Source organism: Mastigoproctus giganteus, chromosome 14 (genome assembly GCF_048544385.1).
Source record: "Mastigoproctus giganteus isolate SK-2022 chromosome 14, ASM4854438v1, whole genome shotgun sequence".
NCBI lineage: Eukaryota > Metazoa > Arthropoda > Arachnida > Uropygi > Thelyphonidae > Mastigoproctus > Mastigoproctus giganteus.
The window spans coordinates 105,916,791-105,988,879 of NC_143588.1; the positions used below are offsets into that span (position 1 = coordinate 105,916,791).

The window sequence follows — 72,089 nt, forward strand, 5'->3', positions numbered from 1 at the left end:
CTACTTCCTCTGCACAAAGATTCTGCTTTTGGATACCACTTCGCTTAGCTTAGAATAAAATAATTTTTAATGTGGTGTGTAGTCTTTGTGTTTGACATTCTTCATGCATTTCTGTGTGATATCATTTAAATCTTTTAATTTTGAATTTGCACTTTTCCAAGTATTGGGAGTGATGGGTTTATTTAACATGAAAGATTTTTTGTGACAACTGACAACTACAAGAATTAATATCAAAACTTTTATAAAAATATAGTTACATAAACACAATAAAAGTAAAATTCAAATTAAGTAAAATTAAAACTGATAGGATTGATTAAAAGCATTAAAGTAATGAGTAGTTTTCAAGGTGGACCCTTTATCAATATAAAATAGTGTCCAACATGTAATAGAATAAATAGCAGAGGTTTGTGTGGATTGTCGCATAACAGAAATCACTGGATGCAGTGTGTTAAAAAACAAAACAGTTTATCAGTACCACAGAATAATGTGTACTGGCATTCATCACGTTGAAAGAAAGCAGAATCCATAACTGGGTGAATGTCACTCCCTCTGTTGCTGTTTATAATGGGCCTGCAGTAAAAATATGTAGTAATAGTAGTGGCATGTGATGCAAGAAAAGCAAGTGTATGAGCTCATGCAGCATCAGCCAAAAAAAAACGGCGAGTTCTCAGTCGCTCAATCATTAAGGGTCAAATTTCAATTGCACATTATAAGATATTCACCCTTACTCTACCATTCCATCTGCATGTAGAGGCTCTCGTCATACTCCTCACAGTCTTCTGGTCAGTAGCATATCTCCAACTGTCATTTTACTTCTGCATCCAATTATCTCACACCATGCTAGTTCTATGCTGGCATTCTTATGTTCTAAATATGGAAAAGCTCTAGTTCTATTCAGACTGCATTTTATAAGAAGCATTTCCCCTTCTTTCTTGCCTATCCTTTCTAAATACAAAATACATTTTATGGTGAAACTCATCATTCCCAATTTCTGAGCGACAACATGTTTCTGCTAGTCCTGTATAAGTATTATTTACCCTGATTATGAATGCAAATTTACTCATTTGATTTATGTCTCTATTAATGTCACACCTGATATTATCGGTGTGACATTAATGTCACACCTGATATACACCTGATTTTAAGAAGGATTGGACAAATTATTATAAGGGATAGCTGAATGGATTACTTTTTTGCCTTATTTTATATAACCTTAAAATAACAGTTAAGACCTTAGTGTAACCTAAGACAAAACTAAAACTGAAAGTTAATAGTGCTATAAGATGATTATTTGAGAATACATTTTCTGTAATGGTTGTTATTACTTGATATCAGCATAATTCATTCTTTTCACTTTTCAGGATCAAGGGGAAAAATTTTTTTCAAGTCAACAAATGTGAAAGAAATAACAAGAGCAGTTGGCATTATAAGACTGAATGCATTTCAAATTTTCACACAAAAATAGTTTCTTAATTCAAAGGTTTAAGTAGTATGAACAGTTTAAGTAGAAACCGTGATAATAAGGAGTTTATAGTTTAACCGATTAATGAAAATGTTTTGATATTCTGTAAAATATATGCAGACCAAAAACATAATAATTGTGCGTGTTATGAATTCAGAATTAGCAGCACTCTATTTAAACACTCAGACATTTTAAATGAAGAAAATATATTTTATTGGTGTGTAGCTATAGTGAGAAATATGGACAGAGAAGACAGAAAGGAAGTAGTGTCAGATCTGTATTGCAAAACTGTTCACATTCAGGAGACAAAAGTTTCCCTTGGAACATCTAATAAGAAATTAAGATCCTGTAATCTGAAATCTCCCTTAGTGGAACATTCTGAGAAGAAGACATGCAAAACATATGATAAGCCATATTCTACATCAGGTGGACTGAAAACATACTTGCCTATCCATATTATAGAGAAATCATTTAGTTGTGAAACATGTGGCAAGCTGTTTTTAACATTAAGTCGTCTGAAATTACACCTATTGGTTCATACTAAAGAGAAACCATTTTCTTGTAAAACATGTGGTAAGGCATTTTCAGAATCATCTAATCTGAAAAAACATTTGTTAGTTCACTCGCAGGAGAAACCATTTCATTGTGACATATGTGGCAAAGCATTTAAACAGTCATGTAATCTAAAAACACACTCATTAGTTCACACTCAAGAAAAACCATTTTCTTGTGAAACATGTGGCAAAGCATTTTCACGTTTAGGTCAGCTGAAATCGCACCTGTTGTTTCATAGTCAGGAGAGACAATTCTGTTGTGAAATGTGTGGTAGGGCATTTTCACGATCAAGTAATCTAAAAACACATCTGTTAATTCATAGTCAGGAGAGACCATTTTCTTGTGAAATATGTGGTAGGGCATTTTCACAATCAAATAGTTTAAAAACACACCTGTTAGTCCACACCCAGGAGAGGCCTTTTTCCTGTGGAATATGCAACAAAGCATTTTCACAATCAAATAGTCTAAAAAGGCACCAGTTAGTTCACACTCAAGAGAAATCAGTTTTTTGTGAAATATGTGGCAGAGCATTTTCACACTCAAATAACCTGAAAGCACACCTAGTAGTACACACTCGGGAGAGGCCATTTTCTTGTGGAATATGTGACGGTATTTGCACAGTCACGTAGCCTAAAAAAACACCTGTTAATTCATACTCAATAGAAACCATTTTCTTATGAAAAATATATGAAAGCATTTTCACAATTAGATAATCTAAAAAGAGGTGTTAGTTCATTCACAGGAGAAGCAGTTTTCTTGTGATGGCAAGGCATTTTCATAATTGGATAACAAACTTAATTAATAGTCAGAGCTAGTGCTAGCATTTGTGGTGCTTGAGGCAAAACCTTCTAACGGCACCAAATTCATATTAGGTGCCGTTGCAAAGTTTTGCACATAACATGTATATATGTGCAGTAGTGCATCTAGCAGTGCCTATTTTAGGTGGCACCTGTGACAAGTTCCTCACTTGCACACCCCTATTGCCGGTTCTGTTAATAGTTCATGCCTAAGAGAAACCATTTTTTGTGAAGTATATGACATGGCATATTTGCAATGAAGTTGTCTGACATACAGGAAACCTTTTCTTTGTTCAACCTGTGGCAAGGTATTTTTCAAGTTGACATTTCATGACAACTTGACATGATGTTGCTGAAAATTCAGTACTCTCTTCGCTTCTGTAAATTGACAATACATTTTCACAAACAAGTAACATTAAAGTATATGTGACATTACTACTTAGAAAGGGCTGTTTTCTTACCCCTAGTACATTTTTGCCATCATTTGGTTTTAAAAATTAAAATTAAAAAAATTAGTTCATGTCAGGTGGGAACCATCAAGAGAAAACCATTTCTCATTGAATGTATTCAGTGTGGCATAATATCAGTTACATACAAATTAATTTTATCTGGTTGAATGCGTGGCAAGCTTTCTGCATCAATTGTGCAAAAGTACACTTTATTGTAAGAAGCACTTCTCGCTATAAGTCATATCAACTGAAATGAGTCTCGGTTAAATCATGAGTAATTACTCCATAATTATTACATAAAAATCACAAGAACATCAATGTATTGCTATCATCGGGAGCATATTATTTATTGTACTTTTCTCGGAGCAAATGCAATTTTTTTTTATCTGGTTAGTAAGAGTCAATGTACATTGAAATAACATTCAAAGATAAACCAGATTTAATCTGTGCAGAGGAAGTAATAGTGCTAAGAAAGTTGAAATATCATTTGGATACCCGCTGTACTCAAAATAAAGTAATTGTATTTTAAAATGGCATCTAGTGTTCTTTGTTTTTATTTTTGTTTAAAGCATTTAATTTGTTAAATTGCAGTTTCCAGATCTTTGGATTGATGAGATTATTTAATGCCCACCCCTTTCTAGTTAAAATAAAATAAATACCAAGTTTTATTGTAGGGGAACACAAAATCCCTCCCCTCCCAAATGTCAAGGTGAAAGTTATAACAAGCATAAACCTTGACTTTTGAAACTAAAGAATTATAAACTCCAAAACTATAAGTTCTTATGATAATTATGTACTTTACTTCACTGCTACACCTGAAAAAAAAGTCACTTTAAATTATCACATTTGCAGTTGACTATGCGTAGCATTGTGTATAGATTTGTATACAGGGTGTCTCAAAAATATAGGTACAAATGTTTAGGGGAGGTAGGTAACATCTAAAGGAATGTGAATCGCATAAGAACCCATAACTGGAAACGTCACGGGAAAGTAGTAGCAGAGGTACAAGAAGCAGAAATGACACAAGAGAATAATTAGTGGCAAACATTTATTTGACATAATATTAACAATGGAGTATGAGATGGATGCATTTCATGATGGTACAACAGATGCTCAAAGGTTCCACCATGAGACGTGATGCATGCGTGACACCGATGCAGCATGGATTGGCGCACAAAGTCGAAACAACACACCTGGAGTTCCTTTGACAGTAGCAGCAGCGCAGACGAGTCTCGCCACGAGATCCATTTCCGTCTTCACAGGCGATTCATACACGATAGATTTGAGGCCCCCCCACAGAAAGAAATCAAGGCTGGATAAACCAGGTGAGCGTGGGGGCCAGGCAACGGGTCAACCACGTCCAATCCATCGACGCCCAAAACGCCTGTTCAAATGGTCACGAACACTTTCCATAATGGGCAGGCGCGCCATCAAGTTGAAACCAAATGTCGCGTCTCACATTTGCTGGAACATCGTCAAGTAACCCTGGTAGAACTTGTTCAAGAAAGATCTGATATTTGGCGGAGTTCATGCGGAATGGTAACAGGTATAGGCCGACTAAGTTGGTTGATGGAACAGACTTCCATCCCTTGTAGTGGAAGTTGATAGCCTAAATAAGTTTAAGGCTCAGCTGGACAGGTATTTCGAATGAACAGAGGGGTGAAGTGGAAGTGGTTATATTTTATTTTATTTTTTTTGGCTGATGCTGCATAAGCTTGCTTTCTTGCATCAAATGCCTCTACTAATGCTAATGCTAAGCAGTCACTACTGACCCTATCTGCCCACATTTATTGCGAAGCGATGTTGTGCCGCATGTAGGCGCACACCGTGTGCCCACACATGAGCATTGTGCTGATTGAATAAGCCTTCCAGAGTGAAATAAGTCTCATCCGTGACCAAAACATAGGCTGGAAAATTCAAGTCTTGAACACTTTCTTGGAGAAACCACTGTGCAAAAGCCACACATGCAGGATGATCTTGGGGGAGCAGTAACAACCCTTTGCAGATGAAAGGGGTGTAAGGAATCGTGGTGCCAGACACGCTGTACACTGCAATAAGACACTCCTAAGGCAGAGGGAACGGCACGTGTGCTGGTACTAAGATTATTCTGGATGGCATTCAACACTTTTTTCCATGGCGGGAGTCGTGTCGAACGTGGTCTGCCCGCACTACTCCTCTTACCTCTAAATTACCAATAATCGCACAAATTTTGATGCACACGTAAAGAAACGGTGGTCCGGTACATGTCTGTGTGGGAAGCGTTCTCCATAAATTTGTTGAGCGGCTCATCCATTGCCCTCTGCTAATCCGTACAATAGGTGCATGTCTGCCAGCTCACAGTTTTTATATCAATGCATGCTCTTCGTGCAGCGACTACTGCTTGAATGAGTAAACCAGAATTTTTTCCTCTCGGAAACTGATGAACAGCGCCGCGTACCGACTTACGGTGATATTTCCTGGTTATGGGTTCCTATGCGATTCACATTACTTTAGATGTTATATCTCCCCTAAACGTTTGTACCAATATTTTTGAGACACCCTGTATAAGATCATACCCACAGAAATGCATACCTTTGTTACTAAATATGTCTTCTTCACTGTATGCATTTATTTGTGAATTGTGATGTTTTTGTTATATCCTAAATAAAATAATTTATCTGATTTTTCAGTTGTGATATGTGTTATCACTAATAAGATTTTTTTTTTTTTTCTGTCAAAATTTATCATTAAATTTTTACAGGTGATGTTGATATTGAACAAGAAGGCTCGTGTTGCTATTTCTGCTTAATATGAATTCGTTTTGATTGGAGGGAATAAGATTTCTGCAAAGAGACATGTGACTAGACATGAGTAAACTACTTCACTCCAGAATAAATGGGGTCCAATATGGAATGGCACCACAATGATGTCAGTTATCTAAAAATGGAGGCACAACCTGCACCTTGAAAATTCACAACACAATATAGCTTTAGCTCAGTAACAGCACCTGGTAGAGAATAAATTGAAAACAGATGAACTGTGGCCAATTCAGGGTGCAGCATCTCAAATTGGCTACAAAGTTGGCATCTTTCTCTTTATATTGACTTTGTGTAGGAAGTGCTAAAGAAAAGAGGTTGATGATTTGGTATGACATGTATTCAGGTAAACATTAAAGCACTATAATACATAAATTCACTCTCCACCAGTTTAGAAACTCTGTGGCATTTGGTTCTGAAGTTAGTGTTTCGTGTTTAACTAGTGATTCATTTAATGAGATATGACCATAATTACCGTAGCAAAGGCTTAAAATGCCGAGAATTATGACAAAAAATATGCACTTTAGTCAAGGCTTAATATAAACGGCACTGACCAATAATCTGTTGTAGTTACACGAGTTATGAAAGGGGTATGTGAAAGTCTAATTAAAAACATCAAAAGTTAAGAATCGTCGACTAAAACTGAAAATTAAAAAATTAAGGCACCACGTCATCCCCCCCAGTCCGTTATTAAAGTTATGAAATATTAAAATGAGAACAAGGCCAATAGCAGTGAACAAAAGACTCGTTATGATCATCTTCAGTTGGCTGTAGACAAAGACGAAGACCAGAGATCGGCGTAGACTAAGTACCCAAAATGTTTTGCAAAACACATTTTAATGCGCGCGAGATTCCAAATAGGGGAGAAGTAAACCAGAAGTTTGGTGTTAGGACGGCACCATTCTATTATAAGGGTTTCGTATTGAAGGAGTTTGTATCTTGAATTTAATTTAATAATGGTAATTGCAGCATCAACTGAGGGATTATGGTTGTGAGTACACATGTGCCGAAGGAGCTTCGTGTTTCCTTGATGTGGCCTTGAGAGTAGATTCAGTCTCGGCAGCGATTCTGGACAGCTAATCTGGTGAGAGGTTGGCACGGTATCACCCCGCAAAAATCACTGAAAGGGATCGAATATGGCGGTCGAAGTGTTATCTTGAATGGACGTACATGACTCCAGATACTGGAAGGCGGTACTGTAACCGGTGCATGCTACTGTACTGAGGTAGTCCTTCCCCATGTGTGTCTGTTCCGAGGTGCCATTGGCCCCACTCTGGTGTTTATGGATGATAACGCCACACCCCATTGCACTGCAGCTGTTGATATGCTTTTGGAAAGTGAGGACATCGTTCGTATGGATTGGCCTGCCGATTTCATTGATCTAAATCCCATCGAACACATGGGACGCTCTGGGGAGATGCATAGCGGCACATCCACACTGACCAGAAAATGTACAGCTGAAGATGGACGATGTTACCGCAAGAACTTATCAACAACGTTCTGGGTATGGACAGACAGTGCAAAGCCTGCATTGACATGAGGGGTGGCCATATATATCTTACTGAGGACCACCTCTTCCCTTTTTCCATCTTTGGCAGTAATGCATCTGTATCATGGCAATCAGTAGTGCTATGTTGCCATTTTTGAATAAAGTCCCCCTGTACTGTTTGTTTACATTGTTGTGTAGGAGTTGTTTCCTTCGTCATTTCTGTACCTCATGAGGTTCCTTTGATATGCTTTTCCCATATCCAGGCCACTCCTATGAGAAGCTACAGGTGAAAACCTGACCGGTCCTTAAATTTTGCACACCAATGTATCACACTATTGCCACCTGAAATATCAATTCATCAACCAAAGTGTATTATGTTTGTGAATGACGAATGTTCTCTGGTCAATTTGCTTGTTTTGCTGGAAGAAACACCCGAGTTTCCGGGAGGGAACCTTGCTCTTTATGCCTGAGGACTTGTGGGTAGCACAGTTGGTAAAATTGCTGTCCTCCCTACACCGGATGGAAAAGACCCGAGTTTGAGCTCAGTCAATGATGCGAGGATTTTATGGGCATTTTTCATAACATGGCTGAGTTTGCGTCTTAGGGGAGGGCAGCATGTTTTTGTCTTCTGAAACTAGGGTTTTTCGTCCAGTAAACAGACCTCGTCAACCTCAGAACACATGCAATTTACAGACAGTATACAGGGAGCAATATGACCTTAGTTGCTGATGTTCCTAAAACCCTACTACAACATCTATGCCTGAGACTAACTCAGCCATAGATTGAAAAAAACTTGGGTTTCAAAAAGTGATGTATGCATTCCTCAAGTATGGAAAAACAAAATCTGGTAGGAGAATTGTGACAGAAAATCTAAGTTGATTGAAAGAGATGCTCGAACACTGAAAAGGATTGTAGCCCCAAAACAAAACTACTGCTTCAAAAAGAGTTGCAGAACTTAATGTCATTCTCAGTAATCCAGTTTCTAGAAAAACAGTTCTGCAAAAATTTCATAAAACTGAAATTTATGGCAGAGCTGCCATAGCCAAGTCAGTCATTACTGATGGTAATGCTGGAAGGAATACAACGGGGTGGGGTAAGGGGCACAACACAAGCTAGACAGTTGATGATTGAATGTCATATTTCAGATGAATCCACACTTTTTACATTAGAGTTTATGTTTGGTGAATGTCAAAGGAAGTTGAAAATCCTGACTGACTTGTGCCAACCGACAGATATGGAGGAGGATCAACAATGGTTTGCAGTATCTTATTATTTTTTCGGTCTTATCATCACCGTGAACAGGCGAATTACTGCCATTTGATTTGATATTCTGAGTGACCAAGTTCATCCCATGGTGCAAACGTTTTTCTACAAATGATGCCAAATTTAAAGATGGCTTCAATCATTCTACAGCTAGATATGTCTAATATTTGAGTTGCATAAAGCTGTAGCTAAGTATCTCCCTTGGCCTGTATAATTACCAGGCTTAAACTTCCTTGAGTGATTCTGGGCATATTTGGAGAGTGGAGTGAGAAGCACATTTCCCCTGCCTTCACTTCAAGGAGCTTGAAACGTTCTTGTTTTTAAGCTGGTTACTTTTGGGGGTGGATTTAGCTGTAGTCAGGATTTTCTGATACAGGATTGCTGGTACTGCTGGGATTCTTTCTGACTTCCCTAATGGTGTGGAATTATGGGAGAGACAGAAATCAGGAGTCAAATGACCTGGTGTGTTTTGCATACTGGTTGCTAAGAGACCAGCCGACAACATAACAAAACCTTACATTTTATCCGTAGCTGGCTTTTGCAGCGTGTGCTTGTTTGTAGGATTTTGGGTGCATTAGTAACTTAAGCCATATTGCACCGTATATAAATAGGTCTGTAAATTGAGTGTGCTGTTGTCGATTTGCTGTTTCCTGAAAGAAAACGTTCTGAAAAAGAGACACAAATTCCTGGCATCATTGACTGAATTCGAATTCAGGTTTTTTCCACCCAGTGTGAAGAGGATGGCATGATAATAATTATGCTACCCACGAAGGCACTACAGAAGAAAACATGGGAGAGTTACAATGACGCTACTAAATAGAACTATACGCAGGTATGCGAAAATATTATGGAACGTATAAGAAAAATAAAATCTGAGTGTAAAGATGACTAAAGATGGTATGTTAAAAAACCAGCATGGGACATTTTATGAAGCGATTTATTTCAAGTACCAATATCATTTCGTATTACCATGGTAGCTAATGGAAATTTCTTCTTAAATAAATTTTGTTTGTACTCCAGCATGACCACATAAAGTTAGAGAAGTTCTGTAGCAAAGCGACTAAAGCTATGAGGGCAGTCAGCATAAATGTTGGCAAATTGTATGTATACATTGATCGGTTTGCCGTTTTTTTGATGAAAAACTGAGGTTCCCGGTCGAAAATCTTACAAACCTCGTCTCAGACCGAGTAGTTCAAACACGCAGGAAAAAAAAAAATCCTAACGTCATTGACGGATTCTAAATCGGGCCTTTTCCACCTCGTGTGGGAAGTAATTATAACGATGAGGCTGCGAGGGACACATATCTTGAGTATTGCTGTATAAACACGATATATGTATTAACATAATAAGTTATAACCTCAGGGGCTCACATCTGGTGAGTATGGGCTTAGCACACTCAGGGTCCTGAGCTGGCGCTCTCTCTCAGGGTACTCAATTTTTTTTTGTTGGTGTAGCATAAGGCTCCTTGCCATATGGTTAATAATAATAATAGAGCAGAGAAGGACCATCGTCAGAAAGAACCTGATAGCTCCTGCAATATTGGAAAAAATCAAGCAGGACGTGAGCGATCAACTACAAAGGATAAAGAATATGGAACCAGAGGAGGAAGAACATACCACCACCGAACCAGAGGAGGAAGAGCAAGAAGAAATACAACCGACAGCAGCCGAAGTGGAAAGAGACGAGGTCATGATATCCAGAATAGAGGACGAGTGGAAGAAGGCCCTAACAGAATTAAAAGGAATGGACCCCACAAAGACTGACATGATACCAAAGCAGAGGCCGAATAGAACCTTGTGGAGAGTCACAGACCACCTCAATCGGAACATAATATCGCATTACCTCAACAGCAATGGTGCAACACTGGAAGCCATCTACACAGCCGTGTATTGTTTTGCGGTAGCAGGCACAAGGATTAATGGAAGAGAAACGAGAGACCAGCAGCAGAAGAACTGAAAAATAAGGAACCGCCGGCTTGGGAAAGAAGACTTCAGCAGAAGATAGAAGAATTACGAGTCAAGATAGGCCAATTGACCAAGTATCAATAGGGCAATAGGAGTAAGAAATTAATTGGAAAAGTGAAGAGCATTCTCAAGAGAGACAGCAAACATGATAAAAAATCAGAGAATAGGAGAGAGCTTGGGAAAGAAGACTTCAGCAGAAGATAGAAGAATTACGAGTCAAGATAAGCCAATTGACCAAGTACCAATGGGGCAATAGGAGTAAGAAATTAATTGGAAAAGTGAAGAGCATTCTCAAGAGAGACAGCAAACATGATAAAAAATCAGAGAATAGGAGAGTACTTGGACACATTGAATCAGAACCTCCTTGTCCTCAGCAAGAGGCTGCGCCAATTCAAAGAGAGCTCCCAGAGGAAAATAAACAACCGAGTCTTCGATGAGGACCAAAGAGGCTTCTACAGGAGTCTCGGAGAGGGAACGGAAAGAAGGAAACGAACCACCCAATGGTCTTATCAAGAAATGCTTCAGTTCTGCAAATTATAGTGTATGAAGGTTAAAACACCCGTAAGTTATTATTATTTAGACGTATGGTGCAAGGACGCCTGAGGCTTATGCTGAACCAGCCAAAAAAATTCAAGAGTTTTCCTAAGAGAGAGAGTGAGAGAGAGAGAAGTAGAAGGGAATCATCAAGAAAGAGAAAAATGATGATATCCAGCTCAGGACCCTGGGTGTGCCAAGCCTATACTCACCACATGTGAGCCCCTGTGGTGGTTGAGCTGATTGAGGAGGTATCTAAGGCTTGAATGTCTTGAGCTGTCTCAATGCTGATGGCATTCTTCCTCTTGCTCACACTGCCCACAGGATTGGTCTGTGCGTGTAGCACAGTGGTATCATCACCGTGCTCCCCACACCCGGTGGAAAAGACCGGGTTCGATTCCAGTCGATGACGCGAGGAACTTTAATGGGCATTTTTTCACTCTGGCTGAGTTTGTCGGTCTCAGGCGTAGATAACAAGGTTTTTTCCCCAGTCAATTCGGGTTTTTCGTCCAGCAAAACAGGCAAATCGACCAGAGAACATGCAATTTACAGAAATAAAACACAATGTACTGCAGATGAATTTACGTATTCGGGTGGCCTTAAAATAATAGTTTGCACACAGCATTGTTGTGGTTAATTTGAATAAATTCAAGGAAGAACTAGACAAACAACTGGGGGGAATGGATGTGGGAAGTTTTTTTTCTTTTTGGCTGATGCTAAATATCAGCTTGCCTCTTTCATCATTTGCCAGTACTAATACTAGCAAAGCTGAAAGAAAATGAGTAGTGATATGCTTTACTATTGTACAAATGTCAGAGATTTAAATTAAATTTTGCCTTAAATTCGAATAACATTTAAAAGATTTAGACTTTGAGTTTTGAAGGTGTGTTTGGAATGAAAGTTTAAGAGTCAGAATAAATCCCAAGATCTATGTGGACTTCGAATTTTGGATAATCGAAGTACCAATTATTTTTTAGAGAGAACTGGAGGAGATTATCGCCTGATAATTGAGAGATAATTTAGATTTTTTTAGGTTTTAAGAGGGATGAAATTATAAAAGAGAAAATAAATTGCAAATGAATTAAAGAGAGAGACATTAATATAATTACAATTTCTCGCATCTCTAAAAGGGGGAATCAGCGAGAAGAATAGCAGAACCGATAAAGTACCTCCCTAGGGGACATACCCCGATATAGTTGTAACATGCATCCTTATCTAAGAGAACGGAATAATTTTCTTGTTAAAAATGGCATTTTGAAGAAAAACTAACAGATAGTGATAGAGTAGAAAGAATTTGCTGTAGGATTTTAGCTGAATCAGCGACTAAGGCCACATGGCGCCTTATACAGTATATATATATACAGGGTCCAGTCACGTTATTATGACCACCTACATAGTATCCAGAATATACGCCTTTGGCAGTATGCACCACAGCCAGCCACCGTGGGAGGGACTCAATAAGTCAATGCAGATTGCAGTGCACCCTGGAGTTCCTGTAGGTTCTTTGGTGGAGGATCCATCTGTCTTATGTGTCGATCGTAGTGGTCCCATAGATTTTCAATTAGGTTAATATCCGAAGAATTCGGTGGCCAAGGGAGAAACTTGAAGTCTTTGTCGTCCTCCTCAAATCACTCACGGATTATTTAGGCGACATGGGATGGTGTAGTGGCGTAGCTACCATGTAGGCAGGCAAGGCAATTGCCTCCCGGCCCGGGCCGTCTAGGGGCCCGGCGTCTTTGGCCTTTTCCTCTTTTTGCAATTTTTATTAAGTAGTGGCCCGATCATTTTCTTTGCCTCCTTGCCCGAAAAAGGGTAGCTACGCTACTGGGATGGTACATTGTCTTACAGATAGATACCATCGCCCCCAGGGAACACGATGAACATGTACGGGGTGTACCTGATCGGCGACGATCGATAGGTAACCATTTGCGTTTAGGTTACCCTACAGAAGTATCAGCGAACCCAAGCCATGCCTTGGAAAAATTCCCCAGACCATGACACGGAAAGAATAGGAAGGGAATAGTGCCAATTTGCAGCGGGAGACACGCTCACACACTGAGCCTAAGGAGCCAAAAGAAATACACGACAACCAGCAAAGTCAAAAAGACGCCAGCGAGGAGAAACAACCGGATCTGCCTCTGGATCTCACCCTGCCAGAGGGCACCGTACATGAAAAATCAATGTTCCTCAAGGCTGCGCTGGAAACACTGTTCAAGGAGCAAACCAATAGGGTGACCACAGGGCTTAGAGCCCAAATCGTCAACTTGTGGAATAAGCTGGATACACTCCTGATAGAAACTTTCCTAGAGAGTGAAAGAGCAACAGCAAAGCTCCAGGCTTATATTGATTGTGGGGCGAACAAAATGCCACAGCGCGTCCCCACATACGCCCAAGCGCTGAGGACCACAACAATAGAGCAACAGCCGATTCCTGCTGCCCCCAGCAGGAAGAAGGGGCCCCTACTACAACGCCCACATCTGGTCATCTTAAGGCCAGCCACACCAGAGACTCACCATACAAGCGAAGAGGTGGAAAAACTCGGTAATTACTAACCTTGGTGAAGATTTTAAAACCACCAGAATAAAATCGATGAGGAAGAATCGCAACGTCGGCGTTATTATTGAAACTGAGACACAGGAAGAGGCGAATAAAATCATTGAAAACCAGAAAGTGCCCTCCCTGGGTCTCCATGCAGAGATCCCCAAGAGAAAGGGACTGAGTATTGTAATTTACGATACTGGAAGTGACCTCTCTCCAACCCAACTACAGGACGAAATCTACAGAAGAAACCTGCAGCACATTCCAGATATTGACCCATCTGTGCTAATCACACCTAAATACCAGACAAAGCCCAGAAACGGTAACGCCACAAACTGGGTGATTGAGTTAGCCCCAAGAGCCTGGAAGATAATCAGCCAACAGACACGGATTTATATCAATTGGGGCAGCCACCGCTTTAGAGAGCACGTGGCTGTGCCCAAATGCTTCCGGTGTTGCCGATTCGGCCATACCACACATACGTGTGTGCATCCACAAACCTCCCCAACTTGTGGGCACTGTGCAGACATAGGCCACAACTACAACTCCTGCCCTAATAAAACCGCCCGACCAGTGTGCGCAAACTGCAAAGCCTTAAAACTACCAGCAGATCACTCCATTAGAGACAGAAACTGCCCCGTATACATAAAAGCCAAAAGTGCTCAACAATCAAGAACCGATTATGGGAACTCTTCATAAAAGCAATAATGTAAACACAATGAAATTTGCTCAACATAATGCACAACGGGCTAAAGCTGTTGCCGCGCAACTAAAGAAGAAGGCCGATGAAGACAATCTTGTTGTCCTCTTTCTCCAGGAGCCTTACACGCACAAGAAAGAGGTGAAAGGCTATCCCCTCACGTATAAAATAGTTCGGCATGACGGAGATACCCCCTGGGCAGCCTTGATAGTTCGCAATCCTGACCTCACGGTAACAAAGATAACTCATCTCTGCAATAAATGGGCTGCCTGTGCTCAAATCATCTCCCCATTAGGAGAATTCTATGCAATATCATTATACTGTCGACCTGGCGAAGACATCCTCCCTGCAATACATTACCTGCAAAACGTTCTCCATGAGCTCCCCAACGCCAAAGTAATAGTCTGTGCAGATGTTAACTGCAGGTCGCCGGCATGGCACAGTGCAACCCCTGACCGACGTGGTACTACTAACGGCCAGCGCCTCGAAGAATTCCTCACCAACAATAGCCTGGCAATACTAAACCAGCCGAACAATCCGCCCACATTCTCAAGCACATTATGGGAAGCAACAATAGATGTAAGCTTTGCTACCCGCTCCATTGCTGGACATATATCTTCATGGAAGGTCAGAGAGGATTGGACAACCTCTGACCACAGAGTTATTTCATTCCAGATGCACCGTGCCCTTAACAGATAACCCACACCTAGAATAACCATCAACAGATTCGCCGTGGACAAGGCCAACTGGGAACAATTTCAAGAAGCACTGAATGGCTCTGTCCAAACTTTTGACTATGCAACTCTTACCCCGGACCAACACCAACGCGCCATTGTAAACATAATTATAGAGGCTGCAAACGCAACCATCAGAAGGAAGAAACCATCCCCAGGCGCGGTCCCCTGGTGGTGCCCGGAGCTTCAGAGACTCCGACATGAGGTAAATACATGCAGAAAAAATTTTCAACGAGCAAGAAGATCCTGGCCGGCAGCAGAGGTGCAGGTCCTCAGGCAGCAATACCGTGAGGTCAGGAATGAATACACCGCCTTGACCAGAACACGGAAGAAACGATCCTGGGAAATGCTAGTTTCAACTACCGGGAACGAGTACCCTTGGGGGATTGTATATAAAGTCGCAATGAACAAGCTGCCCAAAGGAGAGGTAGTTCCCTCAACTAAAACACCTGCTGGCTTCTATACAAAATCATGGCACCAATCAATAGCAATATCCTCAATATCACCTTTCGGCAACTCCCGACAGCTCACTCCCTGGAGCAGCTCCGTCTCTGCGAAGAAAATGCAAACTACAACCCAGTAGAACGTGAAGACCCATTCACACTAGCAGACCTCTACTTGGCGACCGCCAAAATACGAAACAAGAAAATGCCTGGTGAAGACTATCTGGAACCAGAGATCGTAAAAAAGGCCGTAGAATACATACCAACAACTATCCTAAATCTGTTCAATCACTGTCTCTCTGCAGGCTACTTTCCTCACGACTGGAGATCTGCACGGATCCGACTGATCTTGAAGAACCCGACAAAATCACGGGAACTTCCGGAGTCGTACAGACCTATAGCACTATTACCGGTACTGAGCAAACTATTTGAACACCTACTCCACAACAGAATAGAAACCCACTACCTAGAAGCAGGGCTACGATCCCCCAAACAATTTGGCTTTCGTAGAGGCTGCTCCACTGTAGACGCCTTGGAAGGCATAATAACCGCAGCTAACAACTGTAACCGCAAATACTTCCTAATGATCTCTGTCGATTTTGCCGGGGCATTTGACTCACTCTGGTGGCCAAGTGTCCTCGGCAGACTCCGGGAGGCAAATATCTCCAATAACCTGTACCACTGTATCAAAACCTACCTATCTGATAGAAGGATCTCAGAATGTGCTCCCTACTCTCAACTTACTCGGCCTATCTTCCGGGGGTGCCCACAAGGTTCAATCCTGGGGCCACTCCTTTGGAATCTGGTGATGGACGGCTTCCTCAATCAGAATCTCAATGGGGCAGATGCACAAGCTTTTGCAGACGACCTCGTCCTGATGCTGGAGGGGGACAGCCGGGCACAACTGGAAGCCACGGCAAACCGGGCAATTGACTCCCCGCAAACGTGGGCGAAACAGAACCACCTAACAATATCACCAACCAAGACATCCTCAATACTCCTCAAGGGTTCTCTCGACACGAGAAGGCCACCACAAATCAAAATAGAAGGAACCACGATTAAACTAACTACAGAACTAAAATACCTCGGAATCGTATTGGATAAAAACTTATCCTTTACCCCACATCTCATCTATCTCCAGAGAAAGATCAGAAACTACTCAGCCCTCATAGCAAGAGTCACAAGAAAAGATTGGGGACTACGGAAACGGACCCTGTCTCTCTTTTACAAGGCTTTTTTCATCCCTGCCGTCTCATACGCTGCAGGGATTTGGTACAACAAAGCAACCACGGCTGTGAACAAAAGGAAATTAGAATCAATACAGCGTAGCATCTTGCTCACCATCACAAGAGCATGCTGCACTGTCAGCTCTCATGCGCTGCAGGCCCTGGCAGGATCACTTCCCCTGGACCTGGAAATTGTTCGCTGCGGCATGCTCTTTCAACTGTCCAGAGGTAAAAGTGTATCCTGCATCGGCTTCACTACTGATCCAGCCAACAACAGCAACATAGAGAAAAAACGTCTTATCAACCATCTCCGGCAAACCTGGCAGTCCCGATGGGCAGAATCAACTAAAGGCGCCATAACCCGGAAATTTATCCCTGACGTTACCCAAGTCTACTCCCACCAGCCGGCCTGGTTCTCACCGGGGCTCTACACCACCTTCCTTCTAACGGGACATGGTTCCTTTAATGCCAAACTTTCGACCTTCGGAATAAAAGAATCACCACTATGCCACTGCGGTGAAAATAAGACATGGACACATCTGATGCATGAATGGCCCCTCTTTGATGATATAAGATGCCACTTTATAACAAAAATATGTTTCAACCCGAAGGATCGGGAACACCTTGTACTGTCGGAGGAGGAGTACTATAGAGCCCTCTCGAAATTTGCGCACGAACTGTTCAGCAGACTACGAGCATTACCACAACTTCCCTAAACTCGACACTGGAACTCTGACAACTGAAACGGACAACAATGACTAGGACTTAACTGGAGGAGACCTATATCCCCTTAGTGACACCATCCCACACTGACACCCTGATTATTGGAACAGCAGTGGATGGGATCCTATCCCAACACTGACCAACTAATGGACTGTACACTGTCATGGACCTGACGAAGCCACAGCTTTGCTACATACACGCCATGTTAGTGATCTGAGCCGGCTCCCTTGTTCGGCCCTTTCTTCTCCCTTACCCCGGCGGGGGGAGGTGACGGCTTTCCTGTCTCCTCCCCTCCTTGCCGACCCCACTCTTCCCTCTGGTGGGGTATGGGCATGCCCCACTGATTCTACCTGGGGTCGTCTCCCCTATTGACCCCATTCTTCTGTCTTTATCCCTCCAGTCTTCATTCTCCCTACCCAACTCTATCTGTATGCAAGCGAATGTCCCACACGTCAAAAATAACCGTGTCTAAATTATGCCGTTCGCCCACCATTTTGGCTTTTCTAATTCTAGTGCAATATTCCCATGCAAAAAAAAAAATTTTTTTTTTTTTTTTTTTAAGGTCCTAGCCACTGAAATCCCAGGAAACTAGGTGGCAGGACCTGCCAGAGTGCAAATTTAAACTAGTGGTTACCTGGTCTGCCTCCACGGGGCGAAGTGCGGGCGACGTTGGGCCTCAGCTGGGGTCCAGCGGCTAAATGGCCAGAAGAACAATGGTACATAACACAACACACTCACATGATCCATACACTTTTAAATCTCTGGCCTTCCCAGTGAACTGGTACACTCACAATGAAAGCAACGCGGAGATGGGGGGAACCCCTGGTGCCGTTAGACACTTAACACACTTTGCACCATGACACGGAATGTCTGCACAGTGGTATCGTCACCGTCCTCCCCACACTGGGTGGAAAAGGCCTGAGTTCGAATCCCGTCGATGACGCGAGGAACTTTAATGGGCTTTTTTCACTCCTTGGCTGAGTTAGTCGGTCTCAGGCGTAGATAGCAAGGTTTTTCTCCCCAGTAACTGGGGTTTTTTCGTCCAGCAAAACAGGCAAATCGACCATAGAACATACGCAATTTACAGACACAAATACGGGTTAATGTATTTAATTACGGGCAACCTTAAAATAATATATATATTTTTTAAGACCATGACACGGGGATCTGCACAACAAATCTGAGGCAAGGAACAACCACGTATAAAAGGCTCAACTGACCTAACTACCAAAAATGGCAGGTGGACTAAGACCCACCCTTCCGGTAAACATAATCCCAGTCACAACAAGAGACTCACTGATTGGACACTAAAATGATTCACAACTCACACGCAATCCAGGGGCTCATATCTGGCGAGTATGGGCTTGGCACATCCAGGGTCCTGAGCTGGATATCATCATTCTTCTCTTCCTTGGTGATTCCCTTTAATCTCTCTCTCTCGGGGCAGTTCAGAAATTTTTTTTGGCTGGTGCATCATAACCCTCAGGCTTCCTTGCACCATATGTCTAATAATAATAATAATAATAATAATAATTGTGCAGAGAATTGAGTGGGCCAGCAAATTATAGTTTCTTATAATGGGGGATTTTAATTTCGCAGATTAAAATCCCCCATTATAAGTGACCAAATCACAGATTTGACTGGAATCTGTGGGTTGGTCACTTACACACTCGCAACGCTTTTGTGCGTTTATTGGATGATTGTTTTCTACAGCAGCATGTTAGGGAGGCAACTAGAGGGAGTAATACTCTTGATCTGATTATCAATAGTGATTCTTCATGCATTAAGAATCTGCAGATAAAGGAACCACTGGGTGGCAGTGCTCACAGTGTGCTGAAGTGGGATTTACTCAAAGAGGTAACTACGATCAAGGGTAAAGGGAAGGGTTTTTGCTTTCGTAAAGGTGACTATGGTGGTCTGAGACAGTATTTCAATTCTATTCGGTGGGACCAACTGATGATGTTACCAACAGCAAATTCAAATGGGAAGCATTCAAAGAATTAATTTTGGAAGCTACTAGGCTTTTCTTAGCAAAAGAAATATTGTTCAAGATTTAGACCTAAATGGATGTCAGATGAACTAATTAGACATGTGACAGAGAAGAAAAATATATGGGATACATATAAATTAACATGTGACACAGAAGCCTACGATAGATATAAGCTGGTCTGTAACAAAAGTTACAAAGGAGGTTAGGCAGGCGATGGCAGATTACGAGAAATCTTTGGCAAAGGATGCAAAGAATTCTTTACTTATGTAAACTCTAGAAGGAAGGGAATGAATCAGATTGGTCCACTTGATATCGATGTTTCAACTGTTGATGATCCTGCTCAGGTAGCTAACAAACTAAATGAATATTTTGCATCGACATTCACAACTTGAGGAATTATTCAGGGAGGGGAATGCCAGAGGTGTATTCAACTCTGGCAGTAAGCTAGATAATCTTGTATTAACTGAGAGTAAAGTGGAAGAGAAATTGTTGAAGATAAACACAAGAAAGGCACCTGGTGAGGATGGAATCCAACCAGTTATATTAAAGGAGGCGGGAAAGGAAGTATGCAAACCCTTAGCCATAATTATGAGAGCTTCCCGGGTCTTAGGGGAGGTACCCATGGACTGAGATGTGCAAATGTGACCCCAATCCACAAAGGAGGATCAAAGGGAGACACGGGTCATTACAGACCTGTTAGTTTAACTTCTGTTCCAAGGAAATTAATGGAGGCACTGGTTAAAGAAGCATTGCAGGATCATCTGGACAAGACTTCAGTTATAGCTCGGACACAACCTGGGTTTGTTAAGGGGAATTCTTGTCTGTCTAATTTGATTGGATACTATGATGTAGTCACAAAGGAACTGGATGCAAAGAATAACTTTGATATTATATATTTCTATCTGAGAAAAGCCTTTGTTACTGTTGCACATGGAAGACTGCTGCACAAATTGGAGCAGTGTGGCATTGGAGGCAAATTGCTGCTATGGATAAAGGCATGGTTGAGTGGGAGAAGAAGGAGAGTGGTAATCAATGAACACTGCTCTTCATGGACTAATGTTATTAGTGGAGTCCCTCAGGGTTCAGTGTTGGGTCCATTGTTGTTTTCTGTATTTATAAATAATATTGATGATGGAATATCAAGCTTAATGTCCATTGCAGATGATATGAAAGTTTGCATGGTTGTTAATGACACTAATGACAGTACACTGATGCAACAGGATCTAGAAAAGTTGAGCAGATGTGCTGAGAGGTGGAAAATGAAGTTTAAAATTGACAAATGTAAAGTACTACATATGGGAAGCAGTAGTTCCAAAATAACGTATCAACTCTTTGGTACCACACTGACAGTGATAGAGAATGAAAAGGACCTGGGGGTAATTGTGCAGGCAGATATGAAGTTCTCTGAGCAGTGCAGACGAGCTGCAAGAGTAGCTAATGGTGTCTTGTCAATGATATACAGGATTTTTTCTTGCAGGGATAAGGAGGTGATTATTCCCTTGTATAAGGCAATGGTCAGGCCACTCCTTTAGTACTGTATACAGGTCTGGAGGCCTCATTTCAAGAAGTATGTAGAGCTGCTGGAACGCGTACAGAGAAGAGCAACAAGATTAGTGAATGGAACAAAGGGTTGCTCTTACGAAGAAAAGCTTAATTTTTGCAAATTACAGTGTCTGGCGACTAGGCATCGGCGAGGTGATCTGATAGAGGTTTATAAAGCCCTGAATGGTTTGAGCATGCTCAATGCCGATGGGATTCTTCCTCTCGCTCAGAATAATCACCTGAGAGGGTATAAATTCAGATTGAGAAAGACAGATGTAGGATAGATGTGTGGAAATTTGCCTTTAGCCAGCGGGTTGTTGGTTGGTGGAACAGACTTCCATCCCTTGTTGTGGAAGTTGATAGCATAAATAAATTTAAGGCTCAGCTGTACAGGTATTTCGAACGAACGGAGGGGTGAAATGGAAGTGTTTTTTTTTTTTTTTTCGGCTGATGCTGCATAAGCTTGCTTTCTTGCATCATATGCGTCTACTAATGCTAATGCTAACGAGAGCTTACTGTAGTTCTTTAATTTTTGGCCTGACCTCTGGTGTGTTTATTACCAATATAATTTTTTCCCTCTTTCTTATGTTTGCTTATTTCTGAAGTGAAAATTTTATTTAGTAGTGTAGAAAGTTAAGTTAAGGTGACAGTAATTAGGTGAGGATTATGGGTTACTGAAGCCCCAGACTTCATAGGAATCTAGTGGCGGATCTAAGAAGGGCCCAATTGGGAAACTAAAATAGAGCGACATACGGAATCCGTAGTCATGTTATGGAGAGTAGAATAATGGATGAAATTGTTAGTACATGAAAGATAACAAATTATATTTCAGAGTAGCCTGTTTACATTTATTAATATAACAACGTGAAATAGCGTATTATATAATGGTTAATAATTACAAGCGAGTACCCCTTCCGATTGGTCGTTGCGAGTAGCAGTGATTGACTTGCCTAACTCACTTTGGTTAGTCTTATGGTGTTTGTCCTCGCCGCTGTTCGGGAACTCGTTTTCCGACTGCAAGGTGGGGGTGGGGGAGATAAACACCCTAACTAAGACTAACCAATGCAGGCAAGGCATGTCAAACACGCCCGTATCGCCGAGATCGGTAAGCAGTCGGGACGCTGTACCCTTAACTGAATCTAGACCAAACAAAAGTTATCGTAATATTTAAATTGTGCTTAGTAGTGCCTTATCCTATAAGCAAAAAAGACATCTTCGTATGGCCTCAATCAGAGGGGGGGGGGCTCCAAAATCATTGTTTCAAAAACTAATTGCTGTTTTTTACTAATCCTGGGTTTGGGCAGCGTAGAGGTGGGAGACACTGGCACCCAGACTTGCACTACTGCTGTTGGGTGTGGATTTTTGTGTTATTTACACAGACAGTATAGTAGACCCATGTGCCAGTGATGGACACCAGGATGGAGTTGCCCTGGTGGATAAGTGGTCTTTGTACTATTTTTGTTTTGTATGTTCCACTTGGATACATGAATATAGTTGGAGATGGACATCAGTCTGGGTGCCACCAGAGACATATATACAGTTATACATAAATTGAACTGAACTGTTTTTTACTAATATTTTTTAAGTGATTTTTATCTGAAACTGAACTTTACTTGAAGATTAATTTGAAAATTACACTTTTTTCAAAAATGGTTCTACTGATTTTGATGAAATTTTATATTTAGTTCTTATGTCATGTAATTTGTCTGTTTTGTTGTTGCAATAAGATGAAATTGAAAATGTTCTTTATTAGTTTTTTCTTTATGTGGGGCCCTCAAATTCTATTTTTCCTTGTGCCCCATGAAGGTATAATGTGCCACTGATTGCGCTTGATTATATCTCGGCGAACTATTCATTTAAAATCCTAATTCAGCTTGTCCCGTATTCGTGTCAAAAGGGACCTGATTGGTATCACCTGTTGTTAGATCTGCCTCTGGGTTAATGTCATTTACTTGCTTTTTATATAACTTTCTAATTTAACTGTGAAAATGAACTTCCAATCTGTTAGTAGAACAGCAGTTCGAGGGTGTCCGAAGGGATCAGTCTTTGGACCACTAATTTCAAATATGGTGCTAGAGGACTGACTACAGAAGAATTTTAATGATGTGATGATGAATGCTTATACAGAAATTTGTACTGTTAGTTGGGGAAGTATGAAGATATCAGTTGGAATTGGCATCTCAGTCTGTTTTGCTGGAGCCCCATGTATAGTATCTTGTTCATCATCATCATCTTTGTTTTTTCTACAGATACTTGGACAGTGATGCTAAAGGATCATTATGTAATAATGTCTTTGGTGGCTTGCAGTTGAGATTAGTGATCTATATCAAATTGTTTGCTGGGAGTTATGTTGGACCACAAATTGAAATTCATGTCATATTCATTATGTCTCTAATAATTTAAAGGAATTTGATCTAATCTTTATAATTACTCATGTGGATTGGGTATTCAGGGTTGTCTTAAATCTTTTATATGACTGTTTGTTCCAGTTGTGTGCTATGGAGCAAGTATTTGGTATAGGCAAGTTACTAAGCAGGACAGCTCTACTTCAAAGTTGTCATCATTGTAATGCATGATGTTATTGATGATCAGCACAGCATGACAAGCTATCTTTTCCATTGATTGACTAATCTTTACAGGAAACTGACCTTGTACTTGCACTTAGTATTTAGAGAGAGCCATCATTTAACCTGTGCCAGGCATTGGCATGTGAGTTTTGAGCACAGCTGGATTTGTCAAACAGCCTGTAGATGGAAAAAAGGCACCTATAGAAATATCTGTTTGGTATATGGCAGAAGTGATGGGCTGTGACAGTTACTGATGCAGTCACCAGGAAATTTTGTTCGAGTCAGTTGTACTTTCTAAGAAATGTAGATGGTGTAGCCTAAATACACTGATTGTGTTTTCCCATGGGTCATTCTTTGCTAAGCAGGACATCTTAGCAGTTTTGAACGCCAAACTTGCCATTGTGGCTTTGAAGCAACTTGGGCACATATTACTCTACTTCAAGGTTGTTATCAATAACATCATGCGTGTTGTTACTGATGATCACCTGAGCATAAAAAACTGTCTTGTTCAGGAAGTAGTGAATCAAAACTGATATCAAACACTTGGCCCTGACTGTGAGATAGTTCTGGTATCTAATAAGAACCTTCATGCAATCCTCTGTGACAGTATAGAAGTTTTACCACTTGTCACTATTTTAGAGAGGGCTGGGTTTGATCCCTCTCCTGGACTAAAGCAATTTCTTTCCTTCTGTTGGGGCTGCAGTTATCTCATCTCAGTCGGAGGATGTAGGGTTCCCCCATTCAGAGTTTTTCAGTCCACAGAATTTGCAGAATGGCCCATGAACACTTGTATAGACATAACACACAGTGATGAAATATGGTCTAAGTCACTGAAGCACATAAACCCTTGAGGCCCTACAAAAATTTTCAATATCAGTTTATAGGAGGGGTGTATTATTGGGATATGAGGACATCCCTTATGATTTTAGCTTGGTATGACCTGATTTTACTGTGAAAATGGAAAGGTGTTAATTAGCCAACATCAAATAGCAGATGTAATAAGCGATGTTAAAGAGTGAAAGAATGATATGAGGTTGTGAAGGTGGATAAGGATGAAGTATAATAATTTTTTATTGTTCTATATTAAAGTCCACTGGCTCTTTATCATAGAACATACATGGAGCACACACAGTAACTTTGTGAGAGTTACTTTGTACATTAGAGATCTTTAAGCGACTATTTTTCGCTGTTATAAAAACAGCTTGTCTGTTCTGTCTTTTTCTGTTGGATGAAACATTTTAGAGAATATTTGAACAGAACCTGATGATCACTCTACTGATCAGCTCCTCAGTTCATGTTCCAGGAGGTTCTCTTTAACTCATTTGCCTGTGGTGTTGTTGGATTGAACATATTTGGACAGAACTTGGGGAACATCCTACTCTTTGTGTCTAACTTGATGCTACATTGATGTCACTAAGTTTTGTTGTTACATGGACTGAATTCTACAGGATTCCTTCTATAGGTTCCTTTTGGATTCTTCTAAGGTTTCTGTTTTTGCATGATCTGAAACTCTCCTGACTGATTGGGTTAGACTTTCCCTCAATTGGACACTTTATTACCTTTCCTTGGATCTTATTAGCATCTAGCCATATTTCAGTTTCCATAAAAACCATACCTTACTTGATTAGGTTAGGCTGATTTGAACTTCTAGCTAGATTACCAAAGATTTCTCTTTTTGTGAACTAAATGATGTTTTGTGAACTAAATGAAAAGGTAATGCGATATTACCTTAACTGGACATCTGGTTGGACCTACTTGGATATAGGTTTGGAGTAACTCAAGTATGGCTGTTTCTTCATTGTGCAGTGGATGTGTTTTCATGGCATTGAGTATGCCATGTAATAGCCTGACAAAGTTTTTCTGAATGAATGTTTTCTTGATATTGTTGTTGAGTAGCTCATGCACTGCTCCTTCATTAGGCAGCGGATTTCCTCTTTCAATACCTGATATATTCTTGTGTGCTCTCTCTCTCTCTCTGTCACCTGCTCTTTTTTTCTCCCTGTTCTTTTACTTTTCTTATTTCTTTTCATTTTTTGACCCTGAAATGATTTATATACCCAGGGTGGGACAGTCTGCTGATTGCAAAGAAGAGAATGACTTCCCTGACTTGTGGTTCAGTAGAAAATCGGCATGCCTATATATGCCAAGGGTGGAAACCAGATGACTGCAGTTTTGTGGTCATCAGGGCTAACAAGCCAGTCACTGAACATAACACAACCTAAACATGATCTACAATATTTGGGTTTGCACAGAGTCACAGAGGTCTACACAATAGTTTGTTCAAGTTTTCTGAGGTGCTATTTAATGTAAATAAAAAAAATATTTGTGTCAGTCTTTATTAATAATATTGATATAGGCATAGTAAGGTTAATATCTTAGTGTCCTGATGATCCAAAAGTGGGCAGAGTGGTTGGTGAAGTAATCAGAGTATGCTATCCCAAGGTGTGAAATAGCATATTTTCCTTTTGTTAGGCAAGGTACTGCCTCTGAATGGCAATAATTCCATAATAACATACCATTTCATTGATATCAAACCCAAGGTATTGGAGCATGAAAAAGACCACGGGGTAATTGTATAGTCTATGACATTTTTCTCTGAGCAGTGTAGACAAGTCAGCTTAGGTCAGCTCATTTGGTTCTGTCAGTGATATACAGGAGTTTTACAATCAGGGATGCAAAGATGATTATCCTGTTGTACGAGGAATGGTTAGGCTACATCTTGAGTTCTGTGTCACATGCATGGAAGCCTCATTTCAAGGAGAGATGTAGAACTGTTGGAACAGGTGTAGAGAAGAGCAACAGGTTTATTCAGGGGCACAAAAGGGTGCACTTAACAAGAAAGATTTAATTTCTGTAAATTGCAGTGTCTAGAAACAAAGCATTTGCAGAGACCTGACTGAAGTTTAAGGCATTTAGGTGCTCGAGTAACTGAAATGCCAATGATATGCTTACTTTTCCTCACGTGAGACACACAAGAGGGACATAAATTTAAATTATCGTGTGAAATTTGCTGTCAACCAGACAGTGATTGATGAAATGATCTTCAATCTTTTGTGTGGCAGTGGATGTACTGAATAAGTTTAAAGGAAGATTGAACAAATGAAATGGGTAGGTTTTTTTTTTTTTTGGCTGATGTATTGTTGTTTAAGTTTGCTTCCTACAGCATTTCTCCACTACTACTAATAATGTAATTTAAAATTAATAGTTAAGGTGTGACCTCAATAAAACCTAAGGCGTCACTAGCATTGCAAGTTAGTGAATAGCGCCATTGATAGTGCCATAAGATAATTATTTGAGATTACATTTTATATTCAGTTATTACTTTATATCAGCATAATTTATTCTTTTCACTTTTTCAGGATCAAGGAGAAAAACATGTTTTCCAAGTCAGCAAATGAGTGAAACAGATAACAAGAATAGAAACAGTGTTGCATTATAAAACTGAGTATTTCAATTCACAACAAATGTAGATTCTTAATTTAAAATTAGTGATCAGCAGTTTCAGTATGAACCATAATTATCTCAGGTTTACAGTTTAAATCAACTCTGAAAATATTTTGATAGCCTCTTAAAATAATAATACCAGAAACACAGAATGATCGTGTTTCACAACAAATTCAGTATCACTTTGTTAAAAACAGAGACATCTTGAAAGAAGAAAAAATATTTCAGAAATGGTTAAAGTGCACAAAGATCCTAAAATAGGGAAAAAAAGATTATAACAGTTAGAAATATGAGTGGAGAACATGAAAGAAAAGTACTGACATTTTTATATCACAAAACTATTCATACACAAGGGGAAAGATATTCCTGTGAAACATATGGCAAGAAATTTTCAAAATCTTATAATCCAAAATCACACTTAGTGCATACTAATAAGAAGAAGAAGAAATTTATCTGTGAAATATGTGACAAGATGTTTTCGACATCAGGTGGACTAAAAATACATGTACCTATTCATATTCAAGAAAAACCATTTTGTTGTGAAACATGTGGCAAGCCATTTTCAACTTCAGGTCGTCTGAAAATACACTTATTGGTACATACTAAAGAGAAACTATTTTCTTGTGAAACATGTGGCAAGACATTTCCAACATTAGGTCGTCTGAAAGTACATTTATTGGTTCATACTAAAGAAAAATTATTTTCTTGTGAAACATGTGGCAAGACGTTTTCACAATTGGGTCACCTGAAAACACACCTGTTAGTTCATACTCAGGAGAGACCATTTTCTTGTGAAATATGTGACAGGGCATTTTCACACTCAAGTAGTCTAAAAAAACACATGTTAGTTCATACTCAAGAGAAACCATTTGATTGTGAAATATGTGGCAAAGCATTTTCACAATCAGCTAGTCTAAAAACACACCTGTTAGTTCATACTCAGGAGAAGCAGTTTTCTTGTGACATATGTGGTAAGGCATTTTCACGGTTGCATAACTTGAAAACTCATCTATTAGTTCATACTCAGGAAAAACCATTTTCTTGTAAAATGTGTGGTAGGTCATTTTCCCGATCAGACAGTTTAAAAACACACATGTTAGTTCACACTCAGGAGAAACAGTTTTCTTGTGACAAATGTGGCAGGACATTTTCACGATCGCATAACTTAAAAAACCACCTATTAGTTCATTCTCAGAGGAAAGAAACCATTTTCTTGTGAAATATGTGGCATTTTATTTTCACAATCAGGTAGTCTAAAAAAAAACGCTCCTTAGTTCATAGCTAGGATTAATTTTCTTGTGAATTGTGCTAAATTATTTTTGCTGGCTGGAAATCTGAAAAATATCTGTTAGTTCATACCCAAGAAAACCATTTTCTTGTGAAATATGTGGCACGACATTTTCACAATCAGATTATCTGAAAACACCTGTTAATTCGTACTCAGGAGAAACCACTTTTTTATGAAATTTGTAAGTTGTTTTCACTGCCAGGAAATCTGAGAAGACATGTTATTTTATACTCAAGAGAAACAATTTCCTTGTGAAATAAGTAGTAAGTTCTTCATGATTGCATAACTTGAGAACCCACCTTTTAGTAATAGAGAGAGAGGGAGAGAGGGAAAATCTTTATTGCAACTAGATAAATGTAGATAGAGTTGTAATTGTCCCGTCACAGCCAAAGGCTCATATCAGAATTAAATAATTAATTATACAGACAATATAAAAATAAAAATGTAATATGCTGTGACAATTCTTCACGTGATGCAAGTATTAACTGTATTTACAATGTTACATCATGTAAGGTTATATTTACAATATATATAATATACATGAATGGCATTCATGCTTTATGTGGGTCAACAAATATCTTCTTTCATCTTCTCACCCTCCAACCTATGCACTTTACTAAGTACTATAGGTTCTAATACCTCTTGTGTTTGGAGTTTCATAAAAAAAAAAAAAATGCATCGATGTGCTCTTGTTTACAGGAGCATGATGGGTGTAGTAGTAGTAGTGGCATGTGATGCAAGAAAGCAAATGTATGAGCTTATGCAGCATCAGCCAAAAAAAAAAAAAAAAAAAAATCACACCATTCCCTCCAAATGCCTGTCCAGTTCCTCCTTAAATTTATTCAACTTATCAACTTCCACAACGACAGATGGAAGTTTGTTCCAGCAATTAACCACCCGCTGGCTAAAGACAAATTTCCGCACATCTATTCTACATCTGTCTTTTCTTAATTTGAATTTATGCCCCCTTAGGTTCGTAATCTGAACAAGTGGAAGGATCCCATCAGAATTCAGTGTGCTCAACCCATTCAAGGCCTTGTATACCTCAATCAGATCACCGTGCAGGTGCCTAGTCTCCAGCCACTGCAATTTGCAGAACTTAAGCCTCTCTTGGTAAGAGGATCCCTTCATTCCCCTCACCAATCTTGTTGCCCTTCTCTGTACACGCTCAAGTAAATCTACATCCTTCCTAAAATGAGGCCTCCAGACCTGTACGCAGTACTCAAGACGTGGCCTGACCATTGCCTTATACAGAGGGATAATCACCTCCTTTTCCCTGCTAGCAAAATTCCTATATATCATTGACAAAACCCCATGACCTACCCTGGCAGCCTGTCTACACTGCTCAGAGAACTTCATATCTGACTGCACAATTACTCCCAGGTCTTTTTCATTTTCTACCACCTTAAGTGTAGTACCACACAGTTGGTACGTTTCTCTGGGGTTACTTCTACCTATATGCAGTACTTTGCATTTGTCAAGGTTAAACTTCAGTTGCCACTTCTTAGCCCATCTGCCCAAATTATCTAGATCCTGTTGCAGTAGCACACTGCCATTACTGTCATTAACAACCCTGCCAACCTTTGTATCATCTGCAAACTTCGACATTAAGCCTGATATACCTTCATCAATATCATTGATAAATATACAAAACAACAGTGGACCTAACACCGAACCCTGTGGGACTCCACTAATAACATTAGTCCAAGAAGAGCAGCACCCATTGATTACCACCCTCTGTCTTCTCCCACTTAACCATCCTTTTATCCATTGTAGCAACTTACCCTTAATACCATTCTGCTCCAATTTGTACAATAGTCTTCCATGCGCAACAGTGTCAAAAGCTTTCCTGAAATCCAAATATATGATATCAAAATTAAAGTGTGGTGAGACTTAGCCCCACATGTAGCCAACAAATTTTGTCTAAGCTTGGCAGGTGGTGTGGAGAGTAGCACAAACTTGCTCTTATTGGTTCTGGGATTCAAGCAAGCTATCAAGACATCTTTCCTATAAATTTTATTGGTGCAAAACTTATTCAAGTCTGTATCAAATTTCTGTACTTCCTGTATTATTTGATTTGGGAGGAAGAAATCTGAGATATGAAGTCGCTGATGCTTTGAGCAGAGCATCAGGGTTGACCAATGTTCTTGGCTTGAATATTCACCAGTAATATGAATCTCAAATGGACAGTGCTGAGATTTGGTCTGCGACCATTTTAATTGTGGCTACCAGTTGCTGTATTTCAATAATATTAAGTAGTTGCTGCATTCTCATTGAAGTAGCCAAGATTGTAGTTCTCTCTTGTGGTGGGTGACAAGCTTTCCCTTTAGCCCATTTAAGGAGCCAGAATTTTGCAGGAAGGATTGGCTTCTTCATTGTAGTAGCTGCTATTGCCCCCACTTCAGCAACATAGAGGAGTAGAGTATAAATTACTGTTCTAATGTATTTCCTATTTATTTAAGGATCCTTGACATAGATTCAGTTTTTTTAGCGGTCTATTAAAGTGAGGCTGCTCTGGATGTAAGCTTGTCTATATGAGCATAAAACCAAAGTTTTGGATCAAATCTGCTTGGGTCGGAGTGGCTAATAATATTACATTTCCATCGAATGTTGGAGCTATTACTGTTAGGGTTGGTTTGAGGGAAAAAAACCATTAGTTTTGTTTTTTGTGGATTGATTGGGAGTCCATACTGTTTGTGGTATGAGGTGATGTTGATAAGACTGTTATAAATACATGCTGTGGACTGAAGATCATTATTGGGAGTAATAGGCATTAGAATTTTTATGTTTGCATATTTAAAGATTTTCCCATTTTTACAGACAAGAGGTGTGATGATGACTGTAAATAATAAGCCAGATAGGACTCCTCCTTGGGGAACACCAGCACAGATTTTCTTCTTGTGAGATTGTCCATGGGAATCAATCTGTAATACGCTGTCATGGAAAAGTGATGCTATGAACCAGAGGATGTTACCTTGGATTAGATAGTGGGCTTTGAGTAAGCAGAGGAGTGCTGACACGTTGATGATGTCAAAATTTGCTTCAATATCTAGGTTCGTGATAGCAAGTTCCTCATGCCGTTTGAAAGCAAACAATATAATACAAGGAGGTTCATCACTGTGGACTGGTTTTGGATGGCATAATGTATCTCTGGCAGCTTATCTCCAAGGACGCGGTTCATTAAGATGGGTAGCATATTTTTTTACAGGATTTTTAGGAGCATTGAAGGGTTAGATATCGGCTGAAAGTGTGTGAGTAGAGTGGGGTTTCGAATATTTGGATGTGGTCTGACAAGGTACCTGTTCCAGGCTTTAGGAAAGGATCTTGTGGTCAGAATTCCATTGAAGATGTGATGTACCTGAGTGATTGGTGGAGGAATGTCTAAGGCATCTATCATGAATTGGGGCACTATATCAGCCATAGTGCTTGCAGTTACTGGAAGTGAATTTATTGCTATCAGCTGGTGTGTAGAGATGGTGATGGAACGTAGGATGCCTTATTGTGATTCATGGTTGGGATGTAGAAGAGGGTTTGGCTGTCCTGCAGGTATGGTGTGAGTTCATGTCCGGAGGAGGGGAGGCTGTATACTGGATAGGATGTTAAAGTGGAGAAAAAGAGAATATTGTCAGAACTGATGCAAGTATGGCAGATGAGGTGGGAAACATCCAAAAAAGGAAGAGTTACTTATATGTTTTTACCCAAAGTGAATATTATAGAAGTAAAAAAGTCTGGCAACAGTTCAGAGTATATGCAGCCTTCCTTCTTACTGGACATGGACTCACAAAGAGACTGTATGAGTTAGGTCTAGTGAGAGATCAGAACTGCACTTGTGGAGAGCAGGAAACATCAGAACATATTCTGTTTTATTGCAGCCAGTATATTGATCTTAGGAATCAACTAGAATTATTATTGGGTGGCCTTGAGCAGAGTATATTATGGACCATGTTTGTGGAGAAGTACAGATTTTATTATTTTAATGAGTTTATACTTTCTGTGTTTAAAAAAAGAGAGCGTATCAAAGCTGTATAGTAGAGTTCGCCATCCCAGTGGCAGGGATGGAAACCAGGTCCACTGGGATAGGCAAGGTTAACAATGAACCTAACGTCTTATGCCACTTGGCTTGGGCCTATAATTTATAAATTATAAATTTATAAATTATAATTAATAATTTATATTTTGAGTTATTTTAGTTGTGTTGAATTGTTAAATTGAAAGTTTAGAGTTTTAACAGCCAAGTTTAAGTGACGTTAAGCACTGTGCCACATATAAGCCTAGGCTTGGGCGGTGGTACTTAATGGCACTTTGAATGAATGTCCTGCAGGTATATTCAATCTGGTGATATGTTCTAGCCATTGGGCTGGATCGTGCTGACTAGGGAAGCTGTTATGGGGGTTTAATGGCACATAAGCTACTATGGCTATAATGCTCTAGGGAAGCTATGGGATGTGAAGGTGTAAGGGTTGTAAGGCTCTTGTTCAAGTTGCACGTCAAGATGTGCTGTGATTGCTCTTGATTTTCTCCCTGTTAAATTGCACTCCTGCTCTTGAATAAGATAAATGGTCAGAAGTCTGTTGAGGGCTTTTCCAAATCTAGTGCAGCTGCTGCTTTCATAGAAAAGCCATGTGTACTTCTGGATTCTACTACGCTTGGAGTGAGACTAGATCCTGATCTTCCTTGAGGTGGCATATTGTGCAATTTTGTTTACCCAGCTTGTTAATAGAGTTACAAAATGAAAATATACAATTTTCTTGTGCTATTGCACAAGAAAATGAACTAATGTGCAGATTTCAGTATGTAACAAGGCAATTTTTCAGTAATGTTTTTTGAAAACATAATTGTTATTTCATACTCTTGAGGAGCATTTTCTGTGTTCAATAATATGGTGAGGTATTTTCAAAGTTTTGATATGAAGAAACACTTCTAAGTTCATATGTAGTGGGATCTTTTTGTTTCTATAATGTGGCAGTACACTTTCACAAACAGATAATCTTAAAGCATAATTGGTGAAGGTAAAGAAAGCTAACACGAGAACCACGAAAAACTATGGGGAACTTACTGGACAAATTGGTTTGCTGCTGCCACAGTTTCTCCCTGCATTCTCGGTAAACAGACGGCACGTATCAGCAGTAGAAGTCAAGAACAGTATATTGATTGACATGTAGGTGTGACAGATGATAATATCATAGTGTTAAGTGATTCATTGATATTATGATACCTATATATATAAAGAATCTTTCTTTGTTTTCCTATTATTTCCTAACCTAACATTTAAAGTCAGGGTATAAAATAAAACGAAAAATAAAGAAACCTTTTCCTTTTTACCTAACCTATCCTTTAAGGTTAAGGTTAGGAAACCTAACCTTAAAAACATACAAAGAAAGCAGTAATGTGGGTTTTTTTTTATATCAAAAACATTCATGAACTCCAATATTCTGCTTTTAATAATGAGAAAAAACTAATCATTACATCGTCTGTTGTGCCTACGTGTCAATCAATATGCTGTTCTCGTCTTCTACTGCCATTACCGATAACACAGTCTGTTTATCGAGAATGCAGAAAGAAACTGCAGTAGCGGCAAACCAGTTTGTCCAGTACATTTTGCCAATTTTGCCAACACAAGAACCATGGCAAACCAAAGTTTGCTATGGTTCTTGTGTTGGCTTTCTTACCTTAGCCGCATATTTAAGTTTACTACCTGGGGGGGGGGAACTTCTTATCCCATATACTGATATGGGATAAGAAAAAGTCAAAATTACAATTAAAAAAATGGGTATGCTTAAGAGAATTATTTGTTCAGTAAAATGTGTTTATGACATTTAGACATTATCAGTTATTCTGCAATTTAATTATTTTATGTAATGTATGTAAAGTTATGTAAATGGACTTTTTTTTTTTTGTGAGAAGCATTCCTGATACATGCAATTTTTTCAGTCAAATGAACCGAAGGGAACTTCACTTAAATCACAACTAACAATTGTTATTTAATTATTACATCAAAATCATGAGATGACTAATGTAATAGCCAAAAGCCATCAGCCAAAAAAAAAAAAAAAAAAAAAAAAAAAGCTGTCAGAGGGAATGGATTCTTTACTGTACTTTTCCTGGAATGGATGAGGAGGTGCAAAAATGCAGATATTTTTAATCTGGTTATGTCAGGTTCATTGCATACTGAATTAACGTTCAGATATAACACATCATTTGTAATCTGGACAGATGGAGTGCTACTAACCAAATTGAAAATATTTGCACTTTGTAATATTTGCGCGAAAATATTTGCTCTGCTCAGATTAAAGTAATTATATTTAAAATGGTATGTAGTGTTCTTTGTTTTTCATATTCTTCATGCATTTCTATGTGATGTTATTTAAAATTTTTAATTTGTTTTAATTTTTTGTTTCCATGGCCTAGATTGATGTTGAGATTATTTAATTTATTCAGCTTTGTAAGAAATCCAATCCCTGTAATAAAATAAATGAATAAATACCAGAATTTATTATGAACTGGGCATATTGTGCCACTTAAAAAAATGTGTGAGGGGATACAAAATTGTTTTCTCCCTCATTCACAAATATCAAGATGGAAGTTGTATGTTAAGTATGAACTGTTCAATGAAAGAAAAAAAATCATCATTAACTTTTGAAATTAAAAAACTACAAAGCCTGAAAATTTAAATTCTCGGCATAATTTTAAATTTACATCATAACTGCTGCTAAAACAGATAACTTTAAATTGGCATGCAATGTATATGCATAGATTTGATAAGCCACACCCAGAGAAGTTCACGCATAATAGCTCTAGTTTCTAGATATCAGCCTTCTGCTTGTTTGTAGATATTTGCTCATCATTTGTGATGTATTTATAATATTCTCTAGAGTTTAGCAGATTTTTCATTTGTGATATCTGTCATTAATAGGAAAATTCATTAAGTTTATCCCCCTTTCTCACGGCGCCTCCGTAGCTAGGTGGGAAGGGGCAGCAATGCGTAGCACACGCTTCTTGATTAGACCGGGATTCGAACCCGTCACCACCAAATATGGAGGATGCGGAAAGATCAGGGAATGACCACCGGATATCCTGGAGCAATATGGCCTTAGTTGCTAATGCTCCTAAAAAACCAAATAACAACAACCCCCCTTTCTCAAAATGTAGCATTATATTCTTCCTGGTGATATTGAACCAATATTTGTTAAAGCATCTGAAATACTTTTAACTGGATGGGAAACATCTCTGTAATGATTAGTGACTTGTGACTAAACATGCTTACACTACTTCACTCGGCAATAAAAGAAGTCTGGTATGGAATGGCAGAAAAGAAAAGATGCCCACTACCTAAAAATTTCAGGGCACTGCCTTCGCCTGGAAAGATTATGGTTTGTATCTTTTGGAATTCAGAAAGGTTGATTCTCATTGTGATTAAAATCACCCAGCAACTTACTTTATTATTATTATTAGCTATATGGTGCAAGGAAGCCTGAGGCTTATGCTGTACCAGCCAAAAAAAAAAATTTCTGAATTACCCTGATAGAGAGAGAGAGAGAGAGAGAGAGAGAGAGAGAGAGAGAGAGAGAGAGAGAGAGAGAAAACAAGAGTCAGAAGTAGAAGGGAATCACCAAGAAAGAGAAGAATGATGATATCCAGCTCAGGACCCTGGGTGTGCCAAGTCCATACTCACCAGATGTGTGCCCCTGGGGTTCTCAATGATATGCATATGGAAATTCATAAGAAAAACTCTGGGAAATAATTTTGCCGCATCAGATCATATCTACAGATGGCAGATTTGACAGTGATGATATTGGCAACCTCGGGCTGGAAAAGCATAAACCACCATCAACACAAGCTAAAATTCAGATGATTTCTCGCTTCTTTAAGCCAATAACGGACCACCTGCTAGGAAGGAAATTCAAAATAGATTATGAATTGTGTGGTCAGTTCAGGGTGCAATGTCTCCCGAATTAGTAGTAGTAAAAGCATATAATGCAAGAAAGCAAGCTTATGTAGCATCAGCCAAAAAAAACATTTCACTCATCCATTCCCTCTAAAAGTTTTTCCAGTTCCTTCTTGAATTTATTAAACTATCAACTTCCACAACAACAGATGTAAGTTTGTTCCAGGCAATCAACTACCCGCTGGCTAAAGGCAAATTTCCAGCACATCTGTTCTACAACTGTCTTTCCTCAATTTGAATTTGTCTCCTCAAGTGATTAATCTGGGCAAGAGGAAGAATCCCATCAGCATTGAATTTGCTCAACCCATTCAAGGCCTTATAAACCTCAATCAGATGACCTTGCAGGTGCCTAGTTTCCAGATGCTGCAATTTGGAGAATTTTAGCCTTTCTTGGTAAGAGAACCCCTTCGTTCCCCTGACTAATCTTGTTGCCCTTCTCTGTAGTTGTTCAAGCAACTCTACATCCTTTCTAAAATGAGGCCTCCAGACCTGTATGCGATGTGACCTGATCATTGCCTTATACAAAGGGATAATCACCCTACTAGAAAAATTCCTGTATATCACTGACAATACCCCAAACTGACTACACATTTCATTATCAGTAGCATGGAAAGGAAGGAAGGCAGCCCAAATTTCCTTCTTTTGTAAAAAATTTGGGATACTGACTTTGTATCCCGAAATTGTTGCAACATGTTCATTAGTGCCTTGCCATGGTGATAGTAAAAGTATGTTAGTGTAGAAGGATATTACCTTGAAAAAGAATAATGAGGTTGGTGACTTTAGTATGCATGTGATTTTTTAAAATATAAATGTCAACCCCGAACCAAAATCATATGCAAATCCCCCCACTTCCAGTTTAAAAATAAATGTTAGATAAAAAACAGCTCTTATTTGTGATATTTGATTTTGAAATTGATGTTTCAAGTTATGTTATGTTATTTGGTTTTTAGGAGCATTAGCAACTAAGGCCATATTGCTCCGAGGATATGTGGTGGTCATTCCCTGACCTTTCTGCATTCTCCATATTTGGTGGTCACGGGCTCGAACCCTGGTCTAATCAAGAAGCGTGTGTTACGCACTGCCGCTCCTGCCCGCCTGGCTACGGAGGCGCCTGATGTTTCAAGTGAAAGTAATGATTTGTTCACAAATGAATATGAGGTGTGATTAAAAAGTTCAGTCACTGAACGTTTTGATCACGCAAGCATTTTGGCAATTATGAAGCTTACAAATTATTTGAATGGTTATCCTTTGAAGTACTGTAGTTTCCTTGACCAGTATGTACTGATTCGAACACTTTTTCAATTTCTAGAAGTATTCCTGATCATCGTCTTTTGAAATTGCTAATAGTTTCCTGTGTTGCATTCTAAATAATTACCTCAGTCATTCAAATCTGTGGCCTTTCCAGGGGGATTTTAAGCTTGGAAACAAAAAAAATCATAGGGAATTAAATCTCATAAGTAAGGCATTAACAATAGTGATGGAATGTTTTTCAAGAAATTCTTGAATTTAAAGTGTCAAGTGTGCATGTGTTGTCATGATGCAGGTGTTAAGTCCCTGTCCTTCTTGCTGTTTTCTCAAATCAGCATCACCCAAATGTAGAACTACTCTATAGAATTCCTGGTTCATTGTGAGACCATGCTAGACTTTATAATGAATAGGTTCTTTCAGTCCAAAAAATACAATAACTGTGATCTTCACATTTGAACAAGATTGTCTTTCTTTTCTGGGTCTTGGAGATAACAGTCCTCCATTGAGAGGACTGGTCATAACCCACCATTTATTACCAGCAATGATGGAAGAAACAAAGTGGGTCAGCAAGGGCATGTTGACTAATATGCAAAATGCTCAGTGATCATCAGTAAGGATATGATGCAGAATATGAGCTTTTGTTAAAACTCACATCTTGTGTTAAAATTGATTGACATATAAGAAATACCAATTTCACCAGCAACTTCTGAGATAGTTAAACACTGATCGCTCCTAATCAGATCACAAACAGTGATTGACTCATTGGGTTTTGAAACTCAAGAGTAGCCAGAGTAAGGATCATCTTTGGGAGACAAGCAGCCTTTGCTAAACTTTGCAATTTATCATTCAAATGACAGCATCTTTCACTGAAAGTTGTTTTTAAAATTACATAGGTTTCTGTTGCACTATTTCCTAATTTGGAAAAAAAAATCTGTTGCAGATTCATTGGTCAGTAAAAATTGCTCATTTTAAAACAAATTTTAAACACATGTTCAATGCACACCAATTTAGAATGATTGCAGATTAACATGAATAATGTGTTACTACAATATGCCTAGATGAGTCACTGAACACGTTGCAACAAGTTGTAATGATGCAACAGTTTTGGGATACAAAGTCAGTATCCCAACTTTTTTAATCACACCTTGTGTTTGAATCTATTAACAAATGTGTAAAAATGGGTTACATAAAGAAACATTTCCTTTTTCTGATTAAAATTTCCTATAACTTTAACATATTGTCTATTACAATGTTAAAGAAAAAATTGATAATGGGGTTACCAACTTATTAACTTTTTTTTTGTTATTATGGTCCCTTTCTATTCATATGAATAAAATATAAAACTTAGTTGTTCTTATTTTTTTGAGGACATGTTACCTGGACTAATTCTAAAAAATTAGATCTGGCCATGAGATAGGTACTGTTTGTTTAATTTGTACCATTTATTTCTCCAATTGGTATGAGTTTGTTAAGTTATACAGTGTAACATAAATAGTAATTACTATATTTTCTGGTTATAAAAGATTTATTTCCCTGGAAAGTGTTGCTTCAGATTCCCCTGTGTTTTATGGGTCTGAAGGTATACTAAGTGTGTCCAGTGATGTCTTTATCTTTGTGTGTCCACAGACAGAATAGTTAAAATGTCAAGGTGGCCTTCTGAGAAAGGCTAGATTTCTTAGAAGGTTTTTTATTATGACCATTTCAGATCACATGTAAAAGGCAACAAAAAACAGTTTCTGAATAAGTGGAGTTAGGTAATTCCAGGAAGCCTTAGCTAACTGCTGTTGTTGGACATCTCAATTAACAAACCCTTTATTAAAGCAGTGTTTTCAAACTTTAATGACAGAAAAACCCCTTTTAGCTTAAATTTTTTCATGGATTCCTGCACTTAATAAAATTCTTTCTGTGCTTTAAATTTTTTTTTAGTTTTTAAATAGTGATAAGAATTTTGGACATTTTTTGTGGATCTTCCTAAGCATCTGTTTATTGTCTGCAGACCTCTATGCACCCATAGAGGTCTGCAGACAATAGTTTGAGAAATACTGCTTTAAAGTATTCTTGTGTGAGCAGTGGGCTAAATGAATAGAGGCACAAAATTACAATTTGGCATCAGCAGATGAATGAAGTGACCACCCATTTCATAGGTGTGCAAATGGGTGAAAAATTAGTGGGAGTTAGTGAAACATGAAATAGTTATGTCTTTCAAGAATTGTAGAATCAGCAATGTCCTTGATAGCCCTGAAGTTGGCACACTATTTGAATAAAGTCAGATCATAATGTAAGTAATGACAAGTGTAACAGTAGTGATGATGCATGTTTGACATTATACAAGTAAAAGCTTCATTTTACACTGACATTTTGTTTTGTAAAGTTTCAAAATGCAATGAAATATTTTTTTCTGAAAATTTGCCTTCTAAAAGGTAGGTGCATCTTATTGTAAAATACATATGTTAATTTAAGAAGAAAAGACAATGTAACTACAGCGAGATAATATTTGAAACATCCCTCCCCAAAGTCTCCAGAAACATCCGTGATACAGTGCCCAGCAAGATATAGTATAGTTTTCTTTATATTATTATTATTATTATTATTAATATCAATTTATTTTCCAAAGAAATATCCCTTTACAGCTATGCAGCTAGAGGACATGAGTTACATACAGAGATAAAACATAAAATACAGACAAATACATTGTATACAGAGCCAGATACAATATACGGCCTTAAACAGCCACTGGTGAAGATACAAAAACATAAAGTTACAACAAATAAAAGTGCATATGGATACATTGGAGCGTGGATAGTGCGGCATCACAGAGAGTCCACCTAGAACATGACTAAGGAATACATGTCTGCAAGAATGGAAGCTCTGTATGTTCTGTCCTTGCAGAGTTTCTCAACGTCTATGGCTAATCTATTAAATATCTGGAAGGAGTTATGTGGAAACATGTTGTCCAGGGAGGACATGCTATGCAGCTTCAATCTGTATGGGGAGGTGTCGGACTGGCATCTTCTCCTGTCGGGCGGTCTGGCGATGATATCCCAAATATTGGTTGACTTCAGTTTTCCGGATAGAAGCTGAGAGAGGGTAAGAAGGTTCCTAGAGATGATGAGATACCTCCAAGGAAGCGTATTAAGATTGGTGACCAGAACAGATTTTGAGATTGTAGGTGTTAGCCCGGCAACCCTATTTAGCCATTTCAAGATCCAGAATTCCAAGGAGAGGAACCTGGCTTGGTATGATGAGGGTGCTGAGGACCATATAGTCGAGGCATATAATGGAATTGGGAAAATGCAACGCAGAATGTATTTGATGATAAGGTCCGGGTTATGGAAGTTGGAGATCTCTTGTTTTACTGCCCATAAAGCCGAATATGTTTTCGTTCGAGTGGCATTAAAGTGAGGCAAGAAGGTGAGGTCTTTGTCCCAGATGATACCCAAATCTTTATGTTGGGTGACTTTTTTAACTGGAGAGTTCGCTATAATGATGTTCACATCGTTGGTATTTTTCTTCTCGGTGATAGAGAGTTGTGCAGTTTTCTCTTTATTAATGGAGAGTCCAATCGCATGAAGGTAGTTTTCCAGTTCATGTAGCTGTCGGTTGGAGCTCACGGTAATAGACTGGAGAGACTGGGGGCATTTTGTGATGATGAAGAACTTAATATCATCTGCGTAGGTGGTAAAATTAGTACGGTTTGATAGGAAGGGTTCTAAAGATGCGGCAAAGAGGGCGGCAGAGAGAATGCCCCCTTGTGGGAGCCCTCTGGAGCAGAGAATGTGGTGATAATGGTTTTGATTTCTGATCCATAGGGTCCTGGACTGAAGGAGTTTCCTAAGGAGAACTAGGATGTTACCAGAGATTTTGAAGTAGTTGCACAGTATGATACATAATGCATGGGTGGACAGATTGTCAAAGGCCGCCTTAATGTCGAGGAACACAATATCCAGTTGCTCTTTGTTGCTTAAGGTATTTTCAATTCTGAACAGTGTGTCCAAGAGGTTGGTGATCGTGGAACGTCCAGTTAGAACACTATGGAGGTATGGAGGTTTGTGGCTGAACATGTGATGGGTGAGAGCAGGAAGTATGGCTTTTTCCAAGATTTTGAGGAAAGTGCATCCTACGGAAATTGGTCTGTAGTCATTAGGCGATTTTGGGTTAGACTTTTTTTGGAACGGGAGAAACATAATATGTGTTCCAGATAGCAGGGTACACTCCTGTTACGAGGACGGAATTGAATGCATCAAGCAAGAGGTCAATGATATATACAATACATATTTTAATCATGAAAATAGGGAATCCATCCGGGCCAGTGGTAGACTTGTTGGGAAGACTGTTGATGACCTCAGTAAGGCGTTCCTTTGTGATGGCAATTTTATCCAGTGATGTCTGGTTAGCTGGTGGATTAACTCGAATAAAGGGGTTTGGAGCAGATAGGGGCTTAGTTGCGAGCGAGTTAGCCCATGCGTGGAAGATGTCAGTGGTCATGGGGGACTGTTGGTTCTTGTTGGTGAAGATTCTTTTCCCAAGTTTCATTCTGTGTGCAATACAGTCGTTCTGCGCCTTCCTCTGAATGCGTAGGAAGCATGCCCGATGTTTTTTATAGAGTTGGTAGTCGGCTAGATCCCGCGTTCTTTGCCACTTCCTGTATAGTTTCTGTTTGATGATGAAGGCGAGTTTTGTGTCGCTGGTAAACCAGTTCTTGGTATAGGTAAAGAACTCTTTCCTGTTTTTCTTTGCATCCTTTGCCAAGGATTTCTCATAATCTGCCTTTGCCTGTCTAATTGCGTTGCTAGTAATGATTTAACAAATTGAATGGATTTGAGCTGCTGGTAGTCTTCTAAAGCTGATTTTGTAAGACCAAGCCAAGTGAGACTTGGTGTCATTCTGAAATTGGTGATTAGGGATTTCACTTTGATGATTATAATGTGTTCATGAGAGACAGAGAGGGACGTTTGGGGGGGGGGGGATGGTTATGCTTCTTGCCAAAAGAGAATTGAAAGCAGTCACTGTTACCACTCTGATTAATAGCAGTAACAGTCTGACTGCTTTCAATTCTCTCTTTCAGTTTCAGTATTTATTCTACAGCCAGAAGGATGTAGAATCATTATTGAATGAGTTGTCTATTGATAAGTAAAGTTCATAGTTGGATATGCTACAGATTATAGGAACTTTGATAAAAACTTGTTTAGGCACCTTAGATAGTCACGCAAGGTTGAATGCTTTATTATGGATGAATTTTACTTACCCCTTATTGATTGCAGTTTGTGGTCGAGGATTATAACTAATAAGATCAGATTTTTGAATTGTTTGGCTAATTTATTTCAGCATGTCAGAGAAAGCCTATGGCCATGCAACGAAAGGAATTATTATGAGCAAAAATAGTAATTAATGGCCATATAATAAGAACAAGTAAAAACATTAAATACCTCAACAATACGATTTCAGATTTAGGAAATGCAGATATGGAGAATAAAATTATAAATTTCAACAAAATGAATAGTATTATTAGAAGACATTTTGGTAAATATAAGTCAAGAGATATACAATTATAACTCCATAAAATAATCTCAAAATCAACTTTAATGTTTGGATCTGAAACTTGGTTATTGAAGAAAAAAGACAAAAGAAGGCTGGAGACACTTGAAATGAGATTTCTTAGGCCCCTTGCAGGGTACTCGTTGAGAGACTATCCCAAACCACACCATTAGAGAACATTTAGGCACCAGCAGTATAGTGGAGGAAACATAATGAGGATGACTTATGAAAGACTACCCAAGAAGACTGTTTTATAGACCACATGGATGGAGGAATGTTGGAAGACCCTAGAAAAGATGAATAGGCCAATTTGAGTCTTGTAACAGACCTTAACTGCACAATCCCTGTTTGTAGAGAAGCTGTCAGAGAAAGTACAAGAGGTTATCGATATCCTTGACTAGCCCTCACCAAGGAAGGATACAAATATTATCAAAGATTTCGCAGTGCAGTGCATTGCAGGAATCACTAGCAGTAGCATCTGTAAAGTTGTAAAATGAGCAGTATCCATAGGAATTGCAGTAGTCAAAGGCAAAGGAGAGGTTTTGAATGCTGCGTAAGATTACGCTAGTCAACAAAATGAAACTTTTTTTCATCAAAGATGAATTTATAATAAATATCACACTTGGGCCACGTGGAATATCAATTCAACTGCCAAAGTGTATTATTTTCATGAATTGCATGTGTTCTCTGGCTGATCTGCCTGTTTTGCTGAACAAAAAACCTGAGTTTCTTGGGGGGCAAAACCTTGCTGCCCATGCCTAATGAAGAATGACTAACACAGCCACGGAGTGAAAAAAGGCCGTAAAAGTTCCTCTGAAGCCCAGACCTTTTTCACCTGGTGTGGGAGGGACAGTGACAATGCCACCATGCTACCTGTGTTACCTATGCAGAAAGCAGGATGTAAAACTAGTTTAGAAAAGTGTGTTCATCTTTGATGACTGCATAAGTAACACAGGTAGGGAAATGATTCCATTTGGGCATTAAGTCAACAGAAAACTGCTACTAATATGACTGCTGGAAATACTATTATTATTATTATTAATAGCCATGTGGTGCAAGGAAGCCTGAGGCTTATGCAGCACCAGGAAAAAAAAAAGAAAAAAAAAAGTTCCCGAGTTGCCCTGAGATAGAGAGAGAGATAGAGACAAAAGTAGAATTGGTACACATTACAAACAGTTTCATTACAAAACCCACTAGGAGGCTGATTACAGTTACATTTTTATCACTTTTATATTTCAAACCCAATACACTTTATACACAGTTAAAATTGCACTATTGTAAAAGATATGTACAATTTAAAAATATGCAGGTGATTTCCTTTGGTACACTTTTACCTGGAATGCTATGGTGCAACATACAATAGCAGTCTGCCAACATACTTTCATTCCAGAAACCTTGGTAGCTGTTTTCTGTTGACTTAATGCCCAAATGGAATCATTTCCCCCTACTTATTGCTAAGTGTGCCAAGGTTTTTCAGGAAATAAGTCTAAATGTGATTGCAAGTAATGAAGTTTCAGTGGCATGCAAGTAATTAAGTTCAGTGACGTACGACATCCCATTTCTTTATATTCATTGGGTAGTTTCTGAACTTTGTGAGCAGGTGATCTGTGGTTATCCGAGAAGTTTCCACAAATTTGTTTGAAAGCCTCAAGCTTTTTCTTCTAATACATTGAGGCATTTTTCAAAGCTTTCAGCATGCAGGAGCTCTCTGATTTGAAGCCTCAAGGATTTTCAATTTCACGGCACTGGTTTTGGAAATTTCTCACTTAAGTAATGAAATTGTATCAAATTCATCTTAACCATTGCCTTGACAAAACTCCTCATTAGACCAAGTTTAATATGGAGAGGCAGAAGGAAAATTTTCATTGATTCATCAATAGACTATACTGCACATTACTCATCCCTGGCCTTTACTTGCTTCTTTGAGGCCACTCACATCTGAAATCAGTGGCATAGCTACCATGTAGGTAGCTATGCCACTAGGTAGGTAGGTAGGCAAGGCAATTGCCTCCGGGCCCGGTCCCTTTAGGTACCCGGCATCTTTGGCTGTCTCCTCTTTTTGCAATTTTCATTAATTAAGTAGAGGCCTGAACATGTTCTTTGCCTTCGGGCCCAAAAAAGGGTAGCTACGCTACTGTCTGAAGTAATACGCTGCAGAAGAACAGTTGCCCCCATAGGCATAGAAAGCAATAGTATTTTGTGAATCTTCCTTGATGCCCATTAACACACCAATAACCTTGAGGTCATTACAGATACAGCACTAATCAATGGAAATTGATGAGTGCTGTATTGAATTGCCTCCAGTAGTATCTTCATGTTATGCACTCAGTGATCACTGAATTGTGACCACCCCAGCTGTAATGGACTATGCCGTATAGCTCACAGACAAGTAGCCATGGTGGCTTTTTTTCTGGCAAGTACTAGGATCCCTGGTGCATATGGTCAACATTTCACTGGTGAGGTCTACTGGCAGCTTTTCGGAGACCATGTGCACCCTGCCATGTTGCAGTTTATCCTTGACAGAAACAGGATCTTCCAAGACAATAATCTGCTGTGTCATCAGCCTCACTCTGTGCATAAGTGGTTCAAGGAACACAGTGAAGATATCACCCATCTTGACTGGCCTCCAAATTCACATGACCTCAATCCAATTGAACACCTGTGAGACGTTTTGGAATAGAATGTGAGGTGTATGGATTGGCAACTGTCATCTATTCCAACACTGTCGAAAGCCTTGCAGGCAGCATGGCTGTAGATTCCTATGGATATCTTCAGACATCTAGTGGAGTAAATGTCTAGGCAAAAAGCAGCTGTTATCCATGCAAACTGTGGCCCAACACCGCATTAGGTAAGTGGTCACAATTCAGTGATCATTGAGTTTGTCTCCTTTGGTTAAACAGAGTTGTTTCAAAAAAGGAGATGTACTATAACATGAAGACACTACTCAAAGCAATTCAAGGAATATTGCTATACTGAATTGTTTTGAGTTGTGCCTTCCTGTTGTACACTGGCGTGCAAAACTTAAGGACCGGTCAGGTTTTCACCTGTAGCTTCTCATAGGAGTGGCCTGGATATGGGAAAAGCATACCAAAGGAACCTCATGAGGTACAAAAATGATGAAGGAAACAACACTGACACAACAACAGAAACAAAACTGTACAAAGGGACATTTATTCAAAAATGGCAACATAGCACTGGCTGCCATGATATAGATACATCACTGCCAAAGATGGAACAAAGGGAAGAGGTGGTCCTCAGTAGGAGATATGGCCACCCCTGATGTCGATGCAGGCTTTGCATTGTCTGTCCATACCTAGAACAATGTTGCTGATAAGTTCTTGTGGTAACATCGTCCATTCCTCTGTCAGCACCATCTTCAGCTGGTGAACATTTTCTGGTGGGTGTGGATGTACCTCTAGGCATCTCCCCAGAGTGCCCCATATGTATTAGATGGGATTTAGATCGGAGGAAACGGGCAGGCCAATCCATACAAACAATGTCCTCACTTTTCAAAAGCATATCAACAGCTGCAATGCAGTGGGGTGTGGCATTATCATCCATAAACATGAACGCGAGGCCAATGGCACCTTGGAACAGACGCACATGGGGAAGGATTACCTCAGTACAGTAGTGTGCACCAGTTACAGTACTGCCTTCCAGTATCTGGAGTTGTGTACGTCCATCCAAGATAATGCCTCCCCAGATGAGAACACCTAGACTGCCATATTGATCCCTTTCAGTGATGTTTGCAGAATGATAACATGTGCCAACCTCTCGCCAGATTAGCTGATGTCCAGAATCGCTGCTGAGACTGAATTTACTCTCTTCAGTAAAGAGTACCTTACCCCATTGCTCTGCTGTCCAGTTCTTGTGTTCAATGCACCACTGTAAACGGTGTCTCCAATGGGCAGGTGTTAAAGGGACACAGCATACTGGCCATCGAGCAAAGAGTCCACCTTTGTGGAGTCACCTGGCCACAGTAAACTGCAATATCCTGTGCAGCTGGTTTGTGATGGATCCCACTGTTTGGTGTCAGTCCCTCTTGGCCTGTAGGAGTATATAGCGGTCATCATTGGACGTTTTTCGTAGACAACCACCACTGGTCCTTTGAACAGCTGTACCTGTTGTTCTGAAGGCTGACCACACACGTGAGATGATGCTATGGGCGATACCGAACCCTGCAGCCACACTCCTTGCACTTCGAGCTTCCCAATTGTTCGACCCTGGGCAAAGTCATCAAGATGTTGTCTACTGGCCATTTTGTTGTCTGTAGCACTGTATGAAACCAATCGAACATCTGTAACAATTGTGCTCACCATTCGGTAATTTGTAAATAACTGGTGAAGTGCTGCTTTTATCTGTTTATGTGAGCACTCTCATCACAATTCAAATTTTTGCACATGCACCAGCTTTCTACTGAAAGGCCACAGTTATGCAAATTGCCATAGGCTGTTTCGTTTGATTTTGTGGTTGTAACCTTTAGAAATAGTGTTGGGCCTTAAGTTTTGCACACCAGTGTAGGTATGTCTTCTTTAGATTAACAGAGTGGGTAATGGGGATGGTTGGCTTTACATTCCCTTTATACAATGGAACATCTTTCAGACTTTGCTGTGAGGCATTGCTGAATGGCCTCTCATCAACAAAGAGGAGCCATTCAGATACAATGTGCACTTGTGACATTTCCATTGATATCATGGCAGTAGCAGAGTAGACCATTTACTCTAAAGAACATACAAAACTTTGTTTCTTTTTCAATATAACTTTGACTTTCGTTTTAACCAAAACAAAATTAATTATGAAAAAGGCTAGATCTCTAGTGAAGTTATTTAACCCATCTTGGGTAAACAGCTCTGTCTCCAATATCTATTCATGAGGTGTGCTCAGGATCAGCTGAAGTTTTTAGGTCTCTGCCGAGCACAATTTCATCACATTCCATTTCATTTTCTAAAGAATATAGATACACTAAGAGGATGTCACTTCTCATTGCATTGCATGGATAGTTTCAACACCAATCACAAAACTTCTTCTCTAATTCAGACATCACATCAGAGAAAGTCAAGCATTATTGGAGGAAGTCAAATGTAATGGAGACTACATTAACATACATAGTTTCCTTGTTTGTGAAAGACATCTTTTAATTTTGTAGTTTTTATTTGAATGGCCTCTGCACATATGTGTGTGTATGTCTGATTTATTTAATTTTTTTTTTTTTAGCATAGAATTGGGATTTCAGTTCTGCTGTTACCCTCTTAAAAATTGCATCATTATCCCAGTTGATCAAAGGTCACACAATGCCTGATTTGTATTAACACATCATCATCATATTTTGATATTTCCACAAAACAACGTTTAAGCACTTTCCTAGAATCTTTGCAAATTAAGGAAATTTTCTGACCTTTCTGTTTACCTATAGTTAAAAGATAATTTGTTTCTCTGACTACTCAAACTTTGAATTACAAAAGAGATTATTTTGAGTTAAGTGAGTGACCTCAGCGAAATCATAGCCTTAACTAATGCCGAACGTTGACGGTACAATTAGTAATTATTTGAAATTATATTTTGTTTATTAAATTTTTATTATTTTATAACAACATAATTAATTCTTTTCACTTTTACAGGATCAAGGAGGACAAAATGTTTTCAAGTCAACAAATGAATGATACAAATAAGAATAGAGCCAGTAGTGCCTTGTGACGGTGCATATATTTTTAATATTGTCATCAAAAATAGCTTTCTTTTTTAAAGTGAGTAATCAACAGGCTCAGTATGAATCATAATGATATGGTGCTTACAGTTTAAACCAGCCACACACATATTTTGATGACTGCAAAATCTGACAGATGAGAAAGAGAAACATAGAATCATATTATTTCATAAATACTGAAGCAGCAGATTTCTGTTAAATATCTATACATTTTGATAGAAGAACAGATATTTCAGAAGATAATTAAAGTATACAAAGAGAGCAAAATTGAGAAAAGTGGATAAACGTCAAAAAAATGAATGGACAAAGTGGAAAAAAAGCATTGACATCACCATATCGCAAAATTGTTCACAGTCAGGGGAAACATTTCTCCTGTGAAACATGTGGTAAGGTATTTTCCCACTCAAGCAATCTAAAAACACACCAGTTAGTCCATACTCAGATCAAACAATTTTATTGTGAAACATGTGGCAAGGTATTTTCTCAATCAAGTAATCTAAAAACACACCAGTTAGTCCATACTCAGATCAAACAATTTTATTGTGAAGCATGTGGCAAAGCATTTTCATTATCGGGCAATCTAAAAACACACCTGTTAGTCCATACGCAGATTAAAGAATTTTATTGTGAAACATGTGGAAAGCCATTTTCAACGTTAGGTCATCTGAAAGCACACTCGTTGGTACATACTAAAGAGAAACCATTTTGTTGCGAGACATGTGGCAAGTTATTTTCACTGGCAGGAAATCTGAGAACACATATCTTACTTCATACTCATGAAAAACAATTTTCTTGTGAAATATGTGGCAGGGCATTTTCACGGTCAGGCAACCTGAAAAGACACCTGTTAATTCACAATCACGAGAAACCATTTCCTTGTGAAATATGTGGCAAGGCATTTTCACACTCAAGTAAACTAAAAGTACATCGGTTAGTTCATACTCAGGAGAAACCGTTTCCTTGTGAACTATGTGGCAGAGCATTTTCACAGTCAAGTACTCTAAAAACACACATGTTAGTGCATACTAAGGAGAAATCCTTTTTTTGTGAAAAATGTGGCAGAGCATTTTCACGATCAACTAACTTGAAGGCACACCTGTTAGTTCATACGCGGAAGAAGCCATTTTTTTGTAAAATATGTGACAAAGCATTTTCACATTCAAATAGTCTAAAAACGCACTATTTAGTCCATACTCAGGAGAAACCATTTTTTTGTGAAATATGTGGCAAGGCATTTTCACATTCAGGTAACCTAAAAAAACATCTTTTAGTAATTCATACTGAGGAAAAATAATTTTCCAGGGGAAATGTGCCACAAGGCATTTTTGCAGGCAGGTTATCTGAAGACACATTACTTCGTACCTGTGAGAAACCCTTTCTGTTTTCAGTGTGTGGCAAGGTATTTTCGAAGTCATGATTTGAAGAAATGCTGATTGATAAGTTTAGTGAGTTTACTATTCAGAAAGATTCATTTCCTTGCTACCAGTTGATTGAAAAATTAGTTCAATTTAAGAACTTTTCTTTGGAAAGTCCATAGTTCATATCAGTTACTCTGCAAATTAACTTTCTTTCCTAGAATGTGTAGCAACAAATTTATTGTATATAGTGATGTAAAAAGACATTTGAGAAGAAGAATTTATCATTTTAAGTTACAGCCAAAAGAAGCTTTGAGTAAATCAAACTCAGAACAATGATTACTACTCAATTATTATGAAAATGCCATGAGAAGATCACTGTAGTGCTGGTTGATGAAGCAGAGTTCTTAGGTTCTTTTCCTAAAATAAATGTGTTACAGGAATGCAGATATTTTCAGTCTGGTTAATTGGTGACACACTGGTTAATCAGTGTTTGTTTGTTTGTTTGTTATTTAGTTTTTAGGAGCATTAGCAACTAAGGCCATATTGCTCCGGGATATGCGGTGGTCATTCTCTGACCTTTCTGCATGCTCCATATTTGGTGGTGACGGGCTCGAACCCCGGTCTAATCAAGAAGCGTATGCTAGTTAATCAGTGTACCATAGCCAATATCAGTTACTCTGAAAATTAACTGTCCTTTGTTAGCGGAATCTGTGATAAAAAAAATTTCGGCATCAGTCAGAACAAGAGGATATTGCTTTTATTGATGGTAGAAGTATGCTCCATGTGCAGTGCATCTTAAGAAGCATTTTTCAGTTACTTCAACAGAAAAAGAACCTTGATGAAATCATAAATAATTACTACTCAGTTATTACATCCAAACCATTAGAAGATCAATGTAGTGCTATCTGATAGAGTAGATTCCTTACTGTACTTTTCCTAACACATATCAAGAGGGAGAAGAAATGCAGATATTTTCAATCTGGTTAAACAAGGTTACTGCAATGACATTTAAAGGTATACTAGTTGAAATCTGTGTAGAGGAAGTGGCACAAAACAAGTTAAAAAAATCTGTATTTGTGTACCCATTGCGTCCAGAATAAAGTAACTATTTTTTAATGTGGTGTTCTGTGTTCTCCAAATCCTTGATGCATTTCTGTGTGTTTAGGGGAGAAAAAACAATTATATGAAATATTTTTTTCCTCTCAAGTATCAAGTGTAATAAAAAAAATTAAGTTCCAAAATTAAAAAACTGCAATGCCTGAAAGTTTATTATTTTTTTAACGATAATTTTTATACTTTACATCAAAACTGCTGCTGAAAAGGGCACTTTAACACATTCGATGCTTCCTCGTGCAAACATGCTGTTTTAGATTTTTAATCCACTTGGAGGGGGAACCACCCTACTTTTAGAAATTTTTCTTTCAATTTGACAGAAGAAAAACTGAATATTTTTGTCCATGTCCATCAGAGGCTGATTAAATCAGTTATAATAAGAAAGCCCAAAAATGTCCCTACCCTTTTCAATCTGGATTGACTCAATCCCAATTAAAAAAGTTGTTGGAAAAGTCTGCAGCAAAAGTGTTAAATCAGAATATGTATATTTGCAGTTGGCTTTACTTAACTTGTATGCACAGATTTTATTACATTTCATACACACTGGAGCTCACACCGCATATTAATTCTACTTAATAGATATGCTGTCTTTTGTTTCACTAGAAATTTCTTAATGAATTGTGATTTAATTACAATATCATAATTAATTTCTGATTTTTCAGTGTGATGTGCATACTGTTAATAGTTCACTCCTTATTTATTAAGATTTTTTTTCCTTTGTTGAAATCTAGCATTACATTCTTGTTGACGATATTAATATTCACCCAGAAGGCACATAATTTTTCTGTTTCTGTCAAACATTGGAAACAGTTTTAAGTGAAAAGATAACAAATTCCTGTAGTGAGTAGCCACTTGAGACAGGACATGGATGCACTACTTCACCCTAGAATCAAAGAGGTGCAGTGTGAAATGGAACTACAAAAGGTGCCCACCACCCAAAAAATTCAAGGCAAGCGGGTAAGATCATAGCAATTGTCTTTTGAGATTCAGAAGGGTTGATTCATGTAATCAATATTACAGAAACTTGTTTCTTAGTGGCATGCAGTATGCAAGAAAACCCTGGGAAATGTCTTTTCCATAACAAGGTGTCCACAAACAGTGAATATGACATTTTTGATATTGTCATCTGCAGGAAATCCTAAACCACTATCGTTAGAGCCAAATTTAGCCCTGGTGATAGTCACTTGCTTAGGCCAATGGCAAAGCATCTCAGTGGGCAGAAATTCAAGACAGGTCATGAACTTGCACAGTGCATGAATTGGCTGGGCAGTTAGTCTACTTTCTTTATATGCTGCTGTCTTCAGTGCCTTGTGACGAAGACAACAAGAATGTGCAAGTGAAGGAGGATTCTTCTGTTGTGATGTGGGAGTGGGGACTTGCTGGGGATCATCTTGAGAAAGAGTAATAAAGTTAGTGATTTTACTCGGTATCTGTTTTTTTTGGAAAATGTAAAAAGTCAGGTCAATCAAACTCACCCTCATATATAAATACTCCTCATCCCCCCGCCATTTAAAAACTAAATGTTTGATAAGAAGCAAGCTCTTTTTTATGGCAATCAATTTTGAAGTTTAGTATATTTATATTGATAAAATTTAATGTTGTTGATATGAAAATTTTATATCATTTATAATTTTTCATATTTTTTATATATTTTCGTTACGTTGTCATCCATATCTTAATTTTTCATTTATTGAAACTTCTGATTAGAAGTTTTGATAAGTAATACATTCATTTTTGTGATAACTGTTGAATACTTTAACTGTTATAGTATTGAAGAAAAAACTGTGTGTGGCACCTATTTTTTAGGCATATATGCATAAAGCACCTGTTTTCTTCAGCTTGTCCATCCATCCCTCCATCAGTCTGAATGCATTTAATAACTTGATTCCTAATTAGGTGGATTTTTCACAAAACTTTATATATTTGGCTGTTTTAGAAAGATGTGTTGAGCCATCCAAAATCTCATGAAAATTGGACTAATAGAAATCCAATAATTATTTATTTTTTCTCTTTTTTTCTCATACATATCACATAAGCTATCTACATACAATATATTTTAGTTGAAGCACAGGAGAATGTGTTTGTTACCATGCACTAGTTGGAGAGAATGGGTAACAACCGTAACATGGTGGATGTGTAAAAATGAAATGTTTTTGGTTAATCCTAAAAATCTACTTTTTTGCTCATATATTTTTTTATTTATTTTGTTATTAATCATGAATTATTGCTATTTGCTAGCATGCCTGAAATGTAATGCACTGCGTACATTAAGGCACCATAATAACTTGTTTGTTATTATGGTGCCCAGCTTGTGACAAAATTGGAATATCAGTTTTTCTTATGATTTTTTGTTGTGAGACATGCTTCTCATGCCCCAAGTCCCATTTGAAAAAATTACATTCCTGGCCACAAGACCACATATCTCTCAGTGCCTGTCATTTTCTGCTTGTTTACATTTACACCATTCATTTCTGAAGTTGATATGCATTTGTAGTGTTGTATGGAATAATATAAATAGAGAAAGGACAATGAATTTGTAGACTGTGATAATATTCAACTCCACCCCACAGACTGCCTAATTGAAATATCCATATAATCAGCAAGAGCCGTAAGCTCTGTTACAGAATGCAAACTGAGGACGAGGGTTGCCGGTGCGGACGTGCCTTTCTGCCACTCTTGGAACAAAGAAGTTTTTTCTGATTTATTTTCTGCTTTATTAGTTTAAATTGACATATTAACTTATTAGCATTAGCATTAGTACAGGCATTTGATGCAAGAAAGCAAGCTTATGCAGCATCAGCCAAAAAAAAAAAAAAAACCCACTTCCACTTCACCCCTCTGTTCGTTCAAAATACCTGTCCAGCTGAGCCTTAAACTTATTTAGGCTATCAACCTCCACGACAAGGAATGGAAGTCTGTTCCACCAACCAACCACCCGCTGGCTAAAGGCAAATTTCCGCACGTCTATCCTACATCTGTCTTTCCTCAATTTGAATTTATGCCCTCTCAGGTGATTTTTCTGAGCTAGAGGAAGAATCCCATCAGCATTGAGCATGCTTAAACCATTCAAGGCTTTATACACCTCTATCAGATCACCTCGCTGGTGCCTAGTCTCCAGACACTGTAATTTGCAAAACTTAAGCCTTTCTTCGTAAGAGCACCCCTTTGTTCCATTCACTAATCTTGTTGCCCTTCTCTGTACTCGTTCCAGCAGCTCTACATCCTTCTTGAAATGAGGCCTCCAGACCTGTATACAGTACTCTAGGTGTGGCCTGACCATTGCCTTATACAATGGAATAATCACCTCCTTATCCCTGCTGGAAAAATTCCTGTATATCATTGACAATACTCCATGAGCTACTCTTGCAGCCCGTCTGCACTGCTCAGAGAACTTCATATCTGCTTGCACAACCACCCCCAAGTCCCTTTCATTCTCTACCACTGTCAGTGTAGTACCACAGAGTTGATACGTTGCTCTGGGGTTGCTGTTTCCCATGTGTAGTACTTTACATTTGTCAATGTTAAACTTCATTTGCCACCTCTCAACCCATCTGCTCAACCTTTCCAGATCCTGTTGCAGCAGCATAGTGTCAGTAGTGTCCTTGACAACCCTGCCAACCTTTGTATCGTCTGCAAACTTGGACATTAAGCTTGATATACAATCATCAATATCATTTATAAATACAGAAAACAATAATGGACCCAACACTGAGCCCTGAGGGACTCCACTAATAACATCAGTCCACGATGAGCAGTGTCCATTGATTACCACTCTCTGTCTTCTCCCCCTCAACCACCCCTTTATCCATAGCAGCAATTTGCCTCCAATGTCACACTGCTCCAATTTGTGTAGCAGTCTTCCATGTGCAACAGTATCAAAAGCCTTTCTAAGATCCAAGTATATAATATCAAAGTTATTCCCTGCATCCAGTTCTTTTGTGACTGCATCATAGTATCCAATCAAATTGGTCAGGCAAGACTTCCCCTTAACAAAACCATGCTGTGTCTGAGCTATAACTGAAGTCTTGTCTAAATGATTCTGCAGTGCTTCTTTAACCAGTGCCTCCATTAATTTTCCTGGAACAGAAGTTAAGCTCACAGGTCTATAATTACTTGTGTCAGCCTTTGATCCTCCTTTGTGAATTGGGATCACATTTGCACATTTCCAGTCTATGGGTACCTCCCCTGAGTCCAAGGAAGCTCTCATAATTATGGCAAAGGGTTTGCTTACTTCCTTTGCTGCCTCCTTTAATATAACTGGATAGATCCCATCCACCCCGGGTGCCTTTCTTGTGTTTATCTTCAACAGTTTCTCCTCCACTTTACTTCCAGTTATTTCAAGATTCTGTAGCTTACTGCTAGAGTTGAATACACCTCTGGCATTCCACTCGCTGAATAACTCTTCATGTGTGAATGTCGATGCAAAATATTCATTTAGTTTGTTAGCTACCTGAGCAGGATCATCAACAGTTGACCCATCAATATCAAGTGGACCAATCTTATTCATCCCCTTCCTTCTAGAGTTTACATAAGTAAAGAACTCTTTGCTGTTTTTCTTTGCATCCCTTGCCAAGGATTTCTCGTAATCTGCCTTCGCCTGCCTAACCTCCTTTGTAACTTGGTTGCATATCAACTTGTATCTATCATAGGCTTCTGTGTCATGTGTCAATTTGTAAGTATCCCATGCATTTTTCTTCTCTGCCATATGCCTCATTAGTTCATCTGACATCCATTTTGGCCTAAACCTTGAACAATATTTCTTAGTTGGTATGTAAAGCCTAGTAGCTTCCAAGATAAGTTCTTTGAATGCTTCCCATTTTGAATTTGCTGTTGGTAATATCATCAGTTGGTCCCACTGTATAGAATTTAAATACTGTCTCAGTCCATCGTAGTCGCCTTTACGAAAGCAATAACCCTTCCCTTTACCCCTAATGGTAGTTACCTCTTTGAGGAAATCCCACTTCAGCACACTGTGATCACTGCCACCTAGTGGTTCATTTATCTGCAGATTCTTAATGCATGAAGAATCACTGCTGATAATCAAATCAAGAGTATTCCTCCCTCTAGTTGCCTCCTGAACATGCTGATGTAGAAAACAATCATCCAATAAATCCACAAAAGCCCTGCTAGTGTGTGAGTAACCAGTCCCCAAATTCCAGGCAATATCTGGGAAATTAAAATCTCCCGTTATAAGACTCTCTGATTTACTGGCCCACTCTATTTCCCTGTACAGTTTCTTATTATACTCATCAGAGTCATTAGGCCTATAGCACACTCCTACTCTCAATTTTGATCTCCCAATGCTTATGTCACACCAAACTGACTCAACACTGCACTGTCCAGCGATGTCGACTGGCTTCACTTCCTTGGTTTTATGTGTTTCTTAACTAATAGCATAACCCCTCCCCCCTTCCTATCCTGTCTATCCTTTCTGTAGACGTTGTACTCCCCAAATTGCAGTTCTGCATCCCTTATATCTGTGTGACACCACGTCTCTGATATCCCAACAATATCTGCCTTTGATGTTTTGAGCAATACCTCAAATTCATCAAATTTATTTACTAAACTCCTAGCATTGGTGTACACGCAAGTATACCTGCACCTGTTTCTATTCTTAGCTGCCCTAACACAACCGATGTGTTTACTTGTACCGCAATGGCTCCCAGCAGTTTCTGAAATTTCCTGCATCTTGTTTTTCAGGCTTCTGCTCATTCTAATAGAAGCGGTGCAAGAATCTCTTTCACCTCTGCCAGTGGCTACTGTCAATCTATTGGTCTTTGTCTCCCCCCAAGCTAGCAGTTTTCCGACCCACCTAACACTGCCTCGATAGCATCAGCAAATATTCTTGCACCCTTTCTATTTAAGTGTATCCCATCCCTGTAGAAGCAATCTCTCCTGTTAACAAGTACAGTCCAGGCTGAAAAAAATTCTACCCCTTGAGCCTTGCACAATCTTTCCAGGGCCGAATTGATCGACAAGGCTCTCATCATATACTCCCTCCTATCGTGTCTGGGCAGAATTGCAGACACTTTCAAATTCAACCCTAATTCTCGGCTTTTGTTCAACAGTGACCTGTACTTGTTAAGTAATTCTGCCGGTCTGCTACTCTTAATATTATTAGTGCCAACGTGTACAACTATATCACCTTTTGTGCCCTTAAAAGATGATATTCGCTCTACAACGTCATCAACCTTTGCCCCTGGCAGACAGAGAGAGAAGATTACTAGATTAAAAGCGCTAATATAACTGAAGCTTTCAAAGGCTTCTGCCTTCTTTCTCAACTGTTGAGAAAGAAGGCAGAAGCCTTTGAAAGCTTCAGTTATTTTAGCGCTTTTAATCTAGTATATTTTATTGCATTTTAATTCAGTATTTTTTAACATTTTATTTGTATATTCACAAACTACATTTGTTTTATTCTATCTTAATTCAGTATTTTATTTTATTATCAGTAACATTTTATTTGTATGATCACATTTATTTTGTTTGATCTACTGTAAATTTAAATATAAAGCTTTTTAAGATTTAGGTTTTCGTTTTTACTTCAATGATTGGTGAGAAACGCTAAAAAATCAGTATGAATATACCCAACCCCAGAGGCCTATTTGAAGAACAGAATGTCTTATAATTGTGGATTTTAACTTCCCAGATAGTGACTGGCAATCGCACACTAGTAAGACTTTTGTGGATTTATTTGATGATTGTTTTCTGCTGCTGCATGATCGAGGGGTAAACAGAGAGGGTGTGATCAGCAGTTATCATTCGTGTGTTAAGAATTTGCAGATGAAGGAACCACTAGGTGGCAGTGATCACAATGTATTGATATGAGATTTACTTAAATATATAATTACCATCAGGGGTGAAGGAAAGGGTTTTTGCTTGGGTAAAGGTGACTACAGCGGTCTCAGACAGTTTTTAAATTCTGTACAGTGGGATAAACTGATGATATTACCAACAGCATATTCTCAGTGGGAAGCATTCAAGGAATTAATCGTGGAAGCCACTAAGTGTTTCATACCTGTTAAGAAATATTGTTTAAGGTTTAACCTAAATGGTTGTCAAACGAACTAATGAGATTCGTGGCAGAGAAGAAAAATGCATGGAATGCATATAAATTGTCAGGCGACACAAGCCTATCGCAGATATAAGATAGTCTGTAATCAAGTCACAAAGGAGGTTAGGCAGGCGAAGACAGATATGAGATATCTTTGGCAAAGGATGTTAAGAAAAGCAGCAAAGCTTTCTTTACTTATATAAACTCTAAAAGGAAGGGGATGAATCTGAATGGTCCACTTGATATCGATGGCTCGACCGTTGATGATCCTGCTCAGAGAGCAAACAAACAGAATTAGTATTTTGCATCTACATTCACACATCACTAGTTATTAAGGTTTGAAAATAACAGAAGGTTATCAAATTGTAGCAGGGTGCTTAATGCTTTCGTAATAACAGAGAGCAAAGTGGAGGAAAAATTGTTGAAGTTAAACATAAGAAAGGCACCTGGGGTGGGTGGGATCTATCCAGTTATATTAAAGGAGATGGCAAAGGAACTAAGCAAACCCTTAGCCATAATTATGAGAGCATCCTTGGACTCAGGGGAGGTCCCCACGGATTGGAGATGTGAAAATGTTTCCCCAATTCACAAAGAGAGATCTAAGGGTGACACGAGTAATTACAGACCAGTTAGTTTAACTTCTGTTCCGGGTAAAATAATGGAGTCGCTGGTTAAAGATGCATTGCAGGATCATCTAGACAAGACTGCAGCAATAATCCAGACACAGCATGGGTTTGTTAAGGGAAAGTCTTGTTTGACAAATTTAATTGGATATGATGTTGTTACAAAGCATCTGGATGCAAAAAATAATTTTGATATCATATATTTGGATTTCAGGAAAGCTTTTGACACTGTTGCGCATGAAAGACTACTGCATAAATTAGAGCAGAATGGTATTAAGGGTAAGTTGCTACAATGGATAAAAGGATGGTTGAGTGTGAGAAGACAGAAGGTGGTAATCAGTGGGTGCTGTTCTCCGTGGACTAATGTTATTAGTGGAGTCCCACAGGGTTCCGTGTTGGGTCCACTGTTGTTTGGTATATTTATCAATGATATTGATGAAGGTATATCAGGTTTAGTGTCGAAGTTTGCAGATGATACAAAGGTTGTGAGGGTTAGTAGTGATAGTGTGCTACTGCAACATGATCTAGAAATTTTGATCAGCTGGGCTGAGAAGTGGCAACTGAAGTTTAACCTTGACAAATGCAAGGTACTGCATATGGTTAGAAGTGTCTCCAGAGAAACGTACCAACTGTGTGTTTCTACACTTAAGGTGTCAGAAAATGAAAAAGACCTGGGAGCAATTGTGAAGTCAGATATAGTTTTCTGAGCAATGCAGACAGGTCATGGGGTTTTGTCAATGATATACAGGACTTTTTTCTGGCAAAGAAAACGAGGTGATTGTCCCTCTATATAAGGCAATGGTCAGGCCACGCCTTAAGTACTGCGTGCAGGTCTGGAGGCCTCATTTTAGGAAGAATGTAGATTTGCTTGAGCGTGTACAGAGAAGGGCAACAAGATTGGTGACGGGAATGAAGGGATCCTCTTACCAAGGGAGGCTTAAGTTCTGCATATTGCAGCGGCTGTAGACTAGGCACCTGCGAGATGATGTGATTGCAGTGTATTAGTCCTTGAATGAATTGAGCACGCTGAATTGTGATGGGATTCTTCCACTTGTTCGGATTACGAACCTAAGGGAGCATAAATTCAAATTGAGGAAAGACAGATGTAGAATACATGTGCGGAAATTTCCTTTAGCCAGCGGGTAGTTAATTGCTGGAACGAACTTCCATCTGTTGCTATGGAAGTTGTGAGGTTAAATAAATTTAAGGTGGAACTGGAGAAACATTTAGAGAGAATTGTTTTGGAAATTTTTTTTTTTTTTTTTTTTTTTTGGCTGATGCATAAGCTCATACATTTGTTTTCTTGCATCATATGCCACTCTTACTACTACTTCTGTTCAGACGTGTCTAATGATGTTAACAGGGATTTCTCAAACTTTCTTGTTGAATTTTATTTAGCTCGTCCACAAACCACTCAGAAACAATGGAATGACCCAGGTTTGTAGATGACTTGTAATCCTCACAACAGCGACAGATGACTGGATCATTTGGTGGATCCCCTTGTGGGTGGTAAAATTGTTAAGGTAACCGTTCTCCCCACACTGGGTGGAAAAGTCGTAAGTTAAAGTCCCATCGATGACGTGAAGAACTTATGTGCTTTTTTTAAAAGCATGGCTGAGTTGAGTTAATCGGTCTGAGGCGAGGGTAGCATGGTTTTTTCTCCCGGGATCTCGAGTTTTTCGTCCAGCAAACAGGAAATCGACCTCAACTGGCATTTTACAGACAATAGACAATGACCAATATAGTTTAGTCGATGAGGCTCCTTTAAAACCCTTCTATAACAACTATAATCTGGTGGGTGAATGAGGGAACCATTTACAATCCGTAGTAATTCGATTTTCTGTTCCAAACTTGATCTGACCCAGTGAAAAATACATATTTCTGATTTCTGCAACAAATCTCTACCTGCTAGCTAAACTCATCACAGGGATCAGACGCACCCTCGATTTCTAGTATTATTGAATGCAGAAGGCAGACGGACTAAGAACCAGGACGCACACGACTTCCATCTGAACTACCGTCAACAATTTAGTGCGTCTCAAAAACATGTTCACATCCAGTAGAATTGGTTTCTACAATGCGCTCGCCACAGATCCAAACAAATTTTGCAAAGAGAACAGCTACAGGAAAGGCACACTGGAGATCATGTACCATTCTTGGTACATGATCTTGATCTTGGTACACACAGCAACTACTGCCAATGATGGACATGAGCGAAGTTACTCATGAGCAGTTTATCATAACGGTGGAATCTCTCCAGCCAAACTTCCAGGAAGCACGCTGCAGTACGCCTTGCATCCTCAAAAGAAATTACTAGAGAATATACATTGTACTGCCACTTTATTAGGTACACCTTCCTAGTCGCGTGTTAAGCCTTCTTTAGTCTTCAAAACCGCCTGAATTCTTCTAGGCATGGATTGAACAAGGTGCGGAAAACGTTGTGCAGAAATGGAGTACCATGCAAACATGAACGTATCACGCAGTTCCCGGAGATTCGACGGCCGTGTAGGCCTGCAGCGAACAACCCTTTCCAGCTCATCCCAAAGATGTTCAATAGGATTGAGATCCAGAGACTGAGTGGGCCACTGTACCAAAGAAAAGTCATTGCCATCTTCCTGGAACCATTCCATAGTGATTTGGGTTTTGTGCACGGGCGCGTTATCCTGCTGGAAGTAACCACCTGACTGAGGATAAACTGTCAACATGAACGGATGCACTTGGTCAGCAACGTTGTTTAGGTATGATGTGGCATTCAAACGTGAATCTATGGGTATCAATGGACCCAACGTGTGCCAAGAAAACATTCTCCACACCATAACACTGCCCCCACCACCTTGCACAGTAGTTGTCAGACATGACGCGTCCATGGATTCATGTTGTTTTCACCAAATTCTGAGCCTTCCATCAAAATGATGCACCAGGAACTTCGACTCGTCAGACGAAGCAACTGTTTTCCAATCCGCGATAGTCCAGTGTTGGTATTGCTGTGCCCGCAGGAGGTGTGTTCTCTTGATCTTCATTGATAACAAAGGTACGTGATGTGGCCGTCGGCTGTTGTAGCCCAATCGCGACAAAGTGCGACTTAGTGGCCCGTTGCGATATTTTGTTCTGTGCACCAAGGTTGTATTCTGATGTGATGTGCGACATTGTGGCCCACTGTTTGCTTGCACAATTCTAGCCATTCTCCTCTGATATCTCTTATCAACAAGCGATTTTCTTCCATAGGAGTGCCGTTGAGAGGATGTTTTCTGTTCGTTGCACCATTCTCGATACGTCCTTGAAACTGTGGTGCGTGAAAGGTTCAGGAGAACTGCTGTTTCAGAGATGCTTTGTCCAGCATGTCTTGCACCTACTACCATGCGACGTTCAAAGTCCGTTACATCACTCCTCTTCCCCATTCTCGCTACAGTTTTTATGCTTAACTGATACTAGAAAGGTTGTTCTGCTACATTTATATTCACAACTGTGGTCATGTGACTTGCAACGTTGTGGGACAAACCACTTGTGTGCACAGCAGGGGTGTACCTAATAAACAGGCAGCACAGTGTACTTTATTGTCATTATAAAGCTGTATGTACTTCCAACCTTAATTTATAAATAGGTTTTGTAATTGGTTGCTGTTGTTGTGGGGTTTTAGGAGTGACTAAGGCCATATTGCTCAGTGTATACTGTTTGTAAATGGCCTGTGTTCTGTGGTAAATTTTCTGTTTACTTGACAAAAAAACCCAAGTTTCTGGGAGAAAAGGCCATGCTACTGTTTCCTCAGACCAACTACAGCCACGCTGTTAAAAACGCGCCATAAAAATTCCTCACATCATCCACAGGACTCGAACTGGGGTATTTTCCACGCGGTGTGAGGAGCACAGCGATTGTACCAACTGTGCTACCCATGAGGGTTTGTAATTGGTATATGAGTATTGAAGATATCCATGTGTTAGTCATAAGTACCTATTAATAATTATACCTATTTTTATGTTAATTTTTAATATTTGGCTGAATACCTAAGCACTTCATCTGTAAAAACAGATGTTATATCTGCATTTCTCTGTTAATTAATACCTTGAATGCATATGTGAATCTCGCTGAAATGGATGCATTTTAATTATATCATGCTATTGCCTTCTGAGTGTGCGTCTGGAAAACTAGTTAAATAAACAGATAGTAATAACGTTCTTGTTCTCCAGTATGACAATCAGGTCAGAGGAGTTTATAATAAATCCCGAATATTTAGCAGTCACTGGCTTGAACCATCACCAATCAAAGAGTGTGTATAAACTACACTCTCGCCCCTGGCTACATTAGGTTAAAATTAAGATGGAAGATCGCTTTATTAGCTGGAGCTCAAATACCTGCCTATTAGGCTGGAATAATTAATTTGAGGGTGGTTGTGGTGATAGCGTTCTGTTTAAGCGTTTGGTTGCTATATTTGGAATTTACTTGGATATCCATCTGCTTTCGACAAAATTAACAGAAAACGTAGAAAAATATTCTCGAATGTGTGGTCACGTGACATTACTGCGACGTGTTATCCATTCCAACGACTAAAACAGTCCTGACAGCGATGAGCCGTGCTCGATAAAAGGGGGCTCTAAGATTATGTGGCAATGCAACACCGAAGGGCGTCCCACTCATGTTCGATCGGATTGAAGACTAGTGGTTATGCCAGTCACAGCAGTCGGATATCTTCAGTTTCAAGTTGTTCCTCAGCCACTGGGGCCGGGAGGTGCAGTTAACTAGCCTTTGCGCCAGAAAATGCCACAACAATAACCAGCCACTTTAGCAGAGATTTCGAGGATCAGTTCTCCATACCTCTACAGTTATGGTACCACTATTAAGATTAGCATTAGTAAGGGCACAAAATGTCACACCCTGCAAGAAAGCAAACTTATACAGCATCAGCCAACAAAAGAAAAAAAAAAAAAAACCTTTCTCATTTCACCCATTCACGCTCCAAATGTTTGTCTAGTTGCCTGGAATCTATTTAAGCTGTCAACTTCTACAACAGATGAAAATTTGTTCCAGCAATAGCTGGCTAAAAGCACACTTCCGCACATCTATCCTACAACTGTCTTTCCTCAATTGGAATTTATGACCTCTCGGGCGATTATTCTGAGCAAGGGGAAGGATCCCATAAGCATTGAGCATGCTCAAACCACTCAAGGTTTTATACTCAATCAGATCTCCTCCCAGGTGCCTAGTCTCCAGACACTGTAATTTGAAAAACTTAAGCCTTTCTTCATAAGAGCACCCCTTTGTTCCATTCACTAATCTTGTTGCCCTTCTCTGTACTCGTTCCAGCAGCTCTAGATCCTTCTTAAAATGAGGCCTCCAGACCTGTATACAGTACTCAAGGTGTGGCCTCACCATTGCCTTATACAAGGGGATAATCATCTCCTTATCCCTACTAAGAAAATTTCAAGAAAAATTAAAAACACAAAGAGGGGTGTGGCTGTTAATCAATATTCAGCCCCACATGAAAATATCGCCTTCAGCGCGAGTGCCCCTTTACCTAATGTTGGAGAGATGGTACCGCATTCCTCTTTGTCGCCACATGAAGTGGTTCTTGGTACTTTGGTCCTTGAGGTTGTCACAGACATTTTCTCAGATATGATAGACAAGCTGCGTTTGTTACCTGGGAGTCTAACCGCTGATGGAACTGATATTCGAGTGACACTCAAGTCAAATCCTCTGTTTCCACCTTCATGGTGGTGGGACTGTTAGTAATCCTGGGTATAACCATGCACAAGTACATGGTGGCTGACCACCCAGGTGTGAACCATCATATGCAGGGGTTGAGGTGTGGCGGCCACACCACATGGAGGAATGCCACTCCTCTATGTTACCAGGCAGTACTAGATGGTAGATGACTCTCATCATCCGGTGCAATACCACCGTTTCGCTTATTTGAGGCTTGAAGTGGTGGAACCCATTTTTAGTCTATAGAGCTAAGTTCCAGTCAACCCTTCCTTATCTCTTCCATCATGCAATATGATTGACGACTTTTGAAGTTATGATTAACATCGTGGTGAAATCCAATATTCCTTACATTTCGAGGGCACAGATTTAAACGGTGTTTGCAGGCCGGCCGCTAGTTAGTAAACAGACCGAACCTATTGGTAACTCTCTAGGAGGCGTCCGGATCAGCTAGTGTATAAGCTTGCTACCTCTACTCTGCCAGGTAGTGACTGGAGCGAGTCCGAGTAGTGTGTATAGGGGAGCATTGTCATGGCCACGTTATGTCAAGGATCTGGGTGTATTCTCACCATGTGTAGGCCATATCCAAAAATTTAATTACTTCATAAAACAAGGCCCCCGCACTTTTTTTTACTATTGAATATACCATGAATTGTCAAACTAATAGAGCAAGCTTATCTGTGAAAAGATCTAAACCTCCCAAACACTTCCTAATTCATTTCACAAATATACGTGGTCTCAATTCTAATCTCAACGATGTCCATTTCCACTTGCAGTCCGCCAAACCTTATGTGCTTTTTCTGACAGAATCTCAGTTATCGGTTGATTCAACTACTGCTCATCTCAGATGCCCAAATTATTCGTTGTATGATTCCTTTCGCCTCAAAGGTTACTTGTGCATATGTCCGTTCTGATATTCCCTGTCAGAGACTTGGCAATTTGGAATCTCCTCTCGTCGATCTTCTCTGGCTTAAAATCTCTCTACCTCCTTGTGAAAAATTCATCTGTCTTTACCGTTCTCCCAACTCTACTAATCACTTGGAGCTCTTTTACTTCCTCTCATTGCAACTTCACTTTCTCTAGTCCAACTTTCCGAACAGTGAAGTAATTTTCCTTGGTGATTTTAATGTTCACAACTCCAGCTGGCTTCCGTTTTCTAGTCACACTGACCCAGCTGGTCGAGATACTGAAGCTTTTGCAATTGCTAATCACCTTGCACAGATTATACTTTTACCTAGAAGAATACCGGACAATCCTAACCATACAGCCAACACGCTTGATCTTTTTCTCACAAACAAATTCCAAACACATGGTCGAAGTGAGAGGTCCTCTAGGCAATTCAGATCACAACTTGGTGATTGTCTCTGAGCCTGTATCTCATGGCTATTCCCAACCACGCGTTGTTTGGCATTACAAGAATGCAAAATGGGATGACCTGCGAGACTTCTTTTCTTCGTTTCCTTTGTTGGATTACTGTTTCAAAACTTCTGATGTTAACGTTTGTTCAGATCGTGTCACTGAAAGTATTCTTGCAGGAATGGAATCCTTTATGCCGCACTCAAAATTCTCCACTTTAAATTCTCGTCCTTCATCTAAACCTTGGTTTTCCAATAAATGTATAAATGTGTTAAGGCTGTTCAAGAGAAGAATGTTGCATATCGTAATTGGTTTGTTTCTAATTCTTCAGTTTCATTTTTTGCCTACACCAAAGCAAGCAACAACTGTAAAGCCGTTATAATCAGCCCAAAATAGAGTTTGAACAGGCTAAGAGTAGAAAATTTGCTTCTTGCCTTAATGGTAGCCGAGCAGTGTGTTCCCTTCCCAAAGCTACTGGCCGCAACTTTTGCCCATCTCTGCCCCACCTCTGTCCAAACCAGATGGTTCTGGTTTCACTTCAGCCAAGGATAAAGCTGACCTGCTAGCATTCCATTTTTTTCCAACTCATATATTAATGATCTTGGTAAAACACCTCCCACCATTCCCAACACGCTCCATTCAATGCCTCCTGTGGTCTTCCATCAAAAGGATGTCAGTAGGGTTTTGACGAATCTTGATGCTAAGAAAGCTCCAGGTCCCGATGGTATATCTCCACTTGTTCTCAAAATCTGTGCTTCTGAACTTACTCCTATTCTTTGCCGCCTTTTTTACTTTCGTATTCCAAAGGTGTTTTTCCTTCTGCTTGGAAATTTGCTCATATCCAGCCAGTTCCTAAAAAGAGTGACAAACCCCTCCAATCCAATTATCGTCCCATTGCAATTACTTCTACTCTTTCTAAAGTAATGGAGAAATCATTTAACCGCCAACTCTTAAACTACCTAGAAACTTTCCGTCTGATCAACGATCGCCAGTATGGATTCCGTCAGTGTCGAGCCACAGGTGATATTCTGGCTTATGTTACCCATTTATGGACTAATTCAATGGAAAGGTTCGGTGAAACACAAGTAGTTGCTCTTTACATCTCAGAGGCTTTCGATCGTGTTTGGCATAAAGGTCTGCTAAACAAGCTTCCATCTTATGGTTTGCCAACTGTCTTTAGTAATTGGTTATCCAGTTTTCTCCCTGATCGCTCACTGAGGGTGATGGTAGATGGCTCTCTTGTCTTCTGACTTCTCCCCTAATGCTGGTGTCTCCCAAGGTTCAGTTCTTTCCCTCACTCTTTTCCTCTTGTATATTAATGACCTTCTTCCATAGCCCAAAACTATGGAAATGCTATCCATAGTTTTGTCAATGATAGCACATTGCATTCCACTTTCCATTTTGAGAGACCTTGCCCCATTCAATCAGCTTCAACTTCTCGAATATCTGCTGCCATTTCCTTAAATGCCGATCTTCAGGTATTTCTCCAGCGGGGCAAAGGCAACTTAGTTGATTTCAACCCTTTGAAAACCCAGTCTTGTGTTATATCTCGCAAAAAAGGATTCTTCTGCTCATATGCTTATCTTTAGTGACATCCCGATTTCTAGGCAAAAGGATATATCTCTTTTGGAGATTACCCTGACTTCTAATCTCTCTTGGCACAAGCACATTACAAATATTGCTTCCTCTGCATCTAAAAAACTTGGTTTTTCTCTTTTGCTCTGGGCGTTACTTTTCTTTCAAACAGCTGCTCACTGTATAAATCTCAAATCCGCCCTGCCATGGATAATTGTTCCCACATCTGGGGTGGGCCCCCAAAATCTCTCTCAGGCTTCTAGATTCTATTCAGAAGAGGGCAGTTAGGGTAATTAATGATTCATCTCTAACAGTCTCTCCACTCGCTGTCTCATAGACGTACTGTTTTTGCTGCATGCCTCTTCTGCAGATACTTCCACGGGCACTGTTCTTCTGAATTGGCTTCTACAATTCCCGCTCTATTTCAAAACAGTTCGAACACGCGCTGCCAACATCCATTTACTGTCCAACTTTTCATCTTCCTCGTTTATTCATTCAACTGCCGTTTTCTGAAACAACCTTCCTTTCATAGATATTTCCTGAAAATTAGTCTACAGAAGTTTAAGTCCAATGTCAACAAATATCTGTTTTCGTCTTCTCAACCTCCAACCCAAGCACGGTTCTATGCACTATAGGTTCTAATACCTCTCGTGTTTGGGGTTTACATAAAAAAAAAAAAAAAAAAAAAAAAAAAAAAAAAAAAAAAAGGTAATGTCTAAATTCTGTTTGTAGGCTAAAACGGGAGTGATCAGAAAACCACTGTATCCCATTTCGCAGGGCTAGAAGTTTATGGCACGAGTTTCGACGATATCTGCGGTGTTTGGGGGTTAATGGTATACAGATCATTGTGTTCCTTGCTTAATGTTCACTTGAATTGAACCTTCTTAATACAGTTCCACCGGAACTGTGTCCACAACAACCTGAAGAGAGTTGAGGTTTTTCTTGGTTAGAGCCATATAACAGTCTATTTTGGTTGACGTAACCCTTGTGCGACCTCAGCCAGCTCTTGTAATTTTTCCGCATCCTGGAAATGTTTCCCTAGTGCCGGGATGACATCGCGTGACACATTAATGCAACTTGCCACCTCTGTCTGCAACTACCCAGCTTTAATTGGCCAACTGCCTGCCATTTCAAAGAATTATCTACATGATGAGACTAGCCATCCTGAGTACTGGAGTTGTGGCTATCCCACTGGGCAAGCAAAGAAAAAAAAAAAAAAAGTTAAAATAAACGGAATAAAGTGAGTGATGTGGTCGCAACTCGTTTTTATAGGCAACAATAATTTGCGTAATGAGCAGCTTTCTAACGTGATAGATTGATTTCTATTGAATACTCAGAATTTGCATCAAATATTCGCCTTCGGAGACACTGTTCACAATAAAATATTAATAAAAAACGTATTGTTCTGTTAAATTTGCTGAGCAGTGTAAGAATTTCTCAGTATAAATCTGAGCATAACTTGTTCATTTGGTAGTTGTCGGTAATAAATTTTTGTCTGCTTTGCTTGGTAGCAGGGGCGTATTCGGGGGTGGGCAGAAGGGGAATTGCCCCCGCCCACTTAACCAACAATGTGAAATTTAAAAAAAATAACGCAGGAGGCATTCTAAACAAAAAACTCAAAAGCACAGACACCATGTTCTCCCCCCCCCCCCAACACTTACAATACCTGGATACGCCATGCTTGATAGTGGAGTCTTGTTTCCTTGTTAATCCAGTTGATAATCTTGTGGGTACTAAATGATATCTCTGATGACTATATTTTCTTGTTAAGTGTTATCCAGTAATGGAAAGTCATAAAGGATAGACCAGTAACTCGGCACATTTTTCACCACTATACTAATTTCAGTTTTTTAGGTCAAACCAAAAGTGAAACTACACTTCCAAACTTATTCTTGGTCAAGGATTTTTGCATCACACACAGGTGCTAGGAGGCCAAAGGTAAAATTCATTGAAATTCAGAATATTCTTTTGATTTTAATTAATGGGATGCCATATAAATTTTTGCACACGGTCCTGATCTTATACATGCGTTTAAGTGACACACTGAAGATAAATCTCTCAGTGAGCATCAGTTCTTACCATGGAACAAGGCAGTATTGATCAGATGCATTTTAGACAGGTGGTAGCTAGGGCATTCAGATATACATGTGAATTAAGGAGTTTCCGTGTTCAATTATACCCAGATCATCCCCAGTGGTTTTCAGAGTATATCAATTTAAAAAAGGCTAGTGACATATAGTGCCGAGGTTAGTTAGGAACCAACCTTCAACTTGTGCGTTCTGAGGTTGATTTTCTGTTTGCGCCATGTTATCCTTACCTGAGATCAACCTCAGCCACATTGTGAAAAAGACCCATAGAAATTCCCACCATCAACGGGACTCCACCTCAGGTGTTTTCCACCAGGTGTGGGGAGGACACAGAACTTACCAATGGTGGTACCTACGAGTCATGTTGTTGTTGTTTAGTTTTTTTTAGGAGCATTAGCAACTAAGGCCATATTGCTCCAGAGATATGCGGCGGTCATTCCCTGACCTTTCCACATCCTCTGTATTTGGTGGGCACGGGCTTGAACCCTGGTCTAACCAAGAAGCGTGTGCTACGCACTGCTGTTCCTGCCCACCTGGCTATGGAGGTGCCTACGAGGTGCGAGTTTTCTCAATCTAAAAGTTGTTTATAGAACCCATAACTAATTTCTCATTTAACAGTGCCAAAGATCTCTTTGAAGATGTATTTGAACTATGGGTATTACCACACCCTTAACCTTAAACATCAAAAATACCTTGCATTTTCTATGATGGGCAAAAAAAAAAAAAGAATGTTTTCTGACTTGAGAAAGTGTTTAGACTGGTTTGGCTAGGAGGGGCAGAATTACTGACATTAGTCCAGAAGTGCCCAAAATCTATGACAGAATGGAAAGAGCTTTATGAATCATTAACATTTTTCCTCTTTTGGACAGAGTTTGGGAGAACCTTTTCAAGTGCAGAAACATTATTCTGTGGTAAGGCAGATTTTAGATTTTTGGAAAATTTAAGTTTCTTTCATTTTGCAGATTCTCGGGGAATTTGATTATACGTGCAAATTTCTTTCACATCTACTCTGATGATCCAGAATATGAAATGTACTGTCGATTAATCATTTTTGTTGCTGAATTGGTTTTTAGGAGCATCAGCAACTAAGGCTAGATCGCTCCATGTAACCTGTCTGTAAATTGCATATTCTGTGGTCGATTTTGTTTGCTGGATGAAAACCATGCCCGCCTTGCCTGAGACCAATGCAGCCACACTTTGAAAAAGGCCCATAACAATTACTCCCGTCATCAACGGGCCTCAAAGTTGGGTTTTTTCCACCTGGTGCAGGCAATCCTACCAACTGTGCCACCCATGAGGGCTTTATTTATCGATTGTAAACACTGCTTAATTGATATTACTAGTTCGACTGCTATCTATAACTACTGTTGTTTGTTATTTTTGGTTTTTAGGAGAATTAGCAACTAAGGCCATATTGCTCCGGGACATGCAGTGGTCATTACCTGACCTCTCCACATCCTCCATATTTGGTAGTGACAGGCTCAAACCCCGGTCTAATCAAGAAGCATATGCTATGCACTGCTGCTCCTTCCCACCTGGCTACGGAGGCACCTAACTACTGCCTACATGGATAGCACACAGGTATCATCATCGTTCTCACCTGAGTAGAAAAGACCTGGGTTCAAATCCCATTGATCGTGCGAGGAACTTCTTTGGGCTTTTTTTCGCTCCCTGGTTGAGTTAGTTGGTCATGGGTGTACATTGCAAAGGCCCTCCCCCCCTCTGGAACTCAGGGTTTTTCATCTAGTAAAGCAGGCAAATTGAACACAGAACACAATGGTAGATGAAGTTATAACTACCAAAACAACTGAAGAAGCAACCGATACATAAAGTTGAGTATTAGTCAGACAGAATATCAATATAAATTGTGACCAAAGGCTATTGGTTTATTTGTTTTTTAGATTGGAAGAGATAGCAACATCCATGAAGTGTTTGCAGTGTCATCACTGGGTCAGGTGCATACTTTTGAAGTCTGTACGATTACATGTTATGAAGTTTGTTCGTGTGATCAAAAATTCTGATACTAAATTATTATTACAGATCATCCTCACATAAAAATGGGGATTAACAATAAAATCCCCATTTCTGCACAAGGACCTGACCCACAGCTTATAGTATTCTTCATCAAACAGGTTTTTAATGTTTATTTGGCTCAAAAATATTGTCTTCAGAAAATCAGGTTTCAGAATTGAACCACTTTAATGCATTATACATGCCATGATATGGCAGAAACTATTTTTCTTTCTGGTCACTGCTACAAGTTTCATTTAATTTATTTCATTTTCTAAAAAGAGTTT

At 39.3% G+C, this 72,089-nt stretch overlaps 2 protein-coding genes across 2 annotated transcripts; both read left to right on the top strand.

The window, feature by feature from the left end:
• Positions 1-1,701: 1,701 nt before the first annotated feature.
• LOC150075494 (uncharacterized) lies at positions 1,702-2,651 on the top strand. The gene has a single exon (XM_090388513.1). It carries the CDS (start codon positions 1,702-1,704, stop codon positions 2,644-2,646), a length of 945 nt encoding a protein of 314 aa, XP_090244639.1. The 3' UTR covers positions 2,647-2,651.
• A 24,853-nt stretch (positions 2,652-27,504) lies between these two features.
• LOC150075495 (uncharacterized) lies at positions 27,505-48,908 on the top strand. Its single transcript, XM_090388514.1, has 2 exons — positions 27,505-28,186; positions 48,850-48,908. The coding sequence occupies exons 1-2, from the start codon at positions 27,505-27,507 to the stop codon at positions 48,885-48,887; spliced, it is 720 nt and encodes a 239-aa protein (XP_090244640.1). The 3' UTR covers positions 48,888-48,908.
• Positions 48,909-72,089: the final 23,181 nt, after the last annotated feature.

Coding starts and splice junctions, on each gene's coding strand:
- LOC150075494 (XM_090388513.1), top strand. CDS start 1,702: ATGGACAGAGAAGACAGAAAGGAAGTAGTGTCAGATCTGTATTGCAAA.
- LOC150075495 (XM_090388514.1), top strand. CDS start 27,505: ATGAGTGGAGAACATGAAAGAAAAGTACTGACATTTTTATATCACAAA. Junction 28,187..48,849: donor GTTTTCTTGTGACATATGTG/GTAAGGCATTTT, acceptor TCACTTTTACAG/GATCAAGGAGGACAAAATGT.